Source organism: Solanum pennellii, chromosome 5, assembly GCF_001406875.1.
Source record: "Solanum pennellii chromosome 5, SPENNV200".
In the NCBI taxonomy this organism is placed as follows: Eukaryota; Viridiplantae; Streptophyta; class Magnoliopsida; order Solanales; family Solanaceae; genus Solanum; species Solanum pennellii.
Window position 1 is genome coordinate 40,503,694 of NC_028641.1, and position 72,089 is coordinate 40,575,782.

General features: G+C 35.0%; 1 long non-coding RNA gene and 3 pseudogenes across 1 annotated transcript; 3 read left to right on the forward strand and 1 right to left on the reverse strand.

The window, feature by feature from the left end:
* The first annotated feature begins 3,400 nt into the window (after positions 1–3,400).
* Positions 3,401–5,824, forward strand: LOC107019497 (annotated as a pseudogene).
* On the forward strand, positions 4,373–19,517 carry LOC114077176 (annotated as a pseudogene).
* A 7,078-nt stretch (positions 19,518–26,595) lies between these two features.
* LOC114077379 lies at positions 26,596–28,954 on the forward strand. The gene is made up of 2 exons (XR_003578687.1): positions 26,596–27,228; positions 28,439–28,954. It is a non-coding gene; the product is annotated as an uncharacterized LOC114077379 (long non-coding RNA).
* Positions 28,955–71,755: 42,801 nt separating this feature from the next.
* The window catches only part of LOC107019498, a 529-nt pseudogene continuing 195 nt past the window's right edge, over positions 71,756–72,089 (reverse strand).

Below are 72,089 nucleotides of genomic sequence, written 5' to 3' on the forward strand. Positions count from 1 at the left end.
AGAGGACATACATTATGTACACTGTCTATTATTGAGTGAAATCGTAGTGTATAAATGTGTCTATAACTAATATATGGAAATTTATGGTAATGCAATGATTTTAATGTATGCATTAAAGTTTAATTTTTACCAAAAATTTGCTTTTATGTTTTTTCCTCCATTACAACCGTAATTTTCCTCATACATATTATTTTTAATGCCCAAAATAAATAAAAATTGCATAATAAAATAACATGTGGATAACTAATCAAACATATAACTAATACAAGTAATATATACTTCACCAAATGACACGTTAAAGAATTGTCACAAAATCAGATGTTCACATTGAAAAACCAGCAATTTGTACTATGTTACCATTGTAAAATTTGAAAAATTGAGTATAGTCACGATTGATCAAAATATATGGATAATTAATACAACTGATACTTTTTCATGTGCTTGGTTTATATTGTAACAACAACATCGACACTTCAATAGTAATAAGGTATATACAGATTGATATCATGATCCAAACATGACCTAATACTTCACCTACTAGAATATGAGGCTTAAATATTGACCATAGCTAGTATAATTTAAAAGGAGAATGATTAACTAATAATACAATATATTATTGAAATTTATTCAATGAAATAAGTTTAAACAAGTCATTTAAGGGTCCACATACACTAGGTAGAGATAAATGATGTATAAGAAAGAGTTGTAGTTATACAATCAACATCTTTAGTGTAATGTGAGAGAAAGCACAAGTATATTGAGAGAATGTTGATTGTTCAACCTATACTCTTCCAAAATATCATGTAAGGTTCCATACAAATTGAAGATGGTTATCTATAATGTATGGGTGGTGATCAATAAACCATGCCATTGACCAATGTTTCTACCATTTCTGCCACACTTGGATATTGTGCACATCTACCAACCAATTGTACTTCGACTTCAACTAAGCAAGATAAAGGTTTCCCACTAAACTAACACGTTATGGATGACTTAGACTTTTACTAAGAAGCACACAATGTTGCTCACTAAATCTGTTAACCTAAACTGATTTAGAATTTTTAACCAAACACAATATCTTAATCCTTTATAGATTAGGAATAAATTTACGATGTGCATGCAGAAGAAATAAACCTAAGACAAGTAAGCTTGCAGCTCTATCAAGTCTCTGTTGTTCTTGAAGATGATTTTTCACTTGAGTGTTAGCCTTTACAAGAGTTCTTGAGAATTTTCAAGTTGCAAAAAGTAAGGTTGTACCTATTGGTCATAATCTTTATGAAGAATAGTCACAACATTCGAAACCATGCCATTGGCGGAGCTTTCTGCCATTTCTGCTACAGTTGGAGACTATGCACCAACCAATTTTACTTTTTCCAGCCTGACAATAGTGTATATATTTGCGCAAGTGATCAGGTGCCTTTACAAGGTCCCCCTAAGTTTGTGAAATCATCAAAACTACAAGTAACAATTTGTATTTGTATAATAGTTAGTCATTTTTACTTTATGCACTTTTAGTAAATTTTAGGGATAATGCCCAAGTACCCATTCAACCTATGCCCGAAATCTCAGAGACACACTTATACTATACTAAGGTCCTATTATCCCCCAGAACTTATTTTATTAATAATTTTTACCCCTTTTTAGCCTACGTGACATTATCTTGTGGGCCCAACGATGGTTGACTTTTTTTTTCAAACTAGTGCCACATAAGCTAAAAAGAGGTAGAAAATTACTTATAAAATAAGTTCAGGGGGTAATAGGACCTTAGTATAGTATAAGTGTGTCTCTGGGATTTCGGACATAGGTTGAGGGGGTACTTGTGCATTTTCCCTAAATTTTATATTAAGAATGTATTCATTTTATAAGGAATATATATGTACTCTCTAGTATGAAAATGATGTTTTTTTTAAAAGTAAATACCAATAAATTTGAAAGGGATAAAATATGTAATTTGTAATGAAAAATTTACATGCAATTCACGTCTCAAAACTCGTTAAAACTAAAAATATCAAGAAAGTCCCATCAATTCTTAAAATATGCAATACAAAATATTACATTAGACACTAAACAAATATAGAAAAATAACAGAAATTAGACTATATGTGAGTTTCTGCCACGTTACATTTGTTTAACATTTTCCTCTTTGTATAGTGTGTTTGAAAGTCAAGTCATCTGCTTCCGGACGAAGAAAACTAGTATTCACATATTTTAGAATTTGAAGGTCACTTTTTTCATCCATAAATTAGTTTAATTAAAGAAAGAATCATCACTTTCACTTTTGCTTTTTAACAAACTATCCTACTTCCTTTTATAAAAGTTGGCGTGGGGGATGACTCAACATGCATGGATTTTATAATTCATTGTGCGTGCATTCATAGATAGATAATAAAAATTCTCAATTGGTGTGAAATGTTATTTATAAAACTTTTTTTTTATTTTCATTAGAAAAAAATAATTTCCTTATATTTAAGTAACTTACTAGTAAGAACAATATGTTTCAAAACATTTTTTACGGATTAGATATGAGAAAAATCGAATATTATTTTGAAACATATTTTCCTCCTTACCAAACACATCAAGTCACATTTTGATGCATGAAGAATTTTTTAACATTACTGTTGATTATTTTTCTCGTCCATTCAAGTAGGGCATGTGATTCACTTTGATCTTCTTCTTCTTTTTTACCAATAATTCTAATGACATGTGGAGTAGAGTAATAATTCATAGAAACAATTCTCTTTAATTTTATTTATGTTTCTTCATCTTATAATTACCACAAAGTTAGTGTTTATTCTATCAACATCCATGGCATATTCTTTTTCAATTGCGAGTGATTCTTAATACTGTCCTCGATGGAAGTAAATTATCTTTCTAATTTTTAGTGGCGAAGACACTCGGAGAACATTTACGGGTCACTCGTATGAATGCTTTAAAAATAAGGGAATATTCACCTTTCAAAATGACAAAAAGCTAGAGCACGGTGCATCTATCTCAGATGAACTTGAAATCTATTGAAGAGTCTCAAGTTGCCCTCGTCGTTTTCTCAAAGAATTATGCTAAGTCAAGGTGGTTCTTGGATGAACTAGTGAAGATTTGGATTCCAAGACTCAATATGGACAAACAGTCGTACCGGTGTTCTATGATGTGGATCCATCAGAAGTTCGAAACCAAAAGGAAAGATTTGCATAAACCTTTGGCAAACACGAATCAAAGTATAAGGATGATGTTAATTTGGGAATGCAGAAGGTGAAAAGATGGAGGATTGCACTAAGTTCTGCTGCGGATCTAAAAGGACATGACATATGCCCAAGGGTGAGTATAAAAAGAGTTTGATTTATGTGAAGTACTTACTAATATATTTTTTTTCATCTATTCACAATTAATTTTCTCATTTGTGTAGGATTGAATCAGAGAATATTCAACAATTTGTCAACTAAATCTCTTCCATATTATGCAAGATACCTTTATCTTATTTACAAGATATTGTGGGAATAAAAGCCCATTTTGAGAATGTAAAATCCCTACTAAAGATGGAAAGCAATGATGTTCGGATTCTGGGAATATGGGGAATGGGAATAGCCGGTAAAATGATAATAGTAAGAGCAAATTTTGATATGCTCTCACCTCAATTTGATGGTGCTTGTTTCCTAGCGCATATAAAGAAAACAAAGAAATGCAATCTCTGCAAAATATCGTTCTCTCTGAACTGCCAAGGTAAAAACAAGAATACACAAATAATATGGAGGACCGGAAGCACTTGATGGCTCGTAGACTTCATTTTAAGAAGGTCTTAGTTGTGCTTGATGACATAAATCACGGAGACCATTTGAATGACTTAACATGGGTTCTTGATTGGTTCAGCAAGGGAAGTAGGATTATTGCAACAACAAGAGACAAACATTTGATAGAAAAAAATGTAGTGTATGAAGTGACTTTACTAGTTGATCATCAAGCTATTCAATTGTTCAATCAACATGCTTTCAAGGAGGAAGTTCCAGATAATTCATTTGAGAAGCTAACGTTGGAGGTGGTAGGTCATGCGAATGGACTTCCTTTAGCCCTAAAAGCGTGGGGTTCTTTCTTACATAATAGGGGCATAACTGCGTGGAGAAGTTCTACAGAGCAAATGAAAATGAACTCAAAATCAGAAATCGTTGAAAAACTCAAAATTAGCTATGATGTATTTCTAGATCTAGCATTCTTCATATGAGGGGAAACATAAGATAAATCATGCAAATTCTTGAGAGTTTATATTCTGGAGTAAGTATCGCGTTGAGTGTCCTAATTGACAAATCTCTTCTGTTCATCTCTAGTGGTACAATTAATTAAATTACATGACTTAATACAAGATATGAGTAAATATTCAGTAAAAATGCATAAGGATGATCCGGGTGAATATAGCAGGCTATGGGATGCTAAAGATTTCGAAGAAGTGAGGGTCAACAATACAGTAAGTAGACTACAATGCAATAATATTCAATTTATGGTTTTCATATGCCAAAATTTGTTTATCCTATGCTATTATGTCATGATTTAGTCTAATAGCCGCTTAAAATGTTTTTTATGTAAAACTTCATAAACTTGTTTACACTTTTAAAAAAGAATTAATTGTAAGGTAAATTGAAAATATTGTAATTAATTTCTATCTTCATTTCATAAATTGACAATTAATTTGAGATAACTATTTTTATTAATGTGAACAACTAATATGACTTAATGGTCTTTCTACCTTCACGAAATAATGGTAACGTCTAGGGACACTCTATTCTTCTTAGACCATACTTTTGAGATTCCACTAGATATATTATTATTATTATTATTATTGTTATTGGATAATTAATATGAGACATAAGAAGTATACGTCAAAAGAAAATTGTATCTAATAATTTTAAAATAAAGAAAAATAATAACAGTAAAAGCAAAGCATTAATCTTCACCTAAAATAATTCTCCAACCATATCCCCCTTTCCACATTTAGATCCAAAAACTTTTACCCCAAAAGTTAAAATTTTTAGAAGATCAAAAGTTCCCCACAAAATTTTAAAACCCATTTAATAAAACCCAGATATCCTTTTCGCCCTTCACATATCCTTCTTGTCCTCCCTTTCTCCATTTGTTCAATTTTTTTTGTTTCTAATATTTTTTTTGTAGGTTTTACATAGCATTCTTCAAGCAGATGGGATAAGTTTTCACAATATGAAGTTTTTGTTACTTAGTTGTATGTTCTGAATTTTCTATTATGTATTGGTTCAAGAAATGATTGAGCCACAAATTATTAATCATGCACAATCATATTCTATATTTTACAAGAGATTATTGTCCTATCTTGAGTCGATGGGTATTATAATGGATTGTATATGTTTATTAATGTAAAAGAAATATTCTGATAAGGTATAAATTTCATAATTGATACTCAAATTTGAGATCTATATCTACATGTTTTAAGAAGTTTAAAAGTATAAGATTTGCTTACTCCTTAGTTTTCTTTGTATTAGTTTTTATTTGCTAAACATTGATCATAGACAAATATATTTTTTCCTTGAAGTTTTAAATCATTATATTCTCGGTGCTAAAAGATTTACCATTATTGATAGGCATATTTATGGAATAAAAGCATACAACTGACAAATTGGAACCCAGTTGATCAAGCGAAGGTGCAATTGAAGATTGTAGAAGGAGAGATAGGAGAAGACTATGTTGCGTTGGACTTAAACAAGATGATGTCTTACAAGAATTGTATATTATGACTATTCTCAAAATTTTAGAATACAATTATATGTAATTTGAGAAATATTTTGGAATATCAAAAATGTATTCATGGTTACATTATGGAACTTATTTGACTAACAAAGCTTGTGGAAAATCCTTTCAAATATGTAACTACAGAATTGTTGAATTTATTTTTTAGCTACATTATAAAATTCTTGTGATTGGTAATGTTTATGTCAGTATTATTCAATTTGTTGCAATGAATTTTTGTAATTACGATAAAATATATATGTAATTATAAAAAATAATGCGATACATTTTCACTTTTCATAGGAAAATTAAAAATATCAGCTATAATTAATGTATGTCATGGTAAAAAGTTTGAGATCTTAGCTTTGTGAAAAAAATATATTTGTGGCAATGCACTACTTTGTAGCTATAATTTTTTTTTAAATTTGTAGCTCAATACAAGTATAATTGCCACAAGATTAAAAATATAAAAGAGCCACATATTTTAAATTTTCATAGAAAAAATAAGTCATTTGCATCAATATAAAATTTGCTATGCATTTAATTTGTTGTGGCAAAAGAGTAAAATTTATTTTGCTACAAGTATATATTTTGTAGCAAGAATTTTGTACTATTATAGCCACAATCAAATTGTTGTAGTAGCTATAAGTATTAGTCTTTAGCCACAGACCACGTAAAGTTTGTAGCTAACTTTTAGTCACCCTACATCTTGCCACGAATGCTACGAAAAACTATTTTGTGGCCAAAGCATTTAGCTACGGAAAATTTCATATTCAACTACAATGTGTTTAATAGCTTTAAATGCATTTTCTTGTAGTGCATATAAATTATCGTATTTGTATATACATCAGTTTTTTTTGTATTTTTACATACATCAAATAGTTATTTGTATTTTGGATACACACAAAGTTGACAGCATGTTTTAAAAAACTTTTCTTTATATTGCACTTGCTTTTAAATTGTTTTATATTGAAATGAATCAGTTATGTTGAGTTGAGCTAGGTAAGTTGTTCAGTTTCCTTCATATTCTTTCTAGCTTATGTTTTTCAGCATTCCAACTCGCATAATCGTACATTCAATGTACTGATGTCAGTTGAACTGCATCACATTATGATGCAAACGCAGGTGATGAGCATCGACATCCAACGCACCGTTGATCCAATTAAGCACTCCAGAGACAGTTGGTGAGCCTCCTTACATTCCGGAGTACTGCTTTTGTTGCTTTTCAATATTTTTTTTTATTTGTATGCTGTGGGGTATGTTTCCACATCCATCAAAGTTGTTTTAGAGACTTCATAGATAGTAAGGCAGTCATATATGAGTCTTTTAGCTTTGTATTTAAGATGTTTTGCTATGAGACTTGAGTAGCCATTTTGGCTAATTGAATGCTTTCTTTTAAGACATTCTCAGTTTATTTCACAAGTTCTTTATGTAGACTATTCTTGTGTTTTAAGTCTTCTGCTAAGTTAAGTAAGTCAGGTTAGGGGTTCGCTTGAGGCCAACAATGGTCTCCGAGTGCCAGCCACGTTTGGTGTGTAAGCTCGGGGCGTGACAATTTTCTTATGGATTATTATCACCTTTTTTCAAGGATGCCTGATAGAGCTGAACGAGTTGCTTAGATGATCGACAGAAACGTGACCAGTCATCCATTCCTCCACATCTATGGCATACACTTTTTGAATTTTTCTTTTGCCTCACTTTTTATTTTTTACCCTAATTTTATACTGGTACTCATTTTTTTGTGCAAGATGACCATCATGATTATAGTTTATTTTACGATCACGACCAGGACGAACAGGGCCACGACACGACCACGACCACGATCAGAGCCACAACCTCTTTCTCATATGGTGATAATTAGTCTGATTCACTTCAGGGAGTGGCATATTAACTAATGAGTCAACTTTCATAATTTTTCATTAAAAAATCGTTATGTTGTTCAGCAATAAAAAGATGTGAAAGTAATTTAAAATATTTTTTAAAACCCATTTTCCAATATTGGTGCCGCAGGAGCATACTTGAGGCAGGAAGTATGGAGTATGTTTTCTCAAGCTTAGCATATTCAGAGACATTATCTCCGCATAAATTTAATTGTAATATAAATCTATACATGGAAGAATTGTATTTAGTTATACTTTTTAAGTCTAGTAACCTCAAATTGAACCAATCATTACGCGCCTGTGGAAGATTGACCAACTTCAAGTGGTCATATTTACCTTTCAAATTATTTCACAGTATAAGAGAGTCGTTAATAGTGATGTATTGCATTTTCAACCCCTCATCAAGATAGTGCGTGAAAAATATCATAGCTTTGGCACGATGTTGGCCGGATGCCTGATTATCACTTTTAGTGGTGTCAACCAGACCCATCGTTTCCACGTGGATTTCAATCGAAGGAGTTAAATTCAAGTTTAGAAATATTAGATATTTTTTTAGAAAAATAAAACCCTTACCCTGTTTACCTATCTATAGCAGCTCGAGTTGGCAAAGTCTCGTGCTGATAACATTTTCTAAAATAACTAACTAACAAACTAATATTAATTAATAATCTAAATAAAAAAGAAGAACAAACAAATAGAGAGCTTAATTTCTTACAACCTCTATATCATTATATTTGTGAATGAGTATTTATAGTCAATAAGTGATATACAAACTAACACTTGGCCATTAAGAAGTGATGACACTTCAGAAATGGGTGGCCCTACATCACATTCATTTAGCATGGCAAGTGATGACAGTTAAATGGGTGGCCCCACATGACATCCACCTTAGTTTTATCATAACTATAAATATATAAAAAAAAATAACAAAAAATAAAATATATGTGAGTTTTTGCTATGTTACGTTCGTTTAACATCATCATCTTTGTATAGTGTTTTGGAAAGTTAAGTCGTCTGCTTCCGGACGAAGAAAACTATTATTCACCTATTTTAGAATTTCAACGTCACTTTTTTTCATCCATAAATTAGTTTAATTGAAGAAAGAACCATCTCTTTCACTTTTTCTTTCTCACTAACTTTCAGAATTCCTTTTATTAAAGTTGGGGTAGGGGATAGCTAACCATGGATTCTATAATTCATTGGGCTTGCATTCAGAGATAGATAAAAAAAAATCACATTATAAAACTTGTTTTTTTCTATTTTCATTAGAAAAAAAAGTTTCCTTATATTTAAGTAACTTATTAGTAAGAACAATATTTTTTAAAACATTTTTGATCGATTAAATATTAATATTTTCCTCCTTACAAAACACATCAAAGACACATATCGATGGATAAAGAATCTTTAAACCTGTTACTGTACATATTACTGTTGATTATTCTTCTTGTCCATTCAAGTAGACCATGTGATTCATTTTGATCTTCTTCTTTTTTTCCAAATAATTCTAATGAAAAGTGGAGTGGAAAATTAATAATTCACACAAACAATTCTCTTTCATTTTCTTTATGTTTCTTCATGTTATAATTACCACAAAGTTTGTGTTTACTCTTTGAGATCAACATCCACGTCATCTTCTTCTTTTATTGCGAGTGATTCACAATACTTTCCTCGATGGAAGTCTGATATTTTTCTATGTTTTAGAGGTGAAGACATTCAGAGAATTTTTACGGGTCACTTATATGATTGCTTGAAAAATAAGGAAATATTCTCCTTTCAAGGTGACAAAAAGCTAGAGCACGGTGTATCTATCTCAGATGAACTTGAAATCCATTGAAGAGTCTCAAGTTGCCCTAGCTTTTTTCTCGAAGAATTATGCTATGTAAAGGTGGTACTTGGATGAACTAGTGAATATTATGGATTCCAAGACTCAATATGGACAAACAGTCATACCGACTTTCTATGATGTTGATCCATCAGAAGTTCGAAACAAAAAGGAAAGCTTTGAGGAAGCCTTTGCCAAACACGAATCAAAGTATAAGGATGCTGTTGATTAGGGAATGAAGAAGGTGAAAAGATGGAGAACTGCACTAAGTTCTGCTGCGGATCATAAAAGGACATGACATCCGCCAAGGGTGATTATAAAAAGAGTTTGATTTATGTGAAGTTCTTACTAATACTGGATATTTTTTTCATTTATTCACGATTAATCTTCTCATTTGTGTAGGACTGAATGAAAGAATATTCAACAAGTTGTCAACCAAATCTCATCCAATTTATGCAAATATTTTTATCTTATTTAAAAGATATTTTGGGATTAAATACCCATTTAGTGAAAGTAAAATCCCTCCTAAAGATAAAAATCAATGATGTTCAAATTCTGGGAATGGGAGGAGTCGGTAAAACGACAATAGTAAGAATAATTTCTGACATGCTCTCCCCTCAATTTGATGGTCATTTTTTCCTTGAGGATATAAAAGAAAATAAACAAAATGCACTCTCTGCAAAATATCCTTCTCTCTGAACTGCTAAGGAAAAAGAAGACCTCATTTTAAGAAAGTCTTAGTTGTGCTTGATGACATAAATCACAAAGACCATTTGGATAACCTAGCAGGGGATATTGATTGGTTCAGCAACGACGGTAGGATTGTTGCAACAACAAGAGACAAACATTTCATAGGCAAGAATGTTGTATTATTACATCCCAAAAATAATACGTACACACATACAAAGACGACTACAGAAAACAAAAACACAACCCATACTATATTAGTCCAATACCCATGGACAACAATAAAAAAATTGGTAGGTGTTCTAATCGAGGTTCGATCAGATTTTTGCGGTATTCAATTTTTTCTTAACTCTTTAATTTAGTTATGAAATTTGATATAATTTGATGACGAGTTTTCTTATATTTTATTTTATTCATGAATTTGATTGAAATGATTAATTTGTTACTTTTTATATCTCTACTTCATGAATGAAGATTGCTAATCTATGATTATTTTTTATTTATTTATTTTTATTTGTTAGTTGTGATCTCTTAAAATGAATGGGTCATAACATTTTTCTTGTTTTGATTTAGATAATAATGATAAAGTAGGTATAGTTAGGCTAAAAATAAATAAATAAAACAAATTGTTGTTATTTTATGTTATTACACAAAAATGAGATTTATTTTAATAATTTGTTATTTGTTTTGTTGTAGAAAAAAGTGTATACTTAATTTTGACATTAACTTTAAGAGTAATAAAAATATTAAGTATTTACATATAAAATAAAAGATATAGAAATAACGCCAGAATTATATTATATCCTCAGTGTTTAGATTTATTTTACATTATTTAGTGCATGTATGAAGGAAAGATATTTATTTTAATGACTAGATGAGTGTTAGGCATATTAACAAGATTTGTTTCAATTAAGAATTCGGTTAAGCATCTTTTTGAGACATTAAAAATCAAGGATGCGGTGACACACCTTATTTATAATTATAAATAACTTTTATTAATTTAATGTAACACTTATAGACAATTATAAGGTGAAATGCGAAAAAGACAGTAATGTCTCCAAATGTCAAGATCGATAATGCAGTTATGCATCCGATTTAAGACTAATAAAAATTCAACAATGAAAATATGAGAAAAAATGTAGCATATCAAATATATCCAAGAAATAGTTAAAAGAAGTATAAATCAATAAAAGCGATCGTGCTAGAACCACGAGACTCGAGGGATCCTAATACCTTCCCCTTTGTCAACAGCTTCCTTACCTGAATTTCTGGTTCGCATACTAAACTAAAGAGTCATTTCCTTTTGATTAGGGACTAAAAATAAAGGTGACTTGAAAGCATAACTCAATTCCAAGCGGCGACTCTGAAAGTTTAAATAATGTCTTAATCAATACCGTCACTTAAATTGGAAAAACCATCACTGTCATGCGCGCAAAAAAAGGGGTGTGACATTATTAATTATCAAAGTGACCTAATCTTTGAAGAATTAACTAAAAATAATAATGACTGAACTTAGATTCAATAACCGATATAACAGTTATGGATAAATTGAAGTTTTTGGTTGTAAGACATTTATGAATCACACTGAGGTTGATTGTTTATTTATATAACATTTAACTTTAAAGGAGATAATTAGATCTTTAATTTTATTTATTTATCTAAAGATAATAAATATTATTAATTGATATATTAAAAATTATTGAATAACAAAGTTTATTTTTAAGCATCATTTTATTTAAAGTTGTATTTTGTTGTTTCTCACAAAGGAGGACATCAATATACATTTAATAATTTATAATTCATTTCTAAATTTGATAGTATGTTTAAATTCATAATTCAAAGTATTAACAACTGAGCATAATATATTTTCAACACTTTCGCTTTATTCACACTATGTCATTCTGTCACGATCCGAGCCTACACCCTGGACGCGGTTGGAACTCCAGAACATTGTTGGTCCCCAATCGAACCCTCATCCTGACAGACTACAAGTGAAAGACTAACTCAAGAATACAAAGATTTTTTAAGAAACTGAATAGAAATTCAAGAAACTCGAATACAAAACATTAACTCAAAAGGAAACTCTAAAATATATAATATATTCAACTCGCTCCAAAAATAGGCAACTTATGTCTTTAAAGTATTAAACAAAATAAATAAACAGACTTACTGCATATCTATGAAGCCTCTAAATGACAAAGATGGAAGTCGGGATAAAACCTACGACATCCTGACAAAACTAAAAAGTAAATGAAATCCTACGGATGCAAGCCATGGCTAGCTTGAACTCCATGTGGTATATACAAAACTCCTCTTGATGATCCTAATTACCTGAATCAACATCATGAAATGATAAAGGCCAATTGGCTCAGTATGTGAAATGTACGAGCATGTAAGGGGAATTTTAAAGCACAAAAATAAGCTTAAAACTTGATAAAAAGAAACATACTTATCTATTCTCAACACACTCAACTCAACTCAAGATGCTAAGATAACTCAACTCAAAGATTAGATACTCAACTCAAAGATATGATATTTGACTCTGGTACTCAACTCAACATAAATCAACAATACATATGCAATATAATGAAAGCTTTTAAAACAGTGGAAAATAACTTAGTTCATTAAATAAATGCAATAACAAACTCAACTTTACTCAAATAATAAAGTAATATAATTTATATGGGAGTTTCTCTAACCGACAACAATCACTGTGAGCCTAAGTGATGATACATCGCCATGCCCACACCGTCAGAACTATCTTACACTTTGCCGTCATATTGAATGCTTTAACTAAGTAGATCCACTAGTCTATGCTAAAATCATCTTAAGAAGTAATCTAAAAAGTTTGATCCTTTACTACCAATGATGTTTACATGGTTTATGGGGGATGTGAGTTATCTGAATTCTCTCTAATATCAGTCTCAATACTACTTCCAAAATATACCTTAGCTAATATGTTTGTTAGAAGAAAACTCTTTCTTTGGTTTGAGATAATTACTCAAAAACTTAGCTTAAAAGCTCTCTTGGAATCGATATTCCTTTTCTTGCTCAAAACTCTTTTGAAAATCTCAATTTCCTCTCATATTAAATGTGAAAACATTTACTCTTAAATAAAATGAACTTCAATCTTAATCTTTACTAAACTCAAAGTTTAAGTCTTAAAACAAGAACTAAAACATTTATAAAATAATTCTTAAAATATGGTTCATGCAGAGCTATGCATGTGAATGACTCAATGCATTGTTTTCTATACCCATATATAGATCTCAAAAACTTGTAACTCAAGAACTGCATTGATATGCTCAACTCAAAGGGTTCATGCGTAATAATGAGTATGGACTACTCAACTGAAGGACTCAAATATACTTCTCATCTCAAGACTGTTCGACTTTTATGGTTCATGAGGAATTATGGACATGAACAATTCAACTCAAGTAATTAAAGAATAATATGTAACAGTTTCATGATTAAAAATATAATCTCATAGGGGATTAGGAACTCAATACTCAAGACTTAGTACTTGAAGATACTATTCCTCTCAAAGGTACTCAACTGATTGAGTTCATATAGAAGTTATAAGCATGACGATTCGACTCATGGGTCAAAATATAAATCAGGAACTCATGTATACAACTCTTTATCATTCTCATACTTACTTACTCAAAAATTAACTCAAATTGATGATGGATGTAAAAGGATTCACAATTGAACTCAAAGGCTTCCTTGAACAGTACTTTTAACTCTCTCTTGAATGTGAATTATGAATCAAGAGTTATGATTCATGATATAAAGGGTCTCAATAACAATATAGCATTTCAATAATTAGGAATAGAACTTTTAAAAGAAACATGAATTTAAGAACTCAAAATCAACTTAAGTATCCTAGATTACACTTTTTTTGATCTAAAAGTAAATGTAAGGCCTGAGGACTAACTAGTCGAAGACTATGATAGCCTTACATACCTAAAAGAACAATATTCTTGAAGAATCTTTAATAATCTTGAAGAATCTTGAAGAAGAACTTGATTTGAAGGCTTGAAGCTCTAGCTTGAAGGTAAACAATCTAGAAATTATTTCTTGAGATTCTTGAATTAGTTCATTCATAGTTTTGTTGGAGGTAAAAAGACAAAAACAACTATTTTAAATATTTTCCCATTGGCTAATTCGTAACAGCACTCTATAGGTTACTAAAGTAGTCATAGCGTTTTACTCAGAATTTAGATGAACGCAATATTGGTGGAGTTGGAAAGTAGATTCATTTACCTTTGATTGGATAGGTAATTCCCTTGTACGAACTCAAACTGAGAAACCTCGGTGGATATGGAAAGATAATTCAAAGATATTTCCTACGGTATCTGTTAGCACACCTAACTCTCTTGATATAAGAATTATGGTCTTTTAAAGTTGACCCAAAACTCATACTTAGCTTAACTTGAAAAATATATGATTTTTCTATTTCCAATTTACCTCTTCTTGGAACTAAGTGTGCTACATCTACTGACCTTTACTATGAAGATTTTTTAATTTCTCGGTAAAATGTCACTCACTACGAAGAACTGTTCAAGTCTTAGTTCAAAAAATTTCTGGGGTGTTACACTTTGTTACGACCTTCAATGGTCTAAACTTCTCAGATTGGTGCGAACAGATCAAATTTCATCTCAAAGTTTTAGATATTGATGTTGCACTTTAAAATGAGAAGACAATTGCTATTACTGAAACTAGCAGTATTGAAGAAAGATCCTATTATAAGCACTGGATTGATCTTAGCATGCCTCGAGATAACCCCCAAGACGCGTGATCTTAGGTATACAAAGAGTAAATATTTTTCCATAATTTGATTATGTTCTACGATGATCTTGAAATATTAACTTGATATATGGTATACTTGTGATGATCTTTTCACTTACACTCATGATTAGTGATTTCAGGAACTTCTGGAGAAATCGGAGTTGAAACAATGAAAGAAGGAGAAAATACACCAAGAAATTGATCAAGTATGAGGACCATATAAGCTGGCGTACTGAGTGGCGCGCCTCGCCAATGCATGAAGATTTGAAGAAGTTTTGGGGCATACTGCTAGGCGCGACGCGCTTGCCACAAAAGATCAGCAGAAGTTTTGGGGCGTACTACTAGGTGCGACGCTCCAACCCCAAAATATTATTAGAAGTTTTAAATGTTCCCTAGGATTTCTAATTTGAGGAGGATTTGTTCTAAACTATGTCTATTATTATAAATAGAGCCTAGCGCTTCCATTGTGAGGGTTGGACATTTGTTTAGTGTGCGAGGGCAAGAATCAAGTTTGTAATCATCTTAACTCTTTTATTTTACAGATTTATTTATGAACAACTATATTTTCTTGGTTATTAATAGCACGAGTAGCTAAATGCCCTAAATCTGGGGCTGTTGCTATGAATTAATTGTTGAATATGTGAGACTTTATGAATTAATCTTTGATTGTCCACTCAAATTACTTTTATATTCTTGTTTTACTATTTCTTGATTGGCCATCTAGGAATAAATATAGAGATCTTGGTCCGCCCATTAAATTGAGGAGATTAGTTTTCAGGAGTGACGCCCAGAAGATGAATACCTTTCATGGTTACAAAACAGGATGAAATATAAATGCTCGCCAGTTAGTCTATTCATCCCCGCTCGACGATATAGTTAGATAGATAATTAGGGTAGGCGATGAGAGGTGGTTAACCTGGATCATACTATTAACCCTATAAACCAGCAATTTGACAACTGAAGTTAGTTCTACGCGGATCTTACGATGGATGAAATTTGTTATATGCTGCAGCTCTAGAATTGCTTTTAATCTTTCCTGAAAAATTACATCAAAGTTGTTCACCATTATTTACTATAAACTTAGTCCAGAATAGTCTTAGTTAACCATAAAGCAATCAACCTGCGAAGTAGTTACTTTTCTCTTTAGTTGTTGAATTAAGTGCGAATATAAGTTGATCATAAGTCCCTTGGGAATTATAACTCGTTTCTAAAAGAAACTATATTACTTGCGTGACCAGGTACACTTGCGTGTGCAATTGGGAGCAACAAGTTTTTAGCTCCGCTGTCGGGGACTTAGAAATTGATTTATATTGAGCTTTCTTAAGTCTATAATTAGAATACTCAAGTATTAATTAGTTGATTTCAGCTTGTTATTGCAGGCATTTGAATCTCAGGTCTAGATCAAAAAGGAGATCTAGTTGATCCGTACAACGAACTTGAAAGAGTTCTACATCAGCTGAGAAAAATGAATCCAGGAGAATTAGAACTACGACCTCTGGGAGATCGGGGTAATGATCATCAAGACAATCGGAAGATGTGAATAACCCAAGGGTTCTGAAAAATCCGAAGAATGTGGATATCCAAGGAATACCCCCTAATGTCCCTATCATTCCAGCAAGACCAGGGCATGATGTTGCAGTCCTACTCACCGCTAATTTGGCATCGAGTATCAGGAAACATCCACCGCGGGGAGATTTGAGTTAAAAGTAAATATGGTTCGAATTGTCCATACTAATGGGCAATTTACTGGTCTCCCCCATGAAGATCTGCAACTTCACATTAGGAACTTCATAGAGGTCACTCATACCTACATTCCACTTGGAGTCTCATAAGAGTATGTGAGGTTAAAATTGTTCCAATACTCATTGCTAGGAGCCACAAGGTGATGGTTAGATTTTGAACCACCGAATTCCATTACTACTTGGGACGGTCTAACAAAGAAGTTCTTGAGTCGTTTCCACCCATCCAAGAAAACCGCTAAGCTGAAAGGCGAAACAAAAAACTTTGCTCAAAAGCATAGGGAAGACATGTACCAAGCGTGGGCACGCTTCAAACCAATGCTGAATGCTTGCACATCACATGCAGACTAATAAGGTACTAGCTCACGCTTTCTTTTGAGGGTTTGGAATATAATGCGCGTGCTCTTCTTAATAGTGCAACAGGTGGGCAAGCACTATCCATAACAAGTGAAGCATTCTTTGATTTTCTTGATAATTTGTCAGAAGGGAGTCAAGGGTATGAGAGGGTCATTTCTAGAACCACAACCCAAAAGGTTGCATGGATATTAGATGTAGACCAAGCTACTACTTTAAATGCCAAAATAGATGCGATGCAGCATAGTATGACTTTACAGTTTAAGAAGTTGGCTCTAATTCAAGCACCGGTAAACGTGGTGCAACAAAAAGAAAAATGGTGTGGGGTATGTGGTAGTGAAACCCATGATACTGATCAATGTGAGGCAAACCCGACTTCTGTAAATTATGTGGTAAATGTGCAAAGGGGCCAAGCCAACAAAATTATGGTAATAGTTATAACCCAAATTGGATAAACCATCTTAACTTTTCTTGGGGAGGGAACCAAAACAAAAATTAGGCACAAGGTGCAAATTAATATTGTACCCAAGGAGCTGGGCAACAATACAAAAATCCTAACCAAAGCGCACACCAAAGTGTATCCAAAGGTGGAATGACCAATGAAGAACTATTCCAAAAACTCATGTCTGAAATGGGGACCAAGTTAAGTGCTAGAATAGATAAGAAGGATGAGAACATCCACATGTCCCAAATGAGTTTAGAGAAACAAGTTGCGCAAGTGGCTATTTCTTTGAACTTATGAAAGGGATGACCATTAATGTGTAGCCTATTTTGCGTCAAAATATGATAAAGTTTTGGAATAATATGAGGTGGAGTTTTTGTTATGGGGGTTGATTACCCATTTTTTGAGGGCCCACAACATTGAGGAGGAGGCCTCCGACTTAACCATATGATAGTCTCAAAAGGGAACTACAGATCTTCTTAAAGAAGTTTATGTCGTGGTTGAGGAATTGATCAAGACCATCCATATGAGACGCCAAGACAATGGAGAGAGTTATTAATTTAACTTCCATGACTCTCTTGATTCCCCTCTCGTCTTGATAGACAAAGATAAATTGTATTATCATTCCTAAAATCGGAGGCAGTCCAATTGAGGTTTGGTACCACCCTTTTATGTCATTTTCCAATCTTATTCATAAAATTTTGAAAAAGCAAAAATGTCCCATGGTCATGGCCGAGCTCGTATTTCCTTATTTTCAATGAAAGCCTCTTCCATTGAAAAAATTTATTCCACTAGCTTTAATTGTGTTTGTTTTAGTAAAAATACCTTTAAATCTGTCAATATCATGTCATGTCACAATATCAATGAATAAAAGAGGTAGGTGACGATGTGTTCAAAGAGTATGATGGGGAGATCATTCTATTTTAATACATCGCCAAAGAATTGAAACAACTCGAGAATCATGATAAGTCAAATATGGATGATACATAAAACGATGATTGTGTCTAACAGACTAGAATACGTATATATCTGACAGAAGCTCGAAAAAGAGAACTCAACAACTTACTTAGGAAATTATTAATACATTTTTTTGATAACATCTTAGGGTTGAGCATAGACATTCATCTTAGGTGGAAAACCTACTCAGATGCTATCAAGAGTTATAGGAGTTGAAGATTTAGAGTTTCTTTATTTTCTTTACTTGTAAACGCATCATTTTCCTGTAACCATCTTATGTTTTATGGTTAGAAAATTAGCATTTATCGAACTACATTTGAAATGAATTCTCAAGATTGAGATGCGTAGGCGACCTATGTCGGCCTCAGTCATTTCCTTATCAAAATACTTTATTTCAGTTAAAACTCGAGGGAGGAACTACATTTGACCTGATTCCTACCTCAACGGGATACGTAGGCACCACAAGGGTTCATTCATATCTTTTATAAGATTTTTATTTTCCGTTACAAAAGAAACCGGGACAGAATTTTTGAGAGAGACTAAAAAATTCTCAAGAATAAGATCTCCAAAAAGTCAAGACTTAAGATACATTGTGAGTTACAACTGGGACAAAATTTTTGAGGGGATCTCAAAAATTCTACAAGTCATGTATCCACAGTTCGAGGTACGCCGAGACATCTAACCCCGACATAATTTTTGAGCCCTCTCAAAAATTCTCAAGAAGAAAATCTTCAACAAGTCAAGACTAAAGTCACATTGCGAATTGCAACTAGGACAAAATTTTTGAGAGGGACTCAAAAATTCTACAACTCATATATCAAATATTTGAGATACTCTAAGACATCTAACTGGGACATAAAATTTTGAGGATGGGTTCAAAATATTCTTCAAGAATCAGTAAATGTATGCAATTAATTTTGAACATTTCAAGCATATTCATAAGTTTAAAGCTAACTTTAAATGGCCTCTGGCATCGTTAAAGTTCAAAGTCAACTTCAACAATCTCAAGCACTGTTGGATTTCAGATTCAACGACAAAACTTTCCAAATATGGAGGATTTCAGGAGAACCATGTCAGATATTACTCAAGCTTCAAGGATTTTCTGAATTCTCTAGAAAAAGTTCATCAGACATGTCAAAAGTTTCAACCATGGACGTTGATTTAAGCTCTGCATGACATGACATGACATGAAATTTGAAAATGAGATTTTCCAAATTAATTCTCCAAAACATTTATTTCCTTAAAGAGTTTTTAATATGTCAAATGTTCTGTATAATCTCATCTTATGTCTATTGAGAAGAACGAGATCAAAGTGATCAACCGAAGATAGCAAGAAAAGGAGAAAGCGATTACAGAAGTCAACACAAATCCCGTGGATGTCGGTATATAAGATTTCTTCAAGATCATCTTATCCTCCATTCAACGAATATGGAGAATTCAAAAGGGCGAGTAGCTTCCTTAAATGGACAACTATTTGTGGAGGCAGTGAAGTCATTGAAGTTTTCCAAAAAAAAAAGAAACAGTTTAAAATACGAGCGATAACACCTCATTAAGATCTCCAACAAAGCATGAGTGACAATACACTCAAAATGTTCAAAATAGGAAACAAGTGAAAGCACTGCTATGCAGAAGCATTTTCAATGGCATCGACTTACATTTTTTGGCATCAAAACATTTGAAGAATATTCACAAATTCTGTCGATATAAAAAAAGATGATGTGAACCATCGAGAGGGCCATCATCTTCAAATGCTGAGAGGACCATTGCATCTTCAAATTCCAAGAGGGATATCATGTATGCAAATGCAAAGAGGGCCATTGCATTTTCAAATGACGAGAGGGATTTTATTTCTTCAAAACCACCAAGAAGGTTGTTAGATCTTCAAATGTGGAGAAGGCATTACATCTTCAAACATTTAGAGGGCCATTATCTACAAACGCTGAGAGGGCTATTGCATCTTCAACGCTGAGATAGACATCATCTACAAATGTTGAGAGGGCCATTGCATCTTCAAACACCAAGAGGGTCATTGAATCTTCAAACACCGAGAAGTCCATCATATTCAAACCGCCAAGAGGACCATCATCTAAAAACACCGAGAGAGCCATTGCATCTTCAAACGCCGAGAGGGACTTCATTTTCAAACTCCAAGAGGGCCATTGCATATTCAAATGTAGAGAGGGCCATCACCTTCAAGCCGCCAAGAGGGCCATTACATGCAAGCCGCCAAGAGGGCCATTACATCTTCAAATGCCGAGAGGGACATAATGTATAATTGCCAAGAGGGTCATTGCATATTCAAACACCGAGAGAGACATCATATTCAATTCCAAGAGGTCCCTTGCATTTTCAAAACCCAAGAGGTCCATTATGCATTCAAATGCAAAGAGAGACATTACATCTTCAACTACCAAAAGGGACATTGCATCTTCAAACCGCCAAGAGGGTCATCATCTTCCAAAGCTGAAAGGACAATCATCTACAACCGCCAAGAGGGGCATCACATATTTTATTTCCAAGAGGTCATTACACATTAAAACTGCCAAGAGGGTCATCATGCATTCAAATGTCAAGAGAGACATTTCTCCTCCAATGCCAAGAAGGACATTGCATAATCAAACTATTAAGAGGGTCATATGTATTATATTATCAAAGGTCAAAATATTATTGATGAATGGATCAACATCATCTTGCCGATAGAACATTGTCATCCTACCACACAAGCTTCGATAAGATCAATCTACCATTGGATCAACATCGTCCTTTTGATGGACCATAAATTTAGCAACAATATCTTACAAATCGAGCTTTTATATCTTCCTCATAAATGTAGCATTATTGTCATCCTATCAACGAAGTATCGTCATCAACAATATTGCATTATCGAGAAATTCATCATCGTGTCACATCATATCAATTCATTTTCTATTTCATCAAAACAAAAAGAGGCTGACATCAAAGTATTTTTAAATTGAATAGTGTATAACATAATACTTATCTATTTAAATTATGGTTTGTACTAACAAGTTTGTTTCAATCCTTTCCCGAGAGAATACAAAAGGATGAATTCGCAAATCAAACCACAGGTGTGGACGACATAATAGAGGATGTAGCACAACGTAGAACTTTTACTGAAGAGGAGTATGAAACTCTTAGGATGTGATGTGAGAAACAACTTCCTCCTCATTTATGCCACACCCCTATCAAAAGGCATGTGGGTTTTTATTCTCATCGAAGGAAACTTTGCAATCTTAGTGACAATACACCAAGAGATTTGGAAATTATGTCCATACAAATTTTTACTTATGGGTGTGAAGCACGCCACATTCATGGCTAAAACATAGAAGGTTGCAAAACTCTTTTTCATACTCGACTTACTTGTTACTCCTAAAGAACCAAAGGTTATCTTGCATTATAGATTTCCTTTTCACCGGTCGAGTCGAATTACAAACAGCCTGATTCCTAATATTTAAGGATATGTAGGCGGGCTCAATATTGAAAACTTGCTGTATTCCAACATTCTCTCTCAAATCTTATTCTCGAGCATTTTGGTCTCTTTATAATTCAATATCAAGATAGCTTTTGAGTTCTTTCAGAATATCGCGTCAAAACAAGCGCATCGAACTACAAGTGGCCTAAATTCTCATATAGGCTTAGATATGTAGGAAACGTGATACCAGGATTCGACCATAATTTTTAAGTACATACCAAAATACCTTTTCTAAGAGATGTAGATGTGGTCTGTCAAAATTAGATTAGTCCATTTCATTTGCCTCGTATTTATCTCATCAGTCCAAGTCAAACGAGGAACAACTGTTGACACTCAATTTTTGACCTCCACAATATAAACTACTCACCGGGCTTCTTTAATTTCAATTGATTTGAAATAGTTGACTTTATTAAATTCTAAATATTTTTCAAGTCATTTTAAGTATTTTGTCATATTTATACATTTTCAAATGTTAATTTTTTTTATATATTTTAATTTATAGTTTATATTTTTGAGTTAATAATCTTATAATAGAATTAATTATTATTTTATTAATATTAAGAGAATCGTTAATTAATCAATGTTCATTAGTATAAAATTAAAATCAATTTGGTAACTTTTCAATTCTTAATTCGCTAGAATCGCAATTCAATTGGCAATCTTTTCACTTCCCTTTTAAACTCATTTTAAAGCAAATTGTGGGTTCCAAGTTCAGACTACCAACAAAAATTCATTTTTTTACTCAACAGCAGACCATTGTCTTCTATTTAATTTCCTCAAGCCCAAATAATTCCCAAACCACAATAACATCATCAGGAATAGAAAAAGGAACCCAATTAATTCAACATAAAATATAACTAATATAGCGCACCAAACACCCGAACAACCCACTTCGTTCCCCTTATTCATGCCAGCAAACTCAGAAATCGTGGTGAACCAACAGTCCGAAAGAAAAACTAACCCAACTGCCTCACAGTCTCATCAATCCAAAAAATCTGGAAAAAAGTTGTGTCGTCCGCCTTTTCCTGTTGCAGCAACTGTGACCCTCGCATTGTAATCTCCTTCCTCGAAAAATGAAGACTCACCACTGGTGCTACAGAACTGAAGATTAGGGACCGATATAAGCGTCATACGAAAGCTTAGAACCTAAGCCTACATTAGAAAAAGATGTACTTAAAAGGGACTGAGCACGTATGATAGAGTTAAGCTAAATAACAATATGGCAGAACGAAGCGATAAAGCGATGATGTAGCCTGAACACGGTAAGGATACTGAATATACTTAATACATGTTAACTAAATGTAATGAATAAGTTTATAACATATCAGAGAATGAATACTAACTGATAACATGGTCAATGCAATAGAGTATGACTAAACTGTGGGAGCTATTAATAACTGATGTAAAGCCATATGAAGTAAATGTGGAGTCCGATATATATGTCCCGTCAAGAGGATCCAATATACCCTGCCAAAGGTATATAGGCATACTGGTGTAATCACTAAAATGATGCCCGCAGAGGGGACTTACAACCTACGAGTGCACGTAGTTCTGGGACTATAAGGGTGACTGGCCCTAGTCTGACTTGGATTAATCTACTCTCAATTGATTATGTAAATAAACAATATTATGACTCAAATAATGTAATATTGGATAACTTAAAATACGAACATGCAAACTCGTAATGCAACATTATACTAATAATGTTACATTCTAGAATTGAAGCATGTATGTATATATCAAAATTAAGTGACCTATAATGTGTAATTCATGAACTAAAAATAGTACATAGCTAGGGTTCTGAATTTCATGCAAAGAACTAAGAAACAACGTGATAATCTTATTTGGATCATGCAAACAACTAAACCCCAACAATTTCTAACATTCAAGAAACCCTATTTTTAATCAAGAAAAAATAGTGAGGGACCTAATGGGTGAAAGGAATCCAACTAGTGAAATCTCACATACCTAGTGATGCATTCTTCGGCAAAACCTTTCAGTTGGGGCTGTAATTGATGGAAACTCGCTATGTTCTTGAACTAGGGTTGCTCTACCTCTTTCTCCTTTTGCGCTCTAATTCTCTAGGTTTTTGGTGAATGGTCTGACTCGGGTACTTTCCACTAATCTTTCTAGGCTAAAATTGACAAAAACCACGTAGTTTAGGGGTTAAAGGCGTAGTTTAGGTTCCAAATGCATAGCGAGAAATACCAAAATAACCCCTACTTTAAAATCAAACAGGGTCGATCAGGCCACTTCCATGGAACGTGAAGGGAACCAAGGACCATGGGATCAGTCGTGGTCCTTAGCAAGTGGTTACTTGTTCTGGGGGTCTTATGACAAGCCTTACCACAGCTCGTGTGGAGGACCATTGAGTGTGAATGTCCTCATTGAACCCACTTGGGTTTAGGTTTGTTGGCTCAGGTTCACGGACCCTCCCATGGACCTTGTGTACATTCACAGTTCGTGAAGGTCCTCGTGGTTCTCACTTGGGTTTGGGGGTCTAAGGTCTAGGCTCTGCTCCGCTCTGAGGGTCTAATGGCTGGCCTTCTACAGGGCCACTGTTTACACCGAATTTTGGACCTCCACAATACAAATTAGTCATCGAGCTTCTTAAATTCCAAATGGTTTGAAATAAATTACTCTATAAAATTTTTAATTATGTTAAGTATTTTTGTCATTTTTATAAATTTTAAGATGATAAAAAATAATTTATATATTGTATATAATTTTGCATATATTTGTTTATTAATATTTGAAAATTATCTCAAAAGGTTTTAGTTTTACTGAAATATTTCATTAATTAGTTTAGATAATTATAGTTTATATTTATGAGTTAATTATCTTATAAGAGAATCAATTATTATATCTCATTAAGATAAGAGGCTAGTTAATTAATCAATATTAACTCATCTAAGATTAAACTCAATTGGGTAACTACTTAATTCCTATTTAGCTATAACTGCAATTCAATTGGCAATCTTTTCGCTCCCCTTTTAAACTCATTTTCAAGACAATTTTGGGCTCCAAATTCAGCGCAGCAACAACAATTCATTTTTTTTAACTCAACAACATTCCATTCTCTTCTATAAAGATATGTAAATTACTTGTTTTGATCGAGATACAAGTGTGGATGATACATAAATATATATCCATCTTGTATTTTGTTGAATGGTTGTATCATTTGTTACTGTAATGTATCTGGTACATGTTATAAGGTGGTTACAAATTTGTGTCACTATGTGTTAGTTTGGTGCTGGAAGAAATGCATTGTTTTCCTTAAGAGAAAAATGTGTAATTGTGGAGATTTCAACTTGACAAGATACCTTGTGAACATTGTGAAAAAATTATATATTAATCATGATACATTGCTATTCCTAGAATATTTAGTAAATTTCTAAATGTTGTAATCCTATCAGAAACATTAGAGAAGTAAATATTTTTTATCGATACATTACCGTGTGGTAGTTATCAAGTATCATATGCATGTAGTTCTGGTTTGCCAAAGAATGAATATGTATCATATACATATTGTTGTACATGATACATAGTTCTCCATTTATAGAACATTATGATTTATGTATAAAAATTATTATTGGGTAAATATAAATATACATCGCATTCTAAGTTGGGTAAGACTAACAAATATTAAAGAGCGTAGATACATAACACAAAACTGATTTGATACTGGCTAATAGCCTTTTAATTTGACTAATATTGATGATATATTAAAGAACTTGATACACGTTGAAGATACATTAGATAGTATTTATGTATCAATAACAATTATATTGAATATGATAAAACTAATAGAATAGTAAACAACATTAGGATTATGTATCAATACCTTAAATATGAATATGATACATTGCATAAAACAAAATTTATTATAACGGTGATGATGTATCAAATCAGTGATAGCACTTACAAAGACTAATTTAAGAATAAAAAATGAACGAGATACAATGAAAATCAATAATAGAACTATTCATTAGTTTAATAAATTAAATCACTAGATATATTGAATACGAAATCATATGTATTATAAAGGATGAACTAAAAAAATAGAAAAACATTAAAATTGATTTGTTGAAAGCAAAACAAAATGACGAAGAAAATCCCCTACACTTTAATCTTTGCTCTATACAAACTTATGTATCTTTGTTTTACTGTCAACAATGGAAATGAATTAATCAGCAAAAGAGGATCCTGGGAAAAGATTATGTTGCAAGGCGAAATGGGGATACATCATCTCTTTCACTTTTTTCTGAACCATTTTCTAAATGTGGAAAAGGAGGAGATTTGGTAGTTCTTTGGAAAAATTTGGGAGCGAAAACTTACATGGGTTCTTGAAAATGTTATGGAGTGATCTTATGGAGAGAGAACAAATCTTAAAATTAAAAATGAAGGAAATAAAAATTGTGGGAATGAAAATAGGAAGAGGTTAAAGGGAGTGAAATAGGGAGGGAGTAAGGGAGTGAAATTAGGAAAAGAAACGTGTGTTTGACTGTGAAACTTAATGTATCCGGAACAGTGGGGTTTGGCAGGAAAAAGAGTGATTTTAGAAGTATTTTAAAATGGTAGGGAATAATGAAAATTATGAAAAATAAATGTGTGTAATTAAGCAATTTATCCTTAGATGTCCTCAAAGCCCAAGTTATTCCCACCCCATAATAACATCATCAGCAATACCAAAAGAAACCCAATTCCTTCAACATTCAATACACCAAATATAGCGTACCAAACAAATGACCACCCCACTTGATTCTCCTTCTTCACGCCAGCAAATTCAGATATCCCGGAGAACCAGCAATCCAAAAGAAAAACCGGTCCAACTACGTCACAGTCTCATTAATTTGGAAAATCTGGAAAAAAGTCGTGTCGTCCACATTTTCTTGTTTTAGCAGCAACGACCCTCGTATTGAAATCTCCTTGCTAGATCGTCCTTCGCTCAAAATCAATGTCTCTCTTCAAAAATCTGTTGAGATTCATCCAATCCACCTGTTTCCCCCCGATTTCTATCTATATATTCATCTCTCTCATTCATAGTTTAAACTTAGAAAAAATAGGAAGAAAAATAAGGAACGATAGACAAAAAATAAAGTAGAGAAAAATAGAGTTGAGAGAGAGTTCTACCATTTAATAGAAAATAAGGAGAACATAGGAGAGAAAAAAGAGTAGTAAAGAGTAGAAAAAGAAAACAGAGAGTTTGAGTCTTTTCTATTTGAAATCGAAGTTGTTTTATTTTTTGTAGTGCATCGAAATCGCCTCACAATGGTGGTAGTTCTTCGTGGCTAAGCTCGTCATCTTAGTTCACTACCCCATAAAAGGTATATAATCCTGCTCCCTCTTATAGTCTATTTCAATATGGCGTGTTGTATGTTCAAGCTTTCGTACATGTTCTGCTGCTAAATGTATATGGTTTCTTGTCTAATCTTTTCATAATTTCATTTTCTTGTGAATTCTTGGGTTGTAAGCATGAATAAAGCTTGATAAAGCTCCTTGATATTATATATTAGTTCTTATATTTGTTCGATCGATTTTGTATCTCTATAGTCAGCTGAGCCACAACCTTGTTTTCTTCAAAATAATTAACTTGATGTTCATCTAACTTCAACTTGGGATTTCCTCGTTGTATGATTCTATTTTCTGCACGGTTTGCTTACGTCTTGATGGTTTTTGTATAGTTAAAATTGGGAAAAATGTATAATATTTTAGCTACATTTATCTTTCTAGTCCAAATTGTGCTTACTGTTTGTTCATTGATCTATGAATATGAATATTTGACTTGTCGTTCTTTTTCATTGGTCACTTTTAGCCTTGTTATGTTTCTTTGAAAATTCCAATACTTTCAGTGTGTTTAATTCATCTCCTTGTGGTTTGTTAAGCTTGCATATATGAAGTCGACCATTTCTTGGTTTAAAGGTGTCATTGCTAAACTTATTTTGGTTGTTACATATATCTTTTGGTAGGCTGTTTGTTTTTATTAAATTCAAATTCATGGATTGTTCAAGTTTCCATCTTCACATTCTTTCAAATATTGACTTCTCGACATGCTCATTTTAGTTTAACTTCCATGATTAGTATATTATCTTTGGGTTAGACGTTTGGTCTCTTTTTGCTAAATAATCGAAGATATGTGTCATTACATTTTGACCTTTCTAGTTATGTATTGATGTAGCCAATGGGACTTATATTTTTGTTCAAATCTCACTGGATATTTTTTAAACAATGAACATGACATTTGGTTTTTTTCAACTCCTTTCTATCGCTGGTTTTTTGCTTACTTTAAATTGTTTTGATCAAATGAATATGATGCCAAGTTTTAGATGTGTTGCTTGTTGATGTATATTTAGTTCATTTTTTTAATTTCTTCTCAAGGCCATCTTTTTTTTGAGGTCTAATTAATAGATTTTCATTACATTTTGGCCTGAATTACTTAAGTTACGATTTTTCATTTAAGTTAAGCTAGCTTTATTTTCTTATCTCAAAGCACTAATTTTGTTCTTTCCTTCATTTCTCGTATAAACCCATTTGAAGTCAATGGTGGACTAATCTATGTTGCACTTCCGAGTTAAACCATAAAGGCCCAATCTTTTCTTTCCAGTCAGACATCCTATATATTTGGAAGCTATTACAGGTTCTATAGCTCAAACATACTGGTGGAAGTTAGCTCAAAAGCCCAAGAAATGGATTGTATACATATTTTATACAACTCTATACACTGATATACAGGTTTAGTTGAGAAAATATGTCACCAAAAACATATATACAGGTTGGAGGCGTCAAAGCGGACTGTATGCAGCCGCTATACAGTTTGATATACAAACAAAGAGTGAAGAAATGACCCATAAACACTTGGTGTATACACACGATTTCAAGGGTTAAAATAGGGCCAGAGCACATCAACAGCTTTAAAAGCCCAAGTCCATTACCTTTTCATTTATTTGATTGCATTTCTTCATTTATTTGATATTTTTAACTCTAATTGTTTATTTGCTTCATTATGCTTTCATTTAATTAACAAAAAGATAAACTATATTCTTTATGGTAGTATATTTTTATATTGTTCATTTTTATCAATTGTTTACTTATTTTGAATATGTAGTCAAAACAATTTATTTATCCTTCAACTAAGTTAAAATAATTTTCATAATATGATTAAAAATTTAGTTAAAATCATTATTTAAAAATGTGTCAAAAAAATTCTAATTAGTCTTGTTTTGAATCTTTATTCAAATGTTTCATTTTAGCTCCGGCCACAACCCGGATTCTTGAATCCGGATAGAAACCGACGTCGTTGACCTCTCAGATGTCGCAGACAAGCCCCATCTTGCATTCATCACATTCATCTAGTTAAATTTGCGGAAAATTTAAATTTTTTTATATGTATGAAATATACATAGAATTCTTATATTTATTAATAAGACACATCATATACTAAGCTCAACATAAAAGAATAACCATCTAACATAAAGAATCAATTCGAAACAGAAGATGAATATATCATAAATAGTTTGCCAAACATGGCCTTATTACAAAGCTTTGAAATAAAGGTGCGAAAGAAACGCTAGGGACAACATTCACTAGCTATGTCTAAAACAAAGTCAAGACTAAATCTGTAGCATTCTCAAAATCATGAGGGCCTACCAAATGGTTCGGAGAAACGCTGAAGTCTAAACCGCTGCAAGTGTCGTCAATATGTCCTCACCCGCACCTATAAAAATAGTAAATAGTAGGGGTTAGTACACCACTTGTACTAAGTATGGGTGTATGCACACATACACATAAGGCTATGCATGATCAAAGAAAGCTCTTGCTAAACAACATGCTATTTCTGGAAAGCCTAGTGACTAGAATTTCCTAAATCGTTAGATGGGAATTGTGGTATGAATATGATGTATTTTAATGCATTCAAAGCACAAAACTCACTTTCTACATGATTACAAAACATTAGTATCATCCACATAATTTTAGAACAAATCGAGCGAAGATTTGAGATTTTGATCCTCTTAGGACGAGAGTTCCTTTTTGTACACTTAGATTATTTTTCAGTCGTTTTCTTCTTGTTGTTGTGTAGTTCAATAACTCCTTTGGTCATATGATTACTGACAAGTGCAATGATTCATTGTAGTCCCATACCCACAATGAATCAATATAAGTAATCCAAGGACTAAGGAATGATTTCCCTGCCTTATAGTGAGTCCTTCTTTACACTATATATTCATTACCTTTCATAAGCAATTCTCTATTGATCATTCCATTGATTTAATTACTTTCATATTTTATATATTATATATTTCATATACATGAGACTTTGTAATCGTTTATCTAGCATAAGACGTCTTAAGTGAGGGCAGAACATATGGGACCTCAACCCGAAGGCCTTCTTTAGCAAACACAGAGTCTGCTTCATTCGTTCTTTCGTAGTTCACATTATTCATTTATTCATTCATATATAAACACCAGCTATACCTAGGATGAAGTTTAAGACTCTCATAGGGATCATGAAGTACAATGACCAAGAATGACCTAATGTCATTACTTGAATCTGATTTCACCTCCTGATTGTCTTGTACAAACACCTTCGGTATCGTTAATTTCATTATATTTCCTACATTGAGGAACTCCAACCTTAACCGACATAGATCATGTGATCATCATGAAATCCAGTGTCTACACCACACTAAAAAGATGTGGAATCACCGGCCAAAGTGACCCAAAATATGCTAGCGTACATGGGAATTAAACCCCGCCAGATCCCTATATAGGCAGTATAGGTTCGAAGACTAGGAGAAATAAGGAGATCCATACCTGTCATGCCGTACAGTCTCATCTCATGAGAGTCACGAGAACCTCCACCCTTCCTGAAAGATGGCATTACCGCTCATAGCTAGCCTATCGGTGCTCAGTATAAAGTTCTATTTCGTTCAACTCATACGTCATGGAAGCTGGTTTATAGAATGAGGACATCATATCTCAATAGATGATTTCTCATATCATCATTAGTATTAAGTATACATCTATCTCAATACTTTCATTAGAGTGTACATAGAGACTGGTCTCTTCATTAACTTTACACTCTCATAGGTGAATACGTTTTGGTAATATTTACTTACACTATTGATCACTTGTCATCCTTTTCTTTACATTGATGAAATGTGAATTGTCCTTACATAACACCTTTGGTGTTAATGAGATGTCTCACACATTCTAACACCTTCATTCGTGAGTATTTTTAACATAGTAGCTTAGGTGTAATTGAGGCTTGTATCACTTCTTTTAACACCTCATTTTGGTCACTTTCTTAACTTAGACATCTTTAGTTATGTTATTACTCACGTTAATTTCTTACTTTCATTTGATAGCTTAATATCATCGTTTTATGGACGATGAGAACTTCACTCAATGAATTACATATCTTCATAGTTCATTTGGTTAGGGCATGTTGGGACTTGTCCCAATGATTGGCATGCCTTTGAATATGGATTCATTGAATTACCTTAGATGTTCTTATATTGTCATTTCAATACTTTGGCTATATATGATTGGCACAAAATTAGTATTGGCCTAGAAAATTTGAAAACTAACTTCATAGCCAATTTATCGGCACAAGCCAAAGTTACACTCTTTCATGTTTAGTTTGGTATACCTTAGTCATTATCTTATCTTTTAATTATTTAAAGATAACATTATAGCCAATTTCATTCATTACTCTTAGACGATGTATTGTTAGCCATTTTATTGGCATAAGGCAGGCAATTCATTCAAGTATAATTTCATGGAATCATCACCCAATTCTATTACATAGTTTGAAAATAATGTTGTAGACAAATTTATTGGCATAACCCAAAATTTCACTACACTTGAAATTTTAATCTTTGATTAACTTACAAGAACAATTCAATGCTTGGTTTGGCCAAGCTGTGAAGTTATTTTGGCATTATAGATTTATGAACTAGCTTTGATTCTTTATGAAAGTTATAACTACTTATTCAACGCTATTACGTTCACAAGTTCGTGTGGATAGGGTATGTTGGGACTTGTCCCATTGATTGGCATACCCTATGTTATGAGTTCATTGATGTAGAGATTGATATCACTTTGTTAGTATAACTTCACACATGTGGGAGATAATATTTTTGTCATAGTTTTGCTAGCCAATTTGTTGGCATAAACCAAACTTTCACATAAGGTAGTCATTTAAACTTCATTTGTTGAAAACCAACCTTTTTACATTCAAGTAACTTATAATTATCATTCAATGAACAGCCTATAACAGTAGATTCAACTTCATAAACAACTTATAACAACTTCATCTTTCTCGAACACAAAACTAAGCATTATGTCATTCCTTAATCTGTGTAACTAATCACTCAATCATCCGAATCCAACCTATAGACCTCATTAATTAAATAAATCAAGAACTTATAAAATCAGTTAGAACCACATACAAACAACATGTTCAAGATTATATCTACATACTTAAAGAATCGAAAACAAGGATAACTAGGGACATGGACGTTCTACAATATCATTGGGAAACAACCATAGATTCGAAATTCATGAGTTTGAAACGTTTGAAAAGACTCTTGGAGAAAGAATTCCATGATATAAAACCCATACCTTAAGTAGAACTTAATCTATGAATACCACCTTGAACGAACCTTGAAGAAACCTTGAAAATCGTCTAATAAATTTTCTGTTTTTTCCTTGCGTTTTGTTCAATGTTTTCTTACGCTTGTTTTCTTGTTTTAGTCATGTATTTTTTTTGAGTTTGAACATGATTTTTAGGGTTTTCAACTGACATTGACTTATTCAACTTAGGATTTAATAATTTAACTAAATAAATTAATTAACTAATTACTAAAAAACCCTTCCTAAGTTGACTAAACATAGGAGAACATAACACTTAGTCAAATCTAGAAATTGGTGTTGACTATGGTTTTGGTCAACATTTTGACTTTATAATAATCAATTAAATCCTTAATTTAATTAATTTAGGTACCTAGGGTAAGTCCTAAAGTACCCTCAAGTCATTGGAACCAAAATTAACCCTTTTGGACTATCCTAGGTTAAGTACTAGGATGTTTCTTGAGTTGTACTAGGTTAGTGTAAGAATTTAGGTTTGAACCCTTTAATTTAATTAATTAAATGGATAATTTAATTAATTAAGTTACCGAAATCTGGAAATTATTTTGTGATTTCGGTTTTGCCCCTTTAAATTAATTAATTAAGTTGATAAATTAATTAATTAAGTAGTGTAGAGTAATTACTTAAGTACCCTTAAGTCGTTAGGATCTTAACTAACTCTTTGGACCATCCTAGGTTAGGTACTAGGTTGTCCCTTTCTTGTCTTAACCAAAATCGAAAAATTTCCTTTTAATTTTCTGTTTTAGCCCTTTAAAATTAATTAATTAATTTTATAAATTAATTAATTAGGTAACCTAGGGGAATTAATAAAGTACCCCTATGTTATTAGGACCATATCTAACCTTTTGGACCATACTAGGTTGTCTCTTTAACTAGTACTAGGTTAGTGTCAACCCGGTTTCGGTCCTAGGTTGTCGGGTGCACTAATGGGTACAATTCGGTTAGTCCTAGGTTAGTTAGCTATTTGGGTCAGTAGGTGAGAGTGTAAAATTGGTGAGGAAGTTAGGCCACACATGTAGTTGTCCCTTATGCACGTTTTTGTCCCCTTAATTACCCTAACCGAATTCGGTTAGGGTGGTCCCCTCCTTTGATGCTTCTTCACATGTCTTACACATGTGTTTGCGCATGGGTTGGTTGTACTTTCCTAACTAACTATTAATTTATGATTCCTTTTGAATGTTTACTTATTGTCCCAAGGACCCTCACTATGTCCTTGGGCACTTCTTAATTTACATGATTATTTTAAATGGTCATGTGGAATGGTACTAGGCTTGACACTTGGATGCCTAGTACTTTGTGTGAAACTATTCATAACAGATTTTCTTTTAGCTTAGGGTCTTAATTGAAGGTACATTTATTTAAAAACAATTTTTTATTGGGGTATGACAACCCAAAATTATATTTCTTATTCGTATATAGAAAATTGGCTAATATCCCTTGGCCAATTTTTCTATACTATGCCCAATATTTCTCAATATTGGGCATTGGGGCGCCTATGTACCCCTTATAGGCTATCTTAAGGGCATACTGGCTCTTCATTAGACATATGATTTTCCGTAATGTTACAGCTCTCTTTTTCTAAGAAACAAAATAAAATAAGTTAATCTTTATTTAACTATTTTCTAAAAGTTGATCAAATTTTGTAAATTATTATTTTAATCATTTTCCTAAAAATAGTCAAATAATATTTTTTCAAGTCGTAGGATAACCGCGTGTTAAAATATGCTTCAAATGCCATAAAACCCTTCTTGAAGCGTAAATAAGAAACTCTTACCCATTTTATCTAAATTTATAAAGATTTAATCTTTTAAAATCTTTTCAACTTATGTTTCTTAATTTCTATAAAAATTAAGTGGCGACTCTTTCTAAATATTTTTCTCAAATTGTTCTATCCTTAGAACATTTCAAAAAGTGATTTTTCCAAAGATAGATAAATCATGACATAACAACCATTACGGCCCGTCATAAAACCACGACCTATGAAGGGTCCCGTGGTCTGACGTCTGGGCCTGGTAGAGTCGAAATCTCCACCACGGGCAGGTCAATAAACCATGGACCCTATCACGGTTCGTGAACCCTACTGTGGTTCCCTAGTTCAGGTAATTTTTGGCATAAAAAATTTCTAGGTCTCATTTTTGAGGTGTTACAATATCTCCCTCTTGCGAAGATTTGTCCTCGAATAAAGATTAAACTAGCTGAAATAAAGGGATAGAGCTACAAACCATACCACTAAATACTTGAAGTTCGTTTCAGGCTGAACTAAGTTCTAAGAACATGTAAATATGCTGAAAATGCAAGTACAAACTAAAGGAACATGATATTAAGACTGAATTTACGCATTTATGACTGAAAAACTGAAGAGGAATGGAATCAAAAGGAAAGAGGTGAGGATACATCGCCTTCGTGACTTCTTTAGATTAACAAGTATTTCCTTCTACGGACTGATTCTTGCACAAAATCTTAACTGAAGCGACTTCTTTATTTCTCAACTTTGAAACCTGACAATCAAGAATTTCAGTTGGCACCTCCTCATAAGTGAAACTATCCTTCACATCCACACTCTCAAAAGGCACTATAGATGCAGGACCATCCACATTCTTCTTCAAACACAAAATGTTAAAAACCGAATGTACTGCTGCTAGTTGTGGTTGATATTCTAACTCATAAGCAACATACCAACTCTTTTCAAGATCTTGTAAAGGCCTACATACCTGGGACAGAGCATCCCTTTCTTGCAAAATCTCTTCGCCCCCTTCATATGTGACACCTTCACGAAAACCCAATCATCAACTTGGAACTCTAAGTTCCCTTCTCCTTACATTTGTATAAGACTTCTAGCGACTCTGGGATGCCTTAAGTCTATCTCTAATAAGTTGTAATTTCACCATTGCATCATGAACTGAGTATGGCCCTATCAAGGCTATTTCATCTATTTCAAACCAACCTACTAGAGATCTAATTTGCGCCTATACAATCCCTTATAATGGGCCATATAAATGCTGGAATGATAGATATTATTGTGGGCGAACTCAATAAGAGAGAGGTGATTATTATAAATACCCTTGAAGTCGATCACCCAAGCTCTCAACATGTCTTTTATGGTCTGAATGATATGCTCTGCCTGATTATCCGTTTGTGGATGAAATGTTATGCTAAGATTAACCTGAGTAGACCTTTCTTAAATGACTTCACGAAATTAGAGGTAAACTGAGGAACTCTATCATAAATGATAGACAAAGAAACCCCATGGAACCTGACTATATCATTAATGTAAATCTTGGCTTAGTCATCCATCAAATTTGTTTTCTTCAGTGCAAAAAACACGCAAACTTAACTCTATCAATAATTACCCATTTTAGTCATGTAGTCTGTGAGTACAATGTATACCTGTATTGAAGTCCAAGTTGATCACTTCCCTCTTCCAAGAGTAATATCTCGTGGATTCTGATTTTCTAACTTGGGTTCCTGACAAGCGGGCCACTTAACCACAAAATCTTTTGTATCCCTCTTCATGCGATTCCACCAAAGGAATTCCCACGGATCACGGTACATCTTAGTGGAGCCTGCATGAATAGGATACCTAGAATTATGGGCTTCTACCGGAATCTGTTGTCTCAACTCACCCGGTTTAGGAATACATAATTGACCCTAGTAGCGAAGCACACCATCACCCCCTCGGAGAAAACCTCAACACTCTACTGATGTACTGCACCCTTTATTTGAAGCAATATCGGATCACTATCTTGATTTTCCTTGACCTCCACTACCAATGAAGATTTTGACCAATTCTACACTGTTACACCACCATCTGTTATTCATAAGACGGGATCCTAGGTGAGAAAACCTGTGAACATCCTTTGCTAGTTCGTTTGTTTCTTCCTTAACATGTGCTACACTACCCATAGATAGTCTTCTAAGAGAATCTTCTACTACACTGTCCTTACCAGGATGGTAATGCACATTCATATCATAATCTTTAAGGAATTCAAGCCATCTTCTCCTGCGCAGATTCAACTCTTTCAAGGTGAACGCATACTGAAGGATTGTATGGTTTGTGAACACATCTACGTGAACACCATACAAGTAATATCTCCAAATCTCAAGTGCAAACACCACTACTGTAAGATCGAGTTCACAAGTTTGATATTTCTTCTCATGCAACTTAATTTTTTTACAAGCATAAGTTATAACCTTACCTCACTGCATCAACACACAACCTAGGACGAATCTAACCGTCTGAACCCTCTAGTAGAATCAAACATGTAACAAAGGGAAAATATGGAAAATTGCCTAATTTTAAAAAAGTGAGTTTTGGTCATTTTAAAATGGCCATAACTTTTACCTCAGGATGAGTTAGAGGTAGTTATTGATATGGTTGGAAAGTTTTTGGAGATATCTTTCTAACACCACAAAGTTTTTGCATTTTCGGTATCATATGAGGGTGATATGCCTATCGGAAGTTGGGTTGTTGAGGTAAGGAAAGTCACAACCCGGATTTAAGGAAGGGCAAACTAGTCTTTTCACCCATTAATTTCCTATTTCATTTTTGGGGTTTATAAGGGTAAAAACTTGGTTTAGTTCAGTTTTGAAAAATCAAAATCATGCGTATGGACTAGAAAAGAGAGAAAAAAAGAAGTAAAGGGATAACAGTCAAGAATTCGCCAAGAACGACAAGGTTTGCGAGTGGATTTAGTCGGGGATGATCCCTATCAAGGTATATGAGATATTTTAGTGTTGGGTTAGTTCACCCACACACCAACTTGCTTCAATTCAGTGTTTTTCAATTTTTTACATGTTGAAAAGTGATGTTCGTGAAGAACATTGCCGAATTCTTATTGGTTGAGTTGTTGAATGCCTAATTTATATTCGATTCACGTTTTCGGGTTGTTTTTCCATTTGAATGCAATGTGTATTTGGGGTACTAGTGATCCTAAGTGTTTGGGCATATAATTATAAAAGTTAGAGGGGCTTATAGATGAAAAACAAAGGAGCAAAGTCAGATGTTTTCTGGGCGAGGCTTGGGGCATCACGCCTTCTAGCGTGCTAGAAAAGTTCTTCTGAATTTTGGCCTCTGGCGCATCGTGCTATCCTGTACGCCACAAAAACTTCTATGAAGTATAAGGGCTGGCACCTCGCACCTCTCAGAGTGCCAAGGACTCGAGTTTTCCCCATTATTCCCCCATCTTTCTGTACTAGTTCCTAAGTGATGTACTTATGTTTTCTTGTCGATTCTAACACTCTAACGTATATCAAAACATCATGAAATCATCAATAAACATGAGATCATAAACTTTGAATCCATAATCCAATTCAAGGAAAGTTAAGATCAAGGTCAAAGGAGTAAATAGTTAAGTCAAGAAGTTAAGAAGCAAGTCAAATTTAAGTTTCTTAAAGTTTTCAAGAGTCTTTAATAAACGTCCTAACTTCGTTTTAAGGCTCAAGTGTAAAGTTAAGCAAAGAGTAAAGATTTGATACCATTACTCAAAAGTTATTAGGGAACGAAACATTCCTAGAGAAGTTTATAAGTGTTATCACATTTGATAAAAGAAAAGGGAACACCGATTCCAAAAGAGCCTTTGGGCTGAGCATTGAGTAATTATCTCAAACTAAAGAAAGAAATTATTTTAAAAACATATGAGCTAAACATATTTTTGGTAGCAGTATTGAACACTAATATGGCGATGCGAGTTCATATTTACTCAAACATCTATAAGCCATGTATCCATCATGGGTATCAAAGGGTCATACTTTTCAGATGAACACTTAAGTTAAGATAGTGGATCAACTAAGTTAAGTAGTCTATGAGACGGCAAAGTATAGGACAGTTCTGGAAGCATGGACAAGACGTTGTATCACCACTTAGGTTCATAGTGGTGTTTATCGGTTAGAGAATCTCCCACAGAAACTATATTACTTCATATTTAAGTAAAGTTGAGTTTGTTATTGCATTTTATTTTACAAACTAAGTGTTTTTATTCTTTAACAAGTTTTATATATTGCAGATGTCTAATTGTTTTACATTAAGTCATGTTATTCATGAGTTGAGTAGAGCCAAGGTACTTGTTCCTTCTTACTCTTTCTAAATTTTAAGTTGTAGTTAGAATTCCAACTCACATACTTGTATACTCAATGTACTGATACTAGTTGGCCTGCATCGTATCATGATGCAAACGCAAGTAAGCAAGATTGATACACTTAAATTTACTTCTCGAAAAAAAGTATAAGAGGTCGTATCAAGTAAAGAATCCAACTATGAGGTTGGGGTCGATCCACGAGAAAAATGATGTAGACTTATAGTTAACCTATTATTACTTCTATTTAGTCAAGTCCTTTCACAAAACAAGTAACAAACAGGGGTTTTAAGGAATAAATGTAACTAGCTATTTTTAAATAAACAAGTGATAGGTTTAAAGATTTGTTTTTTATCAAGTAATGAGAGTAACTAGGGCTTAAGTTTTCCCCACAAGTTCATAATGCGGTAATTCTAGCTATAACAATCCTTTCATAGTATCGTGCATGAAAAGTGGTAAGTTATGTATCCCTAATTCCTTGGTCCGGCAACTAGGAAATTTCACTCTGCACCTTTGTCCGGCTATGTGTGTATGATTTACTTAACCTTACCTTTACTTCATATTAAGCATCATAATCGATGTATGACTTAGTTGTTACTTCTCATCAATCGACACTAGCCTATTAGATAGTATATACTAAATCTACGTTGATAATTTTTTTCTTATAACCTACCTCCTTGGTGTGGCAAGTAGCAACAAGGTGAGTTCTAACGCGTGCACTCGTTAAAAAGACTTCTAAACGAAAGAATTATCAATACATGCAAGACACTATTGTAGGATTATTATTTTAGTTAGATTTTACCTTGTTAATTACCCAAGGTTCCAACAACCCTAGCTATGGATTTAGTTACCCATGTTAATAATCACACAATTCATATTAGTTTGAAAAGAATTCATGCACTTACTTTGATGTGATTAAAGAAAACCGAGAAAATTACTTGAATTAATCAATAAGCTTGCAATAAACGATTTTCCAAAAATGGAATAATTTCCCAAAATCACAAGTTCACAACTAGATCAAAAAAATCTGAAAAATACGCAAGAGTCTAACACAAATATTACAAATTGGAAAAATAAACAAGAGTCTAACCTCAAAAACTAGGTTTTTACAAGTATTTATAATAATAGAGTCCTAACAAAAGAGGGAAATCTATTTGAGGAAAATTTGTCCTAAACACGCGTCTGAGTTGACGACTAGATAGACGAACCGTCGAGGCCCCCCGTCGTTCCACACTTAGCTTTTTTTTTTAGTTGCTTTCTTCTCCAAGTCACTGTTTCCATCGCGGAAAAGGATGACGGTCTGTTGAGAATACGATGGTATGTCAATGGCTTCCGTTTCTCCACACTTAGAATCTTTTCAAGTTAGGTACTAGAGCTACTTTTTGTTAATCATGACGGATGTGCAGGATGGTCCGTTGTGGAGGTGACAGTTCGTTGAGAACCTCCATAGCCCCACAATTAGTCAGAATTCCCCGATCTTCTTTCAGCAACCTTTCCTTCATATGACGGTAGCCACCTACGGACAATTGAGGGGTCGATGGACCGTCAATGGCTCCCTAGGTAGTCACTTCTGCAGTTTCAGTACAATTCTTCCTCGTTTTCATGATGGACAGATTTTCTGCAAACAAAGAGAAAAATACATTAAAACTAATACAAAAAGGCTTTAGACACACACAAACCTAAGGAAAAAGCATTGAAAGTACCGTGATACCACGGTACATCAACACCCTCAACTTAAATTCGTTGTTTGTCCTCAAGCGACGCACTATGACTCACCATAAAATATTTGTACAAGAGTATCCTTATTTTAGCTTTTGCAATCATCTGGCTATCAATCCCGATTATTTTTCATTATGTGTATGCATGCTATCACCATTAGGCTCGCTCATATGGATCAAAACATGACACAGACTCACCACACACCTACACCTATCCTCTTTGATCCATCACTAAGGTACCAATTTTTTGGTATTGTAACTAGTGTACTCACTTCAAAACAACATCCTCTTTTTTCACACAATGATTTCAGTTTGAGTATAAGATTATTTTTCAACACTCACTCTCAGAACAACTTCACACCTTATTTATACTTATTGCCATAGGCTTACCCTTATTTTTACTACTTTGAGTTCACCATAATAGACTCTTAGGAGCACATTGGGACTTTATTATCTTGTAACTTCGGCTTAGGGTTAGGTGGGGTACATTTGGATGTATTTTAGTGACTTATTGCCCTTCTTGACATAACGGCTAAGCGTTCTTCCTTTTCATCATTTTATTCCGTCCTGTTTCTTAATTTTCTTGTATTTTTCACCTTGCTATTCTCCTTTCTTTCTTATTTTGTGTAGGTGACTTTTTTCTTCTCTTGCTTGTATTTTCACATTTTCAAATATTTTTTTCAACTTTTCTTGAGTCACTTTTCGTTTGTTCTTTCTCTCTCTTTGTTCTTTCAACCCCACTTTCTGGTGCATTCCTTATAATAGCCACCCTCAACTCAAGGCTTTTCCACGAGTCAAGGTACACAATACCCGAAGTTTGTTCAGGGCCACAAGAAGGTTGTTTTCTGCATTCGCCACCCTCAACTTATTCTTTTGGCATAAGCTGAGGTGCACATGTCCAAGGAGGACTAACCAGGCAAGTTCTAGCTCAGTACTAATGGTGGAATATTCAAATTTTCCTCACACTCACTGGACATCTCATTACTCTACCAAATTATCAGAAACCTAGTTCGATTTTTAGATTTAGGGTCATGCAGTAGTCTATCTCTATGTCATGCTTAAAGCCACACATTTATCAGTTACTGTGCCTAGTTATGCAGCATTTTCTTTTAATTCAGATATCATTTTGTTTAGCCATCATGCTTCTGATTCCATTTCAATACTATGTACAAAAGATACCAACATGCCGGTTCAACAATGAAATAACTAGTCTCTTGTGGAAAAAGAACATAGGCAAGAAAACCTCAAGAGAGGATCGTGAGTTGGGCTACTCAGACATCACCCTAGCACTCACTTGCCATTTACCCCACCCCCAACAAAAAAAACATGCAATTGTTCCTAATGCATAAAAGTATATAAGACAGAGTGGTAGGTGAATCAAACCTGAAGCGCAAAGCGCCGGTGATCAACAAGTTGGCAGTTCTGATTTCCCGGAACCCGCTCCCTCGGAAGTAGGGAAACCATTAGTAGTGTCCTCAGCACTGACAGCACCATCAACAGTGCTCCTCTTAGCCTCTACAACTCTGGAACTAGACGCCCCAGCAGCCACCTTGGTAACCCTCAATTGGCGGGCCTCCTCATCAATCAATGAGGCTCTCCTCACAGCCTATCCAACTCATGGCGCTTCTTCTTTCAATCCCGGGAATCATCCTCATCTCTAGTATGGTTCCTCTTGGCACGCTCTTGTGGTGGAGGTGGTGGCTCATGAGTAGTGGCGAACAGTGAATCCATCACCGTGTCCTCAGCAGGCTCTGCAGAAGGGGACTCAGACTCAAGCACCCTAGCCTCCAGTATAGTTTCCAAGTCGGCTCTCAGACTCTCCACAACAGCTTGGAGAGTCGTCACATCCAATGTAGGAGCTGGCCGAGCGAGAAACCGAAGCTGAAATGCATCCAAAAGATGGTGGACTCCATGATCTTACTCTCAGTGTGCTGGGCCATCTTCCTCTCTATGCGCTCTTCTGCCTCAGCAATGGACCTCTGCATCCAAGGCTGGATGTGATGTAGAGGAGTGGACATTTGGGCCTCTAGTTTTTGGACCCTAGAAAGCGCGACCAGTGGAACAGATGGGATAGATCGGGATGAGCTCGGAGAGTTGCTACCACCCGGGATAGACTCGACCGGAGTGGTGTCGGTAGGCTCAGATTTAGGCGGATTAACCCCTTGAGCCTGTAATACCAAGGCTGCCAGGTTCTCACCTAGCAGTTGCACCTCTATACGGGGCCCTCTATTGGTAGCCATCTCATTGGCCTCATCCCAAATGAGACTGATATCAACCTGTCCAGGCGGGTCTTGATCACATCAATGTGCCATGCGGGCACTCCTGCAGACCTGCACAATGCAAAAACCATGCACGGGAATGGGTAAGTAGTAGTGGCCTTAAATGCCCTCTCGTGCATCACCGCCTGTAGTAGCCATGCAAAGTCCACCTCGAACACCGCAATCATGGCAGCCATCAACACTGCACGATCCCAGGTGACAATATTATCAACATCAGTGGGGGAAAGGTAGTGTCGGACCAATAGCCATAGGAACTTGGCTGTGAAGGTGAGGTTGGCCTTCTTGATACTCCCCTTGGGCTCCCGCACCAAATCGACATCCTCACCATCTATAGAGAGGTAATGTGCAATCCACCACTTAGTGGTCTCTCTCACCTCTGGCTCACGCTGGAATCGGCCATCTTTGATCAATTTTCACCGATAGTCAAACTCGGCGGTGAGAGGAGTCTGAGTGGCATCAAAATCCGCGCCATAGAGAAATATGCGGATGGTCTGCAAGGAAATGTCCACCCGCTTGATGCGGACTCGAACTTACTCCAACGGTGCATGCTAGGCGGAGGCTGCCTGCGTGTCCAGCTGAGATCGGAGAGTCACCGTATAGGAGGCGTAGAACTCTCGGACTATCTCTTCACTACAGCGGCCTACATCTCGAGCCGTCCAGTTTAGATGATATCGGGTGAATAACTCATGAAATGGCCGGCATGGTGGGAAGACTCCCCGTGAGAACCCGCTGCTCAAGTGTCAGGGTCCAGGTCATGACCCCTTTGTGATTGGGAATCTTGGCATAAGTGTAGATTTGGTAGTGCCCCTCGACACACCACCGGTTGGGATGATCAGCAACCGGAGCGAGGACGCCTATATAGGGTGCTGGAGTAAAGTCAGCACTAGTAGCCTCATCAGAAGAGGCAGAAGAACAAGCCTCCTCCAACCCGGAAGCCTCTACAGAGCCGAAACCTTCCGCAGAATTGGATGCCTCTACGGAGCCAGACGCTCCCTCGAACTGTTCAGCCGACCCAGAAGGTGTGACAGTGAGTATGCGCTCCTCGTCAGATTAGGAGGAAGTGACTACGCCAGGCGCCACCCTCGTGGGCGTGGCTCTAGTGAGGTGGGCAACATGGGTAGGAGTGCCGGTGCCTGTTGGCACGTACTCTGGGTAATGATCATCATCTGAGCCTATTATAAGTCGGTTCGATGGGGAACTGACTTGGAACGCCCTCGAGAGTAGAGACGGTCGTGTTAAGGTGCCATTTGTACGTACTGAGAGAAGTAGTTAGTACCAGCGGAAGCAGCAAAACATGGAAAAGGAATGACAGCGCAGAAGTACAGAGTGTAGGACGGACCCATCGACGGTCCGTCAGAGGCAAGACGGTCCGTCATGGATAGCCGTAGAGGGACACTTAGAAATAATTTTTAAAACGTCAGAAACAAAGGTTTCAATAGTGTCAACGGTTGTGCAGGACGGACCGTCGAAGGGACGACGGTCCGTCATAAGCTTCCGTCTCGTGAAACTTAGAAGAAATTACAAAAACGTCAGAAACAAAGGTTCTGACACTGTCGATGGTTGTGCACGACGTACCGTCGAAGGGACGACGGTTCGTCACAAGGGTCCATCTATGGACACTTAGATTGATTTGATAAAAAATCAGAAGAAAAGGTTCTCACATCATCGTCGATTGTGCAGGACGGACCGTCCAAGGGTCAACGGTCCGGCATAAGGGTCCGTCAACGGATACTTGGAGTAAACTGGAGAAGTTGGGGTTGACGGACCCCAACGACAGTTCGTCTAAGGGGTCTCATACTGACCTTCAGGGCACACAGTTTTGCAGCCAATTTGGTACCCTATCACACTAATTTGAAGTATTCTTAGAAGCCTAAGTTTACTAAACATTTACCCAACATCCCATCATTCGTAGGGCATGAATTATCCTTGTTTTAACATGTATTTTCAACAGCCTATCAAACCCTAGGTTAGGAACACAATCATGCAAACACACGCTATTTTTTAACAATACACCCCCATCCCTTTAAATTTCAGTGTTCGAAGGGACTTAGGACTTAAGTATAAGTTTTAGCATGCAAAAGGGTCTAAAATTCAGTACCTACAAAGTTAGACATCAAGGTAAGCAGGAAAATTAACGAAAGTCAATCTTAGCAGATCAGAACAACATACATGAAAACTGTAGTAGAGGACTAAGAGTATGAACACTAGTAGTTGAACAGCAGTAACAACCACCACGAACACCGACCGACAAGGACACTGAAGAAATGGAAGATTTGGGGAGAGAATGGATTTTGTGGAAGTGGGGGAGGTGTGGCAATCTGATGATGGAATGAAAGTGAATGGGTCAGGAAATGGGGAAAAATGAGAGAAAATAGGAAGCGAAACGGTTATAGGGGTTATGTGAAAAGGTGGGTTACTGAAGAGTTTAAAAACTTATATTAGGTAGCTGGACGGGTCGGGTCGGGTTGGTGGGTGAGGGATCGACAATTCCCCGTCGATGGATCGTAAGCCGGTCGACGGTCCATCAAATCCTCCGTCGACAGTGCCCTAACATAGAAAAATTTAAAGAACATACCTGGGCACGACAGATCATGCCAACGGTCCATCGAAGGTACGACGGTCCGTCGATGGGTGCACCCGACCAATTTTCTGCAAATTTGAGGTTATTTGGTCCCTGCACGTTTAACACCCATTAAGCTAATATTTTTGTGTTTTCTGGACACTTTTTTGAACACAGACCCTACTCTACGCTCTAGCCATCACTTTTAAAGAAAAATAAAGGAACATTTAGATATGACATAAGTAATAAAAGCAAAAATAATGCAACTATACCTAGAAAATCATGAAAAACCTATAGTTGGCTAGAGGATACATATTGCCTCCCAATCAGCGCTTGATTTAACGCCGCGACACGATGGAGGACTCTTGATTACTTAGACTTCATCAAGATGGTATGCCTCAATCACTTCATTCGCCGTTTCAGCATGCCCTAGGTAGATTTTGATTCACTGCCGTTCACCTTGAACCTCACACCCTCCTTGTTCTCCAACTCAAATGCACCATGAGGGAATAGTTGGGTGATCAAATAGGGACCAACTTATTTAGACTTGAGTTTTCCTGGAAACAAGCGCAACCTAGAATTGAACAAAAGGACCAAATCCCCAACAAAAAAATCGCGCTTCTCAATCTTTTCGTCATGATACTTCTTCATCTTTTCTTTGTAGAGGGCTGAAATTTCACATGAATTCAAGCAGAATTCATCATCTCATTCAACCCGTTTAACCTCTGTTCCGCAGCGTCATTCCATTCCATTTTAAAATTCTTCATTGCCCATATGACCTTATGCTCTAATTAAATCGGTAAGTTACAAGCCTTCCCATATACAAGTTGGTATGGGGACATACCTATGGGAGTCTTTTATGTTGTTCGGTAGGCCCAAAGATCATCATGAAGCCTCCTTGACCAATCCGTTCTACTAGCATTCACCATTTTTGCCAAAATGTGCTTAATCTCCCTGTTTGATACATCAACTTGCCCACTAGTTTGAAGGTAGTAAGGAGTGGACACATTATGGCGAACCCTATATTTTTTCAATAATCCCTTAAACAGTTTGTTGCATAAGTGGGATCCCCCATAACTGATAATAGCCCTTGGGGGTGCCAAATCTAGGAAATAGGGTATTTTTAAAGAACGTGATGACACTCTTCCCTTCATTATTCGCAAGTGCGATAGATTCTACCCATTTTGACACATAATCGACGACACAATAATGTACTTCATCCCATGAGAACACACAAAAGGGCCCATAAAGTCAATGCCCCACACATCAAACAATTCAATCACAAGAATGGGATTTAAAGGGAGCTCTTGCTTTCTAGAAATGCCACCATCTCTTTGGCATCTATCACATGCCTTGGCGAACCCATGAGCATCTTGGTGGATGGTTGGCCAATAGTAGCCACATTGCAAGATCTTGTGAGCAGTCCGGATACCACTATGATGCCCCCTACAGGCGAAGAATGGCATGCCTCCAAAACACTCAACATCTCAACTTTCGGCACACAATGTCGAATAAGCCCATCATCACAACTCCTTTATAAGTATGGCTCATCCCAAAAGAACTTTTTCACATTATGAATGAACTTTTTCGTTTGATGAAAGGACAAGTCCAGTGGGACGATATCACTACCCAGATAATTTCCAAAATATGTGAACCATGGAATTAATTCTTGGGAGGCAAACAGTACATGCTCATCAGGAAAAGTATCATCAATTTCAGCCTTTTCACCTAACTCCCTCATTGATTCATCTTCTAATCGGGACAAGTGATCAACAACTTAATTCTTGGTACCTTTTCTATCTTTCACCTCAAAGTCAAATTCTTGCAATAGTAATAACCAACGAATCAACCTCGGTTTTGCATCCTTATTTTCCATCAAAGATCTCAAAGCAGAATGATCAGTATGCACTATAACACTCGTTCCAAGCAAATAAGAGCAAAAATTCTCGAAAGCAAAGACTACCGCAAGGATCTCTTGTTCAGTCACTGTGTAGTTCTTTTGGGCTTCATTAAGGGCTTTACTAGCATAGTAAATGGCATGAAAGATTTTGTCCCTTCTTTGTCCGAATAACACACCAAGAGCAACCCCACTCGCATCACACATCACCTCAAAAGACTTTCTCCAATCCGGAGAAATGATGATAGGTGCAGACACCAACTTTTCCTTTATCTCACCAAATGCCTTTACATAAGATTCATCAAAATGAAACTTACACTCTTTCTCAAGCAACTTGCACAAAATATGTGAAATCTTTGAAAAATTCTTGATGAACCTCAGGCAAAAGCCGCATGCCCAAGAAAACTTCTCACACCTTTTACAGATATAGGTGGGGGAAGTCGCTCTATCACCTCAACTTTGGCTCGATCAACCTCTACACCCTTCTATGTAATGCGATGACCCAATACAATAACTTTTTTCACCATGAAGTGACATTTTTTTCAATTTAGCACAAGGTTGCAATCTTCACACCTCTTAAGAACCTCAGACAAATGACTCCAATACCGCTCAAAGAAGTCACCAACCACAGAAAAATCATCCATATATACCTCAATAGTGTCCTCCATCATATCGGAGAATATTGACATCATACATCTCTGAAATGTGGCTGGTGCATTACATAACCCAAACGACATTCTCTTGAACACGAAGGTCTCATAAGGACAAGTAAAGGTGGTTTTCTCTTGATCTTCTGGTGCAATATTAATCGTATTATAACCCAAATAGCCATCAAGAAAACAATACCACCCCTTTACTGAAAGTCTATCCAATATTTGATCCATGAAGGGCATAGGAAAATGGTCCTTCTCAATCCATGCATTTAATTTCTGGTAATCCATACATACCCTCAATCCAGTCACCGGCCTCATCGGAACAAGCTCATTTTTCTCATTGGGGACCATTGTTATTCCCTCTTTCTTAGATATACATTGAATAGGGCATACTCAACTACTATCGGCGATTGGATATGTCACTTTTGCATCCAACCACTTATTGATTTCCTTCTTAACCACCTCTTGCATAGCTGGATTTAAACGTCTCTTGTGCTCAATACTTGGATTATGATCGGGCATCAGTTGGATTTTATGTGAACAAATCCCGGGAGGGATCCTGAAAATGTCTGAAATAGTCCACCCAATAGCTCTTTTGAACCTTTTTAACACCTCCACAAAACTCTCAACTTGATGCACATTAAAATCTGATGCAATAATTACCGGCAAAGTGTCACCGTTTCCCAATAATACATACCTCAAATAAGGTGGTAGAGCGTTAAGTTCTACTTTTGGAGCCTCCTCTATAGATGGTTTTGCAGGTGGAGACTCGCGATGCTTCATATGTAACTCCAACTTCTTTGGTTTAAACGGAACATCACCTTGATCAAGTGCAGTGACCAATGAGCCATACTCTTCAATGCAATCACTATCAAAATTGATGATCAGTGCCGCTAGTGCTTCTGCACCCAGACGCTCTTCTATTTGTATCTCAGATGACTTTTTAGCCCTGTAAGATATGGCAGATTGGATGTCACCACTCTGCCTCATGGACATACAAATGTTGAAAGTCACTTCTTCATTGTTCAACCAAAATTTCATTTGACCTTTCTCCAGATAAACAAAGGCTCTACCTGTAGAAAGAAATGACCTCCCAAGAATAATAGGCACCTCAAAATTAACCTCGCAATCTATAATCACAAAATCAGCCGGAACTATGAATGACTGCACTATTACTAACACATAATTGAGTATCCCAATAGGCCTTTTCACTATTTGATCGCCCATCAGTAGCCGCATCGCAGTGGACTTTGGGTCACCCAAACCCAACTTCTTGTAAATAGAGAGAGGCATGAGATTTATGCTTGATCCAGGATCACATAATGCTTTTGCAAAGTGGAATAACCGGATTATACACAGAATAGTGAAGGCACCCGAATCTTCTTTCTTTTGCACTAGAGACCTTGCAGTAATAGCAGTACAATGTCGCATTCCATCATCATTCTCAAAACTTACCGATCTTTTTTTAGTGACCATATATTTCATCAACATGACATAACCGGGCATTTGTTCAAGAGCTTCTATCAAAGGGACATTGATGGAAAGTTGTTTGAGCATAGTGATAAAATGCCGATATTTCCCATCCTCGGTCTTTTTCACTAACCTCTGTGGGAATGGAGGTGGTGGTCTAGGCATGGGGGTCACCATTTGGGGTACCTCAGTTTTTTTCCCCGTTTTGTCTTCTAACTCACCACTAACCCCAACTACCTCATCATCGCTTCTTATCAAATTTTCTACACCTGACGACATCGGTGGGTCAATGGTTTGCTTACCACTTCCAGTTGTGACTGCCATACAATGTCCATCATTTTTTAGATTTTGGACAATATTGCTAGGAAGAGAGCCCGGTTGGCGTGGGTTCACAGTCAAAGACAATTGTACCATTTGCAACTCAGATAACTGATCGATATTGCATGTGCATCATCTTTTTGCCCAATACTCGCTATGTCACGCCTCAACTCTTTAATGTTCTTAACACTAGCATCAAACCTCCTAATCATTTTCTGCAACATATCATCAACTCTCGCCATACTACCTCCATCATCCCTAGGAACAACTTCACGATTTTGAGGTAGAACATAGGGCCTGCTCCTATCATTTCTATTACGATAGTTACCCCGGTTGAAGTTGTTGTCACGATTGGAATTCTCATCTCGAACATAATGACCCTCTCGGTTGTAATTACCATAGTTCCGACCTTGGTTTCCTTGACCTTGGCGCCAATTCTCCTTATTGGAGCCTTGGGCATTTGGTCGGAAACCCCCCGTGCGCTAATTTACCGCATAAGAGTCCTTCCCATAGTAATACTCATCAGTTGGCGGTGGTGGTTTAGACAAGTAGTTCACAACATTTACCTTTTCTGCACCCCAGTGACGTGTTTCAACACCAACCCAAGCTCAGCTCTCATTTGAGCCATTTCTTCACGAATCTCATATGTGGCTGGGTTGTGTGCACATTGCACTGCAAAAGTGTTTCTCCCAGTATCTGACTTCCTAGTGCTCCAAGCTTTATTATTTTGGGAGATTTTCTCCAACTTCTTAGCAATATCAGCATAAGGACACTCCCAGTAAGAGCCACCCACTATCGTATATAGTACTGCTTTATTATTATCATGTTGTCCCCGATAGAAGTACTCTTTTAGTGACTCATCATCGTTGCGATGATTATGGACACTTCTCAAGAACGAAGTGAACACGTTCCAAGACCTACTAACTGATTCTCCTGGTAGTGCTACAAAGTTGTTCACCCTATCTTTGTGATTTAGATTCTTAGACATCGGGTATTAACATGCTAAAAACACATCCCTCAATTGATTCCAAGTGTAGATTGAGTTATATGGGACCTCAATACACCATATAGCAACCTCTCCCGTCGGTGAGAGAGGAAACACTCTCAACCCAATTATGTCCATTTTTAAATCAGGCCTCCCTACAAAACTCTTACACATCGACCTCACCTTGGCGATGTGAGCAGGTGGATCCTTAGAAGGTAGCCCCAAAAACAAACCTCTAGCGGTGAGCATTTGCATCAGACTACTAGTTACTAGGAATGTATGGTCGTGTGGTACGGGAGGAAAGACAAGTGGCCCGTTAGAGTCACTAATGTTATCATATCCCCTATAATACTCTTGAGGGTGTGGAACAGGAGGTTGCCTCCGTATTTCACCTTCCCCACGATTTTCAGGTAATAATTGATCATGAGCATCAATCAGTGGTGGAAGTTCCCGGTTGTGATTATCATCGAGAATAACAAAATTTCGGTTCATTCTGCGGAGTGAACACTCTAGTTTGGGGTCGGGTGATAGTATGGTTTCTCCTCTGCTCCACGTACTTGTCATACACGAAAGTTAGATCTGCAATATATAAAAACAAAGAGAAAAAGTAAAATTAGGAAATGTTGCCTAAACTTTGGTAATAAGCTTAAAGTTAATCTAAAAGCCACTTTCCCCGGCAGCGGCTCCAAAATTTGATACGCTCAAATTTACTTCTCAAAAAGAAGTATAAGCGGTCGTATCAAGTAAAGAACCCAACTATGAGGTTGGGGTTGATCCCACGAGGAAAATGACTTAGACTTAACTTTGACCTATTATTACTTCTATTTTGTCAAGTCCTTTCCGAAAACAAGTAACAAACAGGGGTTTTTTAAGCAATAAATGTAATTAGTTATTTTTAATTAAACAAGTGACAGGTTTAAAGATTTTATTTTATTATGTAATGAGAGTAACTAGGGCTTAAGTGTTCCCCAAAATTCATAACGCGGTAATTCTAGCTATAACAATCCTTTCCTAGTATCTTGCATGTAAAGTGGTAAGTTATATATCCTTAATTCCTTGGTCCAGCAACTAGGAAATTCACTCCGCACCTTGGTATGGCTACGTGTGTATGATTTACTAAACCTTACCTTTACCTCATATTAGGCGATATAATCGATGTATGTCTTAGTTGTTACTTCACATCAAATGACGCTAGCCTATTAAATAGTATATACTAAATCTACATTTACAATTCTTTTCTTATTATCTACCTCCTTGGTCTTGCAAGTAGCAACAAGGCGAGTTCTAACGCGTGCACTCGTTAAAATGACTTCTAAACGAAAGAATTATCAATACATGTAAGACACTATTCTAGGATTATTATTTTATCTAGTTTTTATCTTGTTAATTACCCATGATTCCCTCAACCCTAGCTATGGATTTAGTTACCCATGTTAATAATCAGACAATTCATATTAGTTTGGTAGGAATTCATGAACTTACTTTGATGAGATTGAAGAAAACCCAGAAAATTACTTGAATTAATCAATGAGCTTGCAATAAACGATTTTGCGAAAAATGGAATAATTTCCCAAAATCACAAGTTCACAACTAGCACATAAAATCTGAAAAATACCTAAGAGTCTAACAATAATATTACAAATAAGAAAAATAATCAACAGTCTAACCTCAAGAATGAGTTTTTACAAGTATTTATAATAATAAAAATGCGTTTGAGTCGACGACTGGATTGATGGACCGTCGAGGCCCCCCGTCGTTCGACACTTAGCTTCTTTTTTAGACGATTTCTTCTCCAACTTACTGTTACCATTGACAGATAAGGATGATTGTTCGTTGAGAGCACGACAGTTCGTCGATGGCTTCTGTTTCTCTACAGTTAGAATCTTTTCAAGTCGGGTACTGGAGATAATTTCTATTAACGATGACGGATGTGCAGTACAGTTCATCGAGAGCCTTCGTAGCCCCACACTTAATCAGAATTCCCTGATCTTCTTTCAACAACCTTTCCTTCATACGACGGTGGCCACCTACAGACCATCAAGGGGTCGATGGACTTACAACGGCTCTGTAGGTAGTCACTTCTGCAGTTTCAACATAATTATTCCGCGTTTTCATTCTGGACATATTTCCTGCAAAGAAAGAGAAAAATAAAATAAAACTAATACAAAAACACTTTAGACACACACAAAACTTAAGGAAGAAGCATTGAAAGTACCATGAAACCACAGTACATCAAAGATCAATATAACCCTGTGATTCGTTGATCCACTTGAGCCCTCGAATCAATGGAGAGCCTCCTTGCATTCTGGAGGACACATTTATTTTCTTTTTAGTCCTTCTTTTATAGGATGTTGTGCGGTTTGTCCCAACATCCATCTTAGTATTATAGAGACTTCATAGAAAGTCACATAGTTTAGTTTTGAGTCTCTTCTTTGTACTGTAGATACTTTGCTAGACTATAGTGTATTTTTGGCCAAGTTATTTGCTTTAAATTATTTTATGAGATTGTCTTCTTTTATTGAGTTAAGTAAACAAGGCTAAAGGTCCGCTCAAGGACATTAATGGTCATTGAGTGCCAGTCCTGCCCAGGGGTGTAGGTTCGAGGGTGAGAAACTTTCTATCAAATGCCAGAGTTCAAGAGTTCTAGGGAGTCTATGAATTCATGTATGTAGATTTCCAATTATTGGTCTAAAGCGCGCCACATCTATAAATATGAGGCTACCACATTTAGGAATTTCTCACTTCTTTCTGATGCATTTTCGTGCAGTAGAGCTTATCTCTAAATGATTCCCTCTAATTCGTACTTGCGTGTGTTTTTAGATTACCTCCACGATGATCAGTTAGGGGTCTTCCAGCTAGAGGGAATTTCGAGGAGCTAGAGGTACCTAATGCACCAAATGTGCAACCTGAAGGAGAAGCCACAAATGTTGAATTCGATGAGGCTATTCGGATGTTGAAAAGTTTTTATGACTAATCAGGCTAGAAAACAGAGAGGAGCTTGAAAATAAAAGGCTGACACCTCGAGGATTCGTGAATTCTTGATAATGAATTTTTCCAAGTTTCACAGGTTCAAATACTGAGGATCTAGAGAATTTTTGTGAAAAGCTGAAGAAGGTTTTTGATGTGATAAATGTTTTGATGCTTAAGGGTTGAGCTAGATGCATATCAACTGAAGAATGTTGCTAGGACTTAGCTCAATCAGTAATAGGAGGGTAGAGATGAAGATGCACTACATCCGAGTTGGGCCTTTTTTGAAGAGGCTTTCTTGGGGGTTTCTTTCCTCAAGAATTGAAAGAGACTAAGGTACAAGATTTCCTTACACTAAAATTGGAATATGTGAGTGTACATGAGTATGAGTTGAAGTTTACCTATTTGTCCTGCTATGCTCTAAAATAGTTAAGGACATGAGGAGAAGAATAAGCTTGTTTGTCACTGTCTTAGGTCATGCATCAAACAAGACGAGAGGGTTCTGATGCTGATAGGCGAAATGGACATATCAAGGTTGATAGTTTATGTGCAACATGTCAAAGAAGAGAAGGTGAGGACAGAGAAAAATATAGAAGCAAGAGAGCTAAGTCTGGAATGAGTTTTTGCAGTACAAAGGTGGTACGAATCGGCCACAATTTTAGAAACAAAAGGGGACTTCACCATTATCTTCTATTGCGCCTGCACCTAAAAACAAAGGTGAGAATCATGGCCAGAATTCACAGACCTTCATAGATAAACAATCACAATCTCAAGGAAGTGTGGCACAGGGAGGTATTGAGCTACTAGATGTGCTAAGTGTGGATGAACCCACCCAGGTAAATGTTGGATGGCCAAACAGGTTGCTTTAAGTGTGGTTAGGAGGGTAACTTCATGAGGGAGTGCCCTAAGAATAACAGAGTAGTGGAAACCCCGGCAACAGATCCCAATCTTCATCAACTTCTCCACCTGAATGGGTTGCACCTAGAGGAGCTACTTCAAGAACTGGTGGAGGGGCCAACCACATGTATGCAATCACTAGCCGCTAAGAGAAAGAGAATTCTCCTGATGTTGCCACTAGATGATCAAAATCATTACTTTTGATGAATATATTTTTCTAGACCCAGGTGCAAGTTTGTCTTATGTAATCTTTATGTTTCAAATAAGTATGAAATTCATCCTAAGGAACTTTTTGAACCATTCATTGTTTCTAAACATGTTCGGGAGTCTATTATAGTGGAAAGAGTCTGTCGTGTTTGTCTTTTGTCCATTAATCACACGAACACCATGGCTGACCTAGTGGAGTTAGACATGGTATATTTTGATGTCATTCTAGGTATGGACTGGATTCGTGCATGTAATGCACCAATGGATTGTAGAACTCGAGTTGTCAAGTTTCATTCCTTAATGAGTCAGTTATAAAGTGAAGTAGTAGTTCAACAGTACATAAGGGTCATTTTGTTTCGTACTACAAGGCAAGAAAGTTAATTTCAAAGGGTTGTATCTATCACTTAGTCAGAGTTAATGAATAAAGTATTGGGGTACCTTCCCTTCAGTCAGTTTCTAAAAGAGTTTCCAGAAGTCTTTCCTAATGATCTACCCAGAGTCCCTCTTGAGAGAGAAATAGACTTTTGCATAGGAATCATCCCTGATACTCACCAGCAGAGTTGAAAGAATAGTTTAAAGATCTGTCAAATAAGGCTTTCATTCAACCAAGTTTCTCACCATGGGGTGCTCCGGTCTTGTTTGTGAGTAAGAAGGATGGTTCCCTTAGTATGTGTATAGATTACCGCCAATTGAATAAGCTTAACATCAAGAATAAGTATCCTCTTCGAAGGATAGATGATCTATCCGATCAATTTCAGGGTGCCACCTATTTTTCGAATCAGTTGAAAGTTATGGATTGTGACATTATGAAGACAACTTTTAGGACCACATATGGGCATTATGAGTTTTGTTCATGTCATTTGGTTTAACTAATGCACCAACAACGTTCATGTACCTTATGAACAAAGTCTTCAAACCTTATTTCTATGTGTTTGTTGTCATCTTCACTGATAACATACTAATGTATTTCAGGATTGAAGAAGATCATGCTAGTCACCTCACAATAGTCCCCCAGACTTTAAAAGATAAAAACTTATATGTCAAGTTCTCCAAGTGGAAATTTTGGGTTAAGCCTATGGCATTCTTGGGCCACATAGTTTCTGGTGGTGGAATTAGAGTGGATACCCAAAAGATTGAAGCAGTTCAGAGTTGGCCTAGACCCATGTCTCGAACTAATATAAGGAGTTTCTTGGGATTGGATAGCTACAATAGAAGGTTTATTGAGGGGTTTTAATCTATTTTGTCTCATTTGACCAAGTTGACTCAGAAGATAGTTAAGTTTCAATGTTTTGAAGCTTGTTAGAAAAGTTTTCAGGAGTTGAAGAAAAGGGTGACTACTGCCTCAGAGTTTACCTTACTAGAAGGTACTCAAGGTTTTGTGGTGTACTGTGATGCATCTAGAGTTGTATTGGGCTTTGTGTTGATGCAGAATGGCAAATTTATAGCTTATGCCTCCAGACAGTTGAAATTTCATGAGAAGAATTATCCAACCCACGAATTAGAGTTAGTTGCAGTAGTTTTTGCTTTGAACATATAGCGGCACTATTTATATGGTGTTCATGTTGACATATTCATTGATCACAAGAGCTTACAATATGTATTTACCCAGAAAAAGTTCAATATCATATATTAGAGTTAGTTAGAACTACTCAAGGATTATTACATGAGTATTCTTTACCACCAAGGTAAGGCTAATGTGGTTGATGATGCTTTAAGAAGGTTATATATGGGGAGTACCGCCCATGTTGAGAAAGAAAAGAGAAAGTTATCCAAAGATGTGCACAGACTTGCACACTTGGAGTCAGATTTATGGATTTCAAAGACGGAATAATAGTGGTGACAAACATGTGTGATTCATTACTAGGGTAAAAGGTGAAAGAAAAACAAGACCAAGAACCCATTTTTCTTGATTTTAAAACAAATGTTCATAAGCAAAGAGTATTAGCTTTTGAAAAAGGGAAGATGGTGTGCTAAAGTATCAAGATAGATTGTATGTTCCTAGGGTGGATGTAACCAAGATATGGTCACGGAGTAAGATCATAGCTCCAAATATTCCATTCATCGGGGTTCCACAAAGATGTACCACGATTTGAGAGAGGTATATTGGTGGGAAGGTATGAAGAAGGGCATTGTTGAAATTGTTCTCAAGTGCCCGAATTTCCTGCAAGTGAAATTGGAACACCAATGTCCTGGAGGGTTGGCTTAGAATTTAGATCTTCCAGAATGGAAGTGGGAGATGATTAATACGGAATTCATCACAGGGTTCCGAAGGTCTCGCAAGCAGATGATTCGATTTGGGTGATTGTCGATACAAGGAAAAGATAAAACCACTTATTGCCAGAAAAGACCACTCATTCGGTAGAGGATTATATAAAGTTAATTATACATTCAGAGGTCGTGAGACTTCATGGAGTACCAGTTTCGATCATTTCACATTGAGGTTCACAATTTACCACATAGTTCTGGAAATCTTTCTAAAAATGTTTGAGTTCAAAGGTGAACTTAAGCACTGCTTTTCACCACTCAGGCGGATGGTAAGGAGGGTAGTACTATCCATACCATAGAAATATGTAGAGTGCTCGCGTGATTGATTTCAAGGGGAATTGGGATGATCACCTACCTCTCATTGAGTTCGCGTAAAACAAAATTTATCATTTGAGCATCCAAACGACTCCATACGAAGCTCTTGATGGGAAAAGGTGCAGATCTCCTATTGGGTAGTTCAAAGTTGGTGAAGTAAGGCCTATTTGACTAGACCTAGTTCACCAAGCTATGGAGAAGGTGAAGGTGAATTAAGAGACACTGAAAACGGCACAAAGTTGTAAAAAATCCTACACATATGTTAGGAGAAGGCCATTGGAGTTCGAAGTGGATGATTGTGTATACTTAAAGGTGTAACCCATGAAGGGTGTTATGAAGTTTGGTAAGAAGGGTAAACTTAGTCCCCGGTATATTGAACCTTTTTGCATAGCCAAAAAGGTCGGCAATGTAGCTTATGAGTTAAATCTACCACAAGAGTTGGCAGTAGTACAAGTTGAAGAAGTGCATGGGCGATCCTTCATTGATTGTGACAACTTAAATGTGGAGATTAAGGATTCTTATCCTATGAACAAATTTTGGTTGATATTTTAGATCGCCAAGTTTGCAAGTTAAGAACAAATGAGGTTGCATCGGTCAAGGTCCTTTGGAGGAGCCAATTTGTTGAAAAAGGCTACTTGGAAAGCTGAAGAGGGTATGAAAAGGAGGTATCCACATCTCTTTGAATCCAGAAAGAATGCAGATCAATGTACTACTTCTCTTCTTAGTACTTTATTAACTATGAGTAAGCATGTGATTTCTTTCTTTTGTTTGTTGAGTGTTGAACTTGATGTAACTATCCTTAGCTCAGTGAAAAAAAATCTCATTCGTGGACGACTGTTTCCAAGGGGGACATATTGTAACGCCTCACAATTTGAAATAGCTAGTAATAAGCCAATAAATTAAAAATATTTATTTCTGGAAAGGAGAGGGAAAATCTAAAAAATGGCATAATGTTAAGAAAGTGAGTTTTGGTCATTTTCAAACGGCCATAACGTCTCTCTCATGATTAGTTAGAGGTAGTTCTTGATTTGGTTGGAAATACCTTGGGTAGATCTTTCCAATAATGCCATGTTTTTACATTTTTGATATTGTATGAGGGTGATATGCCTATCAAAAGTTGGGTTGTTGAAGTAAGGAAAGTCCCAATCCGGATTTAAGGAAGGGCAAACTAGTCTTTTCACTGATTAATTTACTATTTATTTATTTTAGGGGATTATTGGGGTAAAAATTAAATTTAGTTCAGTTTTGGAAAATCAAAAGAAGAAAGAAAGGGAGAAAAACCAAGAATTCGCCAAGAACGACAAGGTTTGCAAGTGGATTTCTTATGTGGTGATCCCTATCAAGTTATGTGAGATCTTTTAGTGTTGGGTTAGTTCACCCACACACAAACTTATTTCAATTTAGTGGTTTTGAGTTGTTTACATGTTAAAAACTGAAGTACTTGAACAACGCTGTCGAATTTTCGTTGATTGAGTTGTTGAATTCCTAGTATTAATTTAATTTGCGCTTCCAAGTATTTTTTTGTGAGTTGAATCTAATGGGTATTTAGGGTACTAATGATCCTATGTGTTTGGGGGAAAACAATAGAAGTTAGAATAGTTTAGTTATCAAAAACGAAGGAGTAAAGTCAGATGTTTTTTGGGCAAGGCTTGGGGCGTTGCGCATGCTAGAGCGCAAGGAAAGTTCTTCTGAACTTTGGCCTCTTGCATGTCGTGCCAGTCTGTTCATCACAAAAACTTTTCTGGAGTTTGAGGGATGGAACCCCGCGCATCTAAAAGCGCCAGCGATGCAAGTTCTCCCCATTCTTCCCTCATCCTTTTCGTACTAGTTACTAAGTGATATACCTATGTTTACTAGTCGATTCTAACACTCTAAGGTACATCTAAACATCATAAAATCATCCACAAACATGGGATCATGAACCTTGAATCCATAATCCAATTCAAGGAAAGTTAAGATCAAAGTCAAAGGAGTTATGAGTTAAGTCTAGAAGTTAAGAAGCAAGTAAAGTTAAGTTTCTTAATGTTTTCAAGAGTCTTTAATAAACGTCCTAACTTCTTTTTCAGGCTCAAGTCTCAAGTTAAGCAAGGAGTAAAGAGTTGAGACCATTCCTCAAAAGTTATTAGGGAACTAAGTATTCCTGGAAAAGTTTATAAATGTTTTCACATTTGATCAAGAAAAGGGAACACTGATTCCAAAAGAGCCTTTGGGCTAGGCATTCATTAATTAAAGAATCTCCCACAGAAACTATATTACATCATATATATGTAAAGTTGAGATTGTTATTGCATTTTATTTAACGAACTAAGTGTTTTTTTAATTGTTTTACAAATTTTATATATTGCATGTGTCTAATTTCTTTATATTAAGTCACGTTATTCATTAGTTGATTAGAGCTAAGGTATGTGTTCTATCTTACTCTTTTTAAGGCTTAAGTTATTATTAGCTTTCTAACTCGCAAACTCGTTTATTGAATATACTGATGCGAGTTGGCCTGCATTGTATCATGATGCAGATGAAGGTAACGAGGATCAACAACATCCAACACCTCATTCATCTAGCTGAGTAATCGAGTCAGTGGTGAGCTTCCTTGCATTCTGGAGGCTACATTTATTAGGTTTTCAGTTTTTTTGTTTTATAGGATGTTGTGGGGTTTGTCCCAACATCTATCTTAGTATTATAGAGGGTTCATAGGCAGTCAAACAGTTTAGATTTGAGTCTCTTATTTGTATTGCGGATATTTTCTATGAGACTTAAGTATAATTTTGGCCTAGTTATCTGCTTTCAGTTATATTATGAAATTTTTTTCTTTTATTAAGTTAAGTCTTTCTCTTAAATAAGTAAGCCAGACCAAGGGTCCGCTCAAGGCTAGCAATGGTCAAAAAGTGTAAGTCCTGCCCAGGGTCTAGACTCGGGGCGTGACAAACATGAGTTGTGGTCAAACTAGTATTTAGTTATACAAAGCTTATGTCACAATCTTCTAGCCATTGAAACTTGACCTTTTTTGGTCAACTTAATCATTGCAGAGGCAATGAATGGGGATCCTTCTATAAACCTTCAGTAATAACCTTCTAGACCCAAGAAACTTCTGATATCTACCAGAGATATAAGTATGGTCCATTGTTTCACTTCTTTTATCTTTTGAGAATCCACTTGTATCCCTTAACTAGACACAATATGCCCAAGGAAAGCAACAGATTGCAACAAAAAACTCACACTGGCAAAACATAGAGAATAATTGTCGATCATTAAGAGTTTGTAGAACAACCCTTACATGATTCATATGTTCTTCCTCATTGCTAGAGTAAATGAGGATATCATCAATAAAGACGATAATGAACAAGTCCAAGTACTGCTTGAACACTATGTTCTTCAAATCTGTGAAACTTGCAGGAACATTGGTCAGACTAAATGACATAACTACAAATTCATAATGACCATATCGAGTTTTGAAGTCTGTCTTCAGAAAGTCACTATACTGACTTTGAGATGACGATAAATTTATTTGAGGTCTATCTTTTAGATATGACTATCTCCTTGAAGTTGGTCAAACAAGTCATCAATTTAGGGGATAGGGTACTTATTCTTGATTGTGACCTTGTTGAACTACCTGTAGTCAATGCATATAAGGAAATACTAAGTCTTATGAAGCCTTTATCCAGAAGGTCTTTCAGCTACTCTTTCAATTCCTAAAGTTCAAGTAAAGCTATTTTGTAAGGAGGAATAGAAATAGGCTCGGTATTTGGAAGGATATAAATTCCAAAGTTGATTTCCATTTCAGTAAGAATCATGGGAAGATCTTCTGGAAACACTTCTGGGAACTTATTCACAACGGGATCAGACTCAAGAATTAGGGTTTCGGAGCTATAATCCCTAACCCAAACTAGGTTATATAGACAATCCTTAGAACTTATTTTTATGTCCTTAAGTTAAAAAATGAATTGACGTAATGGCGCTAAGCTACTACCCTTCCATTATATGATTGGTTCATCTAGAAACAGAAAAACGAACAATCCAAGTTATATAATCAATTGAGGCATAACAGGAATGTAACAATCCATTCCTAGAATGATATCGAAATCTATCATTTCTATATCTACAAGATATGTTGACATAACATTCTGAGAGATTCTTATCAAGCAATTTATGTATATCCATCTAGCTATAATTGGGTCACCGACTTGAGTAGAGACTGAGAAGGGTTATGAGAGAATTTCTAGACTTATATCAAATTTGACTTTTATATAGGAGTTATAAAGGAAAGTGTAGTCCCTAGATCTAACAAACCATACACATCAAGATTAAAAACTCGTAAAGATTAGGTGAACACATCAGTAGAATCAACCTGATCCTGAGCATAAATATTGTTCAGACGATGATTTCCACTTGTACAAGATGAGTTACCTTTCTTTATCAGGCAACTTGCTATTGTTGCTGAAGTTGTGGACTAATATCTACTATTACTACCACATTGATCCTATTTAGAATGACAATCTCGCAAGTTATGACCTGTCTGACCAAAACCAAAACATCATTTGTTTCCTGCAAGGCACTCACCTAGTACATGAGAAACTTCCTTGAGACTTAGAGGAAGATGCCCTACCTTTCTGATCATGTATGAACTTGGTAGATGGAACACTAGCTGATGAAGGGTCTAGGCTGAACATTTCAGCATACATTGTGACCGATTTCCACTACCCACTGTCTGTTAAGAATACTCAAGGTTCCATTCCTAGGCCCTAAGTTTATCTTCATGAACATGTTAATCAAGATTCGTGAGCCTACAGTTGTTCATTCATGCACTCTGTTTTTACTAAGTTTGACATTCCATGTAGAAACTTGTCTATTTGAGCCCTAGAATGGGCAACCATGTGAGAAGCATACCTGGAGAGTTTAGTGAACTGGAGCCTATACTCTTGGATCATCATGTTACCTTACCTTGAGTTCATAAACTTCTGAGCTTTTGTCTCCCCTAGCTATTTTGGGAAGAACCTGTATAGAAAGGTTTCACTAAAGCAATCCTAAGCAATAGGAGTTGCACTTTTTCCTCTGTTCTCTTTCCACTAAGTATAGCAGATATGAGGCACATCCTTAAGCTGGTAAGATTCCAACTCAACATTATCGTTCTGAGTTACCTATATCACACAAAGACCTTCTTGAACTCATCTATAAAGTTTTGGGGATCTTCACCAATACACCATCTTAAGAACTCAGGCTGATTCGTCCTAACAAAATCTCACACTCTAGGTGCAGCTGACCCAATATTAGTGTTTCCTGGAACTAGAACCCGTTGATTGTTCTGGTTAGTCACACTCTGAGCCAACATCTAGATAGCATTCTGAAATTAAGCATTAAAAAACTCTTGATCTGGGACTGGAGTATCTGCATGTGCATTTCTGGCATTCACATTCCTTGCGTAAGTTCTACGAGGTGGCATGATCTGAAATGCAATAACAAGGAATTAGATCATAACTTATGCAGGATAGTAATATAAAGTGAAATGAAACTTTTCCTAAAACATCTTCTAGCCTCCTTATCATTAGATGTGATGCACTTCACACCCTTGAAAGGATTTCTAGACATCCTAGGACACTTAAACCTAATGCAATGATACCAAGTTTGTCATGCATCAACCTATACCCCCAAGACGCAGACACGTGGCTAGGATCACGACTAACCCCAAGATAACCCTTCTGGCATATAATAAAAAACTAAAGTAAGCTAAAGTAATCAATATTGTGAGGAAGCTAATCATGAGTTAATCTGAAATGATGGGGAATACCCATATGCTAAATCTGAATATATGAAAACTGAGAGTTCAAAATACGAAGAAAAAGTCAAACTCTAAAACTAAAATTGAAACTAATTGTCTAAAATAAAGCCTCTACGTACTAGAAATGTTGGTACATTCCCCAACTAGGTCTAGAAAAATTAAAACTAGAGCTAAAAGCTACGAAAGATAATCATGTTACTCGTGCTGAAAGAATGAGGACTCGCCAATGATGTTGTTGATTTGAAGATCGAGGATCGATCTAAGCGTGGTCTGGAAGCTAAGAACCTAAACCTACATTAGGGAAAGATGTAGCATAGAGTAGGTGTCAGTACTTGAAAGGTATGAATCATGCAAGATATAGTAATGTTGAATAACAATATAACAAAAAAAAGCCATAATGAAATGATATAATCTGAACATGGTAAGGATACTGGATATACTTCACATGAGCTAACTAAATGAAATGACCAATTTTATAACATGTGGAGACTAAATACTAAACTGATAACATGGTCAATGCAATAAAGATTGACTGAATTGTGGGTGATACTAATAACAAAAATCAAACCACATAGGCTAAATGTGGAGTCTGATATATACGCTTCATCGAGAGGATCCAATATACCCTGCCAAAGGTATGGAGGCATGCCTAGTGTGATCACTAAAATGATGCCCACAAAGGGGACTTACAACCTAGGGGGGCACATAGTTGTGGGACTATAGGGAGACAAACCCTAGTCCAACTCGACATTAAGATACTCTCAATTGATTATGTAAATAAACAACATTATGACTGAAATATTGTAATAATGGATAGCTTAAATACGAACATGCAAACAGAGAATGCAATAATTGTGTGTGTGTGTGTGTGTGTTTGTTTGTGTTTTTGTGTGTGTGTGTGTATGTGTGTGTGTGCGTGCGTGCGTGCGTGCGTGCGTGTGCGTGTGCGTGTGTGTGTGTGTCTGTGTGTGTGTGTGTGTGTCTGTGTGTGTTTGTGTGTGAATTAATTGACCTAGCAGGTGCAATTTATGAACGAAAAGAACTTCATAGTTAGGGGTTCTAAATTTCATGCAAATAAATTAGCAAAAATTTGATAATCTTATATGGATCGTACTAACAACTAAAACCCAACAATTTCTAACATTCAAGAAACCCTTGATCTACATAATAGTGAGGGATCCAGAAATTGATTGAAATCTTGGGACCTAATGGGTGAAAGGAATCAACTAGTGAAATCCCACATACATAGCGGGCTGAAATTTATGGAAACTCACGCCGTTCTTGAACTAGGGTTACTCAACCTCTTTTTTTTTGCGTTTAATTTTCTATGTTTTTGGCAAATGATTTGACTTGGTAAGTTCTACTTGTGTTTCTAGGTTAAATCTGACCAAAACCACGTAATTTAGGGGTCAAACGATGCAGCTTAGCTGCCAAATCATAGGGGAAAAAACCAGAATAACTCCACTTGAACAGTTTACGGGGCTGGTCACAGCCACTTTCACGAACCGTGGGACAGGCCCTGGTCCTAGGCTAGTGGCTAATGGTTTTGGGGTCTTGTTCACGAGCCTTACAATGGCCTGTGTGGTGGACCACGGACTGTGAAGTTCCTGTGGTCCTTACTTTGGCGGAGGTCTAGTAGCTTAGGTTCACGGATGACCACGGACCATGAAGGTCCTTGTGGTCTTCACTAAGGCGTAGGGTATAAGCACTAGGCTTGGCTCAGGATTGAGGGTCTACTGGTTGTCCTTTACAACGGAAACCACAACCCTTTATTAAGACCACGACCCACGAAGGGTCCAGTGTTCTAACATCTGGGCCTGGTGAAGTCCAACTCTCCATCACGGGGAGGTCAATAGGCTATGGACCCTATCATCGTTCGTGAACCTTTCGTGACTCCCTTGTTCAAGTAATTTTCTGCAAAAAAAAATTTCAAGATATGGTTCGAGGTGTTACATATCTAACAAATTATGCATAATGTTTATGCGAATGAATATTGCGGGCGACATTAATATTTCTCTTCCAAAAACTGAAAATGCAAAAGATTTTATGAAACATGTGGAAGAATCCTCTCAAACTATTGATGAGTTCTTGTTGGGACAACAATGGGCACTTTGAGCACCATGATGTTTGATGGTTCATGTACCATCATGAGCATTTCATTTAAATGACAAACATACTAGCAAGACTTATGTCTTTGGGAATATAAATGGGAGCATATTTTCTTGTACATTTTATCATCAACTCATTACCGTCTGAGTATGATACTTTCCAAATGAACTACTATGCTTTCACTCGTGCAGTTAGACTGACTAGTGACTTTAAATTGAACCTTGAGACCGAGCCCTCCCTCTCAACTTTGGTTCATTGCAAGGAAAGACTAAAGATAAAAATGGAAGCTTTCGATGGACACAAAACCTCGAGACCTGACACTTGGCCACCGAGAATCTTTCCCCAAGGTCCTTAATTTGGAACCCCAACTATTTCGGGTAAAGGAAAATGGGGGGACTGTGATAGGGCTTTAGGTGGGGCAATCAGAACTTGTAGGTTCTCCCTCATGAAATACAAATGGAACGTGCATGGTCTACTAGTTCAAAGGAAACAAAACTGAAGAATTAAAAAAAACCACTCCAGTAACTTTGTAAGTCATCAAGGAGCTAGAAAGAAAGGAAAGAAGCATGCTAACGATAAAAGAGGCACCACAATGTTAATGAGTCCTTCTATCAAGTACCTAAGAAGGAACACAAAAATGGTAATTGTCATTTCACTTGAAATATGGACACGTTTAGAATGATGGCCAGAAATTTAAGGCGTGGCTTGAGAAGAAAGGTAAGCCTAGTGCTTTTACATGTCTCAAATTAAATTTAACTGAAGTTCCTTATAATACATTGTGGATTGACTGTGGTTGTACATTTATGTTTCTAATACGATCTACGGATTCCTTACAACACAAACCATGGGGAATAGAGTGGAGGCTCCGGTTAAGGCTATATGGACTTACTGTTTGATCCTTATAATGGATGTCACTTAGATGTACTTGAAACTTGTTATGTACCTTCTCTTTCGAGAAATTTTCTTTCTTAGACTAAGTTAGATAACATTGGATACTCTTTTGATTTTCGTAATGGATGTTTTAATTTGTTTAAACATAATTATCTTATTGGTACCGGTAATCTTTGTGATAACTAATACAAACCGAATCTTGATAATCTGTTTTTTGCAACACTCTTAACTTTGCATCATAATATTGGAATCAAAAAAAGTTTGGTGAACGAACAATCTTCTTTCTTGTGGCACAAAAATAAGACACAAAGAAATGATCCACAAGAAGCACACAACTTCTGGAAATTATACACACTGTTATATATGGTTTATTTAATATCGCATCTTTCAATAAAAAAAATATTTTATCACTTTTATTATTGATTTTCCACGTTAATGGGTATGTCTTTTTTTGCATGAAAAGTCTCAAGCGATAAATGTCTTACAAGTCTTTATTACTATGGTTGAAAGCAACTAGATAGAAAAGCGGAAATAATCAGATCCGATAGAGGTGGTGAATATTATGAATATATATATATATATNCCTGACCTTTTAATAATATATATAATTCCTAACCTTTTAATTTAATAATATATATAAAACTCCTAACTTTTCATATTCATAACCTTCAAATTATTTCATATAAAAAATTATAACTACTAAATATTATACCTATCAAAATCTACTTTGAGATATGTATGATGGTCATTTTATTTTTATTTTTCTTATTTTTTATTTTTTGTTTCTTTGTTTTGTTAATTTTTTTTGTCTTCTTTGATCTGATTTTTGCAGGAGAGGGATGTATAATGAAAAATGTTAGATATTTTGGATAGTTTGATTTTGTGAGGTAAAATAATTTAATATGTCTAATTATCATTATCACTTTTGTTCTATTGTAATTATACATTTGATATTATTAGTTTGGATTGTTAATGATATTGCAAATTATGATTTTTTTAGAGAAAAAATAACTTGTTCATTTTCTCTTTTGCTTCTCTTTGTAGTGTTTGAGATTTTTTTTCTTATTCTTGTAATTTCTAATGACACTGATTGTTTTTATTCGATTTATAAATTTTGAAGAATTAAATTATGTTATATTGAGAACATGATCCTTCATTCCACTTATAATCATATATAACTAAATATTTTTAATATTTTTGCTTGATTAACTAACTATAATTTTATGTCTTTTTGCTGTTATTATTGTAAGGATTGCTTATAGTTCTCCGGTTAAACCTCCAATGCAATAAGAGCTGATTGGTTCCTTATCAGCTTAATTAGTTAATTGAAAAAACGCCAATATATCTTCTTTTTAATTTCGTCTAACAATATCTTCCTCCTCACTAGCTATAAAAATGTTATATATTATAAATATAAGTAATCAAAAAAGGTAATATATCACATCTCAATATAAAGTAAATAAAATACTAATTATTAAAAACAAACATGTTATGTAGCTAGAATCAAATAAATCGATTTCTCTTATAATTTCGTATCTCACAATCACATAACAATGATATGGTAAAAATACATAGTTTTAGCGTTGCATTATTTATTATATTATTTATATATAAAAATTATTTATAGACCAAAAAGTTGTTTCACAATTTTGAGAGTTTAATCAACAAATAATTAACTATTTTTTTAATTTTATTTTAAAACATCCGTAGGATTACTTTTTTTTGACAATTTTAAATTTTTTCTATACCTTTTGATTAACTTTTTAATTTTTTGTCCCTTTTTAAATTTGTTTTTGATTAATTTTTCTCTTAATAAATTTCTCTCTTATAATATAAAATAAGAGAAGAAGTATATATTGTTCAAAAAATAGTAATGACTAAAAATAATATTTATTAGTAGAAGCATATTTAAAGACTTTTAATTAATTTGAAATTTCTAAAATGAGGTAAAAAGAAATTATGTCATATAATTAAATTAAACCATAAAAATGGTGGAGAATTTTACTTACGGAATAGGGTCTAAAATAGCCTCGAAGTATTGAAAATGGTACAAAATTACTTTCCATCCACTTATTGGCTCCAAAATGCCCTTCTCATCTACCTATTAGCTCCAAAATACCCTTGTCATCCACCTTTGGGTTCAAAATTGACCACTTATTTAACTATTTTAAAATTAAACTATTTAAATATTTTTTAAAATACTTGGCGCTCAACTATTGGTTATAATTTAATTTATTAATATAATTTATAAACCAACCCACTACCGACTCATTATTAACTTAACCCCACCGAATTAATAAACCAATTATAATATCAAAATTGTCATAAACACTACTAAAACACGACAAAATTATAGATTCCTGAAAATGACATGCAAAATTATTCGACTCTGAACCAAAGCCCCAATTAAATTTAGGTTGAGCCCCTTATTTAGGAGGACACTTTCAAGAGGATTCTATTTCAAGCTTGAAATCAAAATCTATGATTAAAGTTAAAGAAGTAGTACATCTGAATTAATTCATGCACTTTTTTAAAATATAATTTTATAAATATTTATGGTTTGTTTTAAAACCTTAATATATTATTTTAAACAAAGATTATCTATGAAGTAACATCACATAATTGAGACGAATGAATAATTAAGATGAACATAGTCAGACTTTTATGTTTATCGTTAATTTTTATTTAGACACTTGAATGTATGATAATTTACTTCACTAGATATTTTCGCCTCAAATTTTCAAAAACTCTCATTGGAAGTAGCTTTCTTGTTGTTGCATTAGTAATGTAATGGGTGTATTATTTTGGTGGAAATTAATTAGTAATGGGTGGGTAGTGGATTAATTTATAAAGTATTTTAATAAGTTAAATTATAACAAATAGTTGAGCGTAACGTATTTAAAAAATATTTAAATAGTTTAAATTTAAAATTGTTAAATAAGTGGTCAATTTTGAACCCAAAGGTGGATGACAAGGGTATTTTGGAGCCAATAGGTTGGTGGGGAGGGTATTTTGGAGCAAACAGGTGGATGAAGGGTAATTTTGTATCATTTTCAATACTTCGATGGTATTTTAGGCCCTTTTCCTTTTTTACTTAAACATAGTTTTGTTTATTAAAAAAATATGAAACTTTTTTTTTAATTTTTCTCTTATTTTTATATATTTATTTTAATTTAATTTTAGTCAGAAATTCACACCTCTTCATCTTTCATAACCTCTATACTTAATTGATACTTATTAATTATACCTATAACTTCCAACTTTATACCTTCATAAACCCTCATTACTTAATGGTTAAATTTGTGACATCTTAAAAGCACATCAAACAAATATTTCTAACCAAATCTATTATGTTTAGCTTTATTGTCCTCTAGTTTCATCTTGTAATGCAAAATCTATCGAAAAAGACTATTTTGTGTAATTATTTTTTACTTCTAATAAGAATGATACAAAATAAGATATATACAAGAGAAGAATTCATTTTTTTATTTTCCATGAAATTATAATAGCAAGATCATTAGTAAAAGTCAGACTAGAAACAATTCTTGAAATTATTAAAATGTATTCGTAGATAAGCCTAGCGGCGGGAGATAATCAAAATTATTATGAAGTTATTTTAATATTTTCAATAAAATATGAATCATGAAAAATATAATAAAAATTAATGAAGAGAATTCATTTTAAACATTTTGCATAAATTAATAAAAAGCTAAAGACAAGCTAACTTGATTNTTGATTCTCTTAGTTACGATTCTAATTGTTAGTGTTTTCTTAATGGAATTAGATAAGCAATGACTAAAAAAATGAAAAGTAAAATAAGAAAAAAGGAGGACAAAAAATAGCGTTGAAATAAATTTTAAAAAACGTAGAATTATATAAGAGATTTATCAAGGAAAAAATTAATACAGATAATTATTTCAAATATACTTATTACTTAACCATTCATCCTCCATTATAATGATTCTAAAAATTTACTTAACTTTTTCACCTACACTTTATTTATAGGAAAATATTAGTTATCGTTAATAACTATAAATATTCATATTATTTGTGAACAATTGTCTTATATTTACCTTAGAAAAAAATTCAAGAGTCCAATTATATGTTTTTATTAGATATTATAACATTTTTTTAATCTTAACATAAAACCTTTTATTATTCATTTATAATTGTTCATTTATCATTTATTTTATTATGTATTTTAACAACAATATATTATTTTTATGTTAATTCTATATCACTAAAAACCATTTTACCGAACTAAAATCATGTATCACCCATTTCCTTCCAAAGAATCAACATAGATAGAGAAAACTTTAAATTTTAATATACAAATATTCAAGTACTTTTTTAAGTCTCCAAATTATAGGTAGCTTATCTATTACAGAGAACTTTTCATATTTCTTAGACTGTTTTTGGATTTGTTACTATTTTAATTCTTTTGATATTTCTAAACAAAATTAAAAGACTAAAAATCTCACTTTAAATTTTCAACAAAATATTAAAGTTAACCACATTTTATTTTGAGAACTCATTCAAATGGATAATAAAGCCATAAATTCTTAACTATATATCATAACTAACATAAAAGAATAGGTACTATTCAACCAAAAAAAGTATAGGTATTTGACCGTACTGCTAATTTAAAGATATTTATTTTTTGATAAAATCAATTCATGAATTGAGTTGAAATTACAAATCAAAATGATAAAATTTATTAGCTAATATATTTAGATTTGAAAATAAAAAAATGAAAACTTTAATACAACGCGCGTAGCCAACTAAGTTTACTAGTGATATGACAAAACTGGACAACACCCACGTCCATGTGCTAAATTCATTGAAAAGCATGACATATGTGCTCAATATACAATTCCTGAAACACCACAAAAAAATGGTGTAGCATAATTGTGTGACCATACATTAATAGACATGGTCAGGAGTATGTTAAGTAATTCATATTTACCCCTTTCAATGTGGATCTATGCTCTAAGAACTGCCAGCTACTTACTTGATAAGGTTCCTAGTAAAATGGTTCCAAACACTCCTTTTCAACTGTGGACTTATAGGAAACCTAGTTTGAGGAACCTACATGTTTGGGGTTGACCCGACAAAAGTTAGAGTTTATAACCACAAGAAAAGAAACTGGACTCAAGAACATTAAATAGTTTCTTCATTGTTTATCCAGAAAAATGAAAAGGGTAAAGATTTAAGTGTCCTACACAGTACAAGAATAATTTAAACTGGAAATTCTAGGTTCATTGATTATTATGAATTTCGTGGAAGTGAAGAACCACGTAAGGTGGAAATCAAGGAAGTTAGGATGAAAGATCCTTTACCTTTTACTTCTTTCAAGTTGATACATCTCTGTTAAATTTAAAGATCAGATTTATATATTCAAAAATGTTCCAATACTTTGTACTCTGATTTGTTATATATATCTTATTGTACTCTATTGGACGGAATACATCTACTTAATGATTCAGCCCCAATGATTAAAGTGATCCTGTTACTATACTCACATGAATTTTCTGTGAGTATGTCAACTTATTTCTTTCATTAAAATCCTCTTTTCATGAGGAGCATGTATAAGTAAGGTTGAAAAAGTACATGAAAACTAGTAAACTACTAGACAAAATAAAAGGACAATATAATTATAGGGAACTAAAAAAATTAAAAAGGGAATGGCGCGGAGTAAATTAGAAACTTCAAGAATTTCAATTCATAATTAAGTCTTCAGCTATTACAATTATCAGATAAAGTAATACTAAATCAAAGATTATGATAGCATATATATTTTTTCTGATTTGATATTATTGGACCTTCCTACTAATAGCCATCTTGAGAAAACAATTTGAACACTAGACTTGAAGATCTAGGACCCCAATAAAGTCTGATTTCATCACCCTCACCCGATCTACGACCCTTGAACAATTTGATGTACCTAAGAGAAAAATCAACATTGACCAACATTCTTACAAAAAAACTTCTACCTTCATACTTCTTAGGAACATTATCCTCAGTTACATCCCATTTGTAAGAACACACCTTGTAGCCATTCTCCAAAACATTTTGCAATGCCCAAAGTCTAGTTATCAAGAATTTGCCCAAGAATCTCGAAAAATGAAATCATCCGTAATCCTAAAACAATATCATCATGGAT